This window comes from Miscanthus floridulus, chromosome 19, assembly GCF_019320115.1.
Source record: "Miscanthus floridulus cultivar M001 chromosome 19, ASM1932011v1, whole genome shotgun sequence".
NCBI lineage: Eukaryota > Viridiplantae > Streptophyta > Magnoliopsida > Poales > Poaceae > Miscanthus > Miscanthus floridulus.
In genome coordinates, this window is record NC_089598.1 from 30,685,754 (window position 1) to 30,756,429 (window position 70,676).

Genomic DNA, 70,676 nt, shown 5'->3' on the forward strand with positions numbered 1-70,676 from the left:
GCCCACGCGAAAGGCCGAAGGCCGAAGCCATGGCAGTAGGAATGCGATCCGCGAGCTAACTGGTGCGGGTTGAAGGTACAATAGTTCACTTTTTCCTCCTCAAGCTTCACGGTTCACCCATGGGTAAGGGCTTCCACTCAAAAAAAAAAAACATGGGTAGGACGCCCCCTGTGTAAAGAGAAATACTCTTTCTTCCGTCCCATAAAAAGAGTCACTACATTATCTGTGCTGGTCAAACTTTTAAAGTTAGGCTAAATTTATAAAAAAAATATTAGCAACATCTACATCTAAATAAATTTATGCTAGTTCCAAAAGCACTGTTTATGGATGAAAGTTACTGTTCATGGCTGATTTCCTCTCACAAATTTCTCCAGATTCCTTCAAATTTCTCCAAACGAACGGGGCCATTGTGGAGGTGAAATGCAATTCTACGAGTGCTGTCACGGATACACTTGGATGTCATGCTTTGCCGCTCGATGCCAAGACACCGATTTAGCTAGAATATACTCCCTGGCGTCTACTCAAGAATACAACTATAGTATTCCTGCCAGTCAAACCGACAAAGTTTTGCAAATATTATTAGCATTTATATCTTTAAATAAATCTATTATAAATATTCCATACCTAATATAATGATATTTATTTTTTATCATGAATGTTAGTAGTTTTATATAATTTTAGTTAAAATTTAAAATTGTTTGTCGAAGAGAGAATTGCATTTTTTCTTTTACGGAGGGAGCAAGTCACACCTTACTTTTTCTTACCTCTGCTGACGTAGTACCTTACTTTTTCTTACCTCTGCTGACGTAGTAAAATGCAGAGCAAAATGAACACTGCATTTCTGCCACATTTCGAAGCCCCACAAAAATGGCTTCTGACGCAGCAACAACTACTCATAAAAAAGTTGGCTTTCCGACGCAGTAACGACTAATTGGTCATTAGACAGCTATAATAATAGTACTACTACTCCAAAATAATCTACGACGGAACATTCCAACATCTCAGGCTCTATTCTACCGAGTCAATCAGCTTCAGATTCTTACGGTAAACAATGACTAATCCTACCGAACGTAAACAGTGACCTGTGAACCGGTGTGCGGGCGGGCCACGAAGATCGGAAGATCGATCCATGGCACCTGCAGCTCAGCTTCCGCTCCGACCCACCTGTCGGCAGTCGGAGATCTGGAGTAGGTGAAGGTCCAGCCGTCCAGCGAGTGGCGTCACCGGTTCAGCTCCCCGGTCAAGTTACCGTCCAAGACTCCAAGCCGCTTCCCAAACGGCCAGCCCCAAAAATAAAAGAGTCAATTCCCTCAGTGCCATTCAAAATTTCTGGGCTTCCCTCAAAGCCATTGAAATTTTCCTTCTCCCTCAAGTGCCATCAAATGAAAATTTCGTTTCCCCAGTTGCCATTCCGTTGGTTCCCAGTTACGTGGCTGTTAGGTTCCATGCAGAAATGACGATTTTACCCTCCGAGTCACAGTACAATTTTGCTATGTTTCCCTGGATGCCATTGCACCATATTTTCATGCATTCCCGTAGGTACCATTGCACTGAATATTTATTCATTCCAAATCTAACAGCAAGTGTACATATATATATTTGACAAAAAAAGAGAATAAAAATACATGTATAACACATTTACTACTATATAGACAAGGCAAGCATTTAATTGGTCATTCAATGCACATGGATGACACATAATTTAAGCATAACAATGGTTCAGGCGCCTCAAGATGACACATTACATTGCATTAGTCTTGCACATCATCATTACATCATATATGGGCCTTGTTTAGATTACCCCAAAATTCCAAGTTTTTTCACTCTCTCTCCATCACATCAATTTTTAGCCACTTGCATGGAGCATTAAATGTAGGTAAAAAAAAAACTAATTGCACAGTTTAGTTGGAAATCACGAGATGAATCTTTTGAACTTAGTTGGTCCACGATTGGACAATATTTACCAAATAAGACGAAAGTGCTACTATTCATCGGGTTGAAATTTTTCTCAATCTAAACAAGGCCATGGTCCAAGATGGTACTGATAGCCAACAATTTACAATACCAGAAAGAGCATTACAGTTGTGCTCACAAGCAAAATTAGATGAGTATTAGTTCTTCATCAACGAAGCCACAATTCTAAGAGCAATGAAGCCACAATTCTAATACATAATAACAGTTTGAGTTTCAGGCTCAAACAAAGTATATGCAGCTCACATGCAGCTTACAAAATCAGCAAAATAAGCCTCCATACCTAGATATTCAGTCTAGGATTTTTCTCTTGCTTCTAGTGCCCATTGTAGGACTTTCTGTAGTCTTGCTTCTAGTGCACATTGCACGACTATTAGGTGTCACCAATTCTTTCTCCTTCTTTGACATCCCTGTGGCCTTTGCCTTCTTTGCACTTAGTTTTGCTGGTTCCTTTCTCTTCTTTTGTAGGCTTGGAGGTAGCAGGTGGTGGCAGAGTAGTGTCACTAGAAGGAAATTGTATGGAGAGTACCTCAGGTTGGCTAGAACCACATGCAGACCTACACATGCATTTATCTTAATTATAAATTCAGCAAAGAACAAAAGATGTGAAGAATTAACATAATGTACATAAACTTACTTTGAAGTTTTTCCAGAACTCAAGTTATTTGAGCACCCTTGGCTGCATCACAAGTTGCAATTTAGGTGGAGTGGGTTTTGAAGTATAACAAAAAAAAATAACAATTTGTGTATCCACGTACTTACCTAGGAGGAAAATACATCGGAGTGGGTCCTGAAGTAGAACCAGCAGGTACAATACTCATATCTGGTGATTCTTGGATAGCTTCATTCTTTTTCTTCTTCTTCCTTGGTGAGCCCCTGCATGCACAATAATATTAGTGTCATATATATATGAGTGTACCACACGCTTAAAGCCATTGCTCCCCTTCACACAAACCTCTGCAACATGTGGTGAGCATGCAGTTATATCCATCTCCAAATTGAAACTCTCCTCCTTTAACCTCTTTTTGATGTGTACAGTTTGCAGTTAATAATCCCAGAACCATTTTACCCCAACTTTACCACACGTGTTAAGATGAACTGGTCATAGATGAACTGCATATGTAGCTGATTTACTGCATAGGTGTTAGATGATAAATTTGTTATATTGCAAAGGGGGAAACATCTATCTCTGCTTTTAGTCAAGAGCGGTCAAATGGGTGATTAACAAACTCGTGCATTGTAGCTGGCTATGATTACAAATCCTGGCCACAGCCTACCAGTGATGACTGGTTAACTGAATAGAAATACATGTGTCCTGAAAATCTGTGGCCTAACTATTGAATATTGGCAAAAATGATTTGCTCCATCCTCCAACGCTTTGCTCTGATAAAACTGCGAAGGTAGAACACATGACAAAAGAGACAACTGTGGAATTCTAAAAAAGGAGACAAGTGTGTGGTACTAGTTAATTCAGGAATAGTAGTAGTTGGCAAGTGGAACATTGTGTCAGACATGCAATTTCTCAATAGCTGTTTCGCGGAGCATTCGTGGTCGGACCAGATCGTCGGCCGCGAAAACCGGTCGAGGATGTAGGGGGAATAATTAAGCCTAACATTACCGTGGCCTCCCCGCGCGAAGTAGAAGGCAAGCAGCGCCCGACGGCCCACCTCCTCGAGTGCCGCGTTGGCTGTTTCCTCCGCCGCCAGGCCGACGCCCTGCTTCCTCCGCCGCCCCGGCCGGCGAGAGCCCCCGCGCGGCCACCAATCCGGCGCGGGCCGTCCCACCCCTGCCCTCTGCTACGCCCGACGGCCTGCCGGCGAGCGCCCCCCGTGTGCTTGCTCCGTCTGGTTGCTCCCTAGGGTTTGCGTGTGTGTGTGCGCGCACGAACGGGGGAAGCAGAGAATGAATGGAACGAGTGGCTGACTGTTGACTAGAAAGAGTGATGGGCAAAAGAGTAATTTCAAGTCTAGTTGGGAGCCAACTCCGTTAGAATCAACTGCGAAATTGACGGAAGTGGCACACAGGTAAAAGAAACTTCGGATCAGGGTACTGAGCAACTTTTTCAAATTTCAATGGCACGTAGGGTATTTTGATCTTTTTTTAATGGCACGTAGGTAAAAACCCCAAAATAAAATGCACCGCCGCCTGCGGCGACACGCGCACGAAAAGGCATCGAACACATCCCTCTCGTGAGCGCGCACTGCTACCGACCTACCGTGCCGCAGTGTGATTACAGCTCGTCGCCCGAGGCGAACTCCGGCGTGCGCAACCCTAGCGCGGGCGTGGCGGCGCCGCCGGCGGTGCTAGGATGGCTCCGCCCGTGACGCCATGGTGAGGGGCTTGCGGCTCGGTGGCCGCGCGGCCGCCGCGGCGAGGTGGTGCACCTGCCGCCGCGTCTCCGTCGCGCTCTGCGTGGGCAACCTCGTCGCCGCGCTGCTCGTGGCCCGCGCGCTCTACGCTCCTGGCTCCTTCGCGTTTGCACCCAGACGTACGCTGTTTTCCCTATCCTCAGCTCACTGTTGGTCCATCCGCTTGTTCTGATCAAATTAATCTGCCAATTAAGTTCGTGCCTGTGGGTTTAGGCGGGGAGCTGAAGTATTCCAGGGAGCAGATGAGGTGGGTGGAGGAGTCGATCCGGATTCGCCGCGCGGCTGAGCCCGTCGAGCTCATTGAAGCGGTATGGCTGTTCTACGGAGCTCTTGTGTCTGGAATTCAGTTTGTTCAGGTGTTCCATTGAAGCGGTGACAGCTTTTGAGACATTGGGTTTTGGTGTCTGGTGCGAGAAGGTGAAGAAGCTGCGCAAAGCATTCGCGAGGGAAGAGAAGAGGCGAAGGGGGCTGCCGCTCGAGCTGAAGCAGAAAGTTTCGCTTGAGATTTTGCAGAGGCTGCACGATTTGGGGGGAAATTCTAATACCACGGAACAACGAGGTTTGTATTTCTGTCATTTAGTATTTTTTTTGCGAGGCTGTCATTTAGTATTTAGTTGACTTACCAAGTTGGAATTATTGCCCGGTGCATCTGGATGGTTGCTCTGCTGTTTTCAGTACTCAGGCTGGAATGTCGTGCTCCTTTATAGTTCGTATAATCATGTGTCCATGTTGCTGTGGTTGACTGTACATAAACATACCTGCTTCTGGCTAGTTGGACCATTACTAATCTGGTGCTTTGTTAGGCTCACGCCTATGTACCAGCTCTTAGATCTGAAAAAGATACATTGAGACGAGCTTTACCCGACCATTTCCTTTCTTCGATAAAGAGCAGAATATAGGTCCTTGTGGACTTTTCATGTTTCTTTATTTCTCTTTTCTCTTCTACTCCCTCGGTCCTAAATTACAGGTCATTTTGGCTTTTGTAGGTACGTAGCTTTGGCTTTTCTAGTTACATAGCTTTTGCTATGCACCTAAATATACGGTATGGCTAGATACAAAGCGACCTATAATTTGGAATGGAGGGAGTACTTTTTCCTGTAATTTCACACGAAAACAATAAATCCCATCCATGCTTTTGAGAACTATGGGCCATCATTTCTATGATAACCTTGTACAAAAATTATTAAGCCAGGTTCTGGCAGCTTACAACTCCAGCGTACTTATTCATGGACTTGCCATTTACGCGCTGCTTCTTTTATCTGGCTTGTTGTCCTCACTGGATTTTTTCTTCAAGTTTTGTCTGATTTGTTGAAACCTTATTGGTTGGCATTCATTCTATTATTAGTCAATAGGACAAGACAAACTGTGATTTCCTTTGTTTTTTTTATAAAGGTGCTTGTAAGATATGATTTAGTCTCGTATTTAGACAAATAATGACAGGGAAGTACCAAGCGATACTGATGGTTTAGGAAAGTTTACTATTATCATAGTCATACTGAATTTCACACTTACTTTCCCTTTTAGGGTTGTAGGTGAGACCTTTTCTTTAAAAAGAAAGTGATGGGGATATAGGTTAGACCGTTAGAAAAATCTAAAATTGTTTTCTGGTTGTGCATTTGATCTGTACAAATATGTACCACTTAGTTATTAATTGCAAGGCTAAATATATGTAGTGTTAGACATGATTTATTTTATATGTTTACTAACCTAAATAAAATCTTTTCCTTCCATTTTTCTAATATACGCCAGAAGCTGTAGAAGCATGGCGTGTTGGGAAGCTTAAGTACATGAGAAGTACATCTACTAAGAATTTATCAAATGTTGGCCTCTCCAGTGAAGAATCAAGTATGTGAGCTTAGTTGAAGTTACTATGATGACATATTTGTACTTGTTTATTTTTTTAACATTTGTAATGTCCTATGATTCGATATTTAGGGATGTTAAAGCGAGCCTTGGAGTTTAACTGGCAAATGCTATTGGAGGACATTGGTCTTTGGATACCTCCCACTATATATCATATCGAACATGATGACAAGCCTGAGAATGAACCAGAAGGTTATTTCGTTTACACTGTTCATGTTGCCAGCATTGTTGATTAGGTCTTACGGGTCATTAATCGTTACCAAATTGTGCCGTGATTTTAAATTGCTCCAAGAGATAACAGACAATTGAATAATGGTTCTTGATTCATGTTAATGTTGCAGATGAAGAGATAATACCTGGTCCACCTTTGCCCCCTGAATGCAATACTGAACTGCATACTGATTATGGTGGCACTGCTGTTAGATGGGGCTTAACACATCACAAAGAAAGTGCCGCAGATTGCTGTCAAGCCTGTATAGATCAGGCTAAGAGGGCCAGACCAGGAGCTTTAAAGTGTAATATCTGGGTTTACTGTCCGTCTGAGTATGGATGCTACTCGCCAGACAAATATGAACACAAACATCAAGAATGCTGGTTGAAGCAGGTATTTTCTGTTGTCTTCTATGTGTTAATGTGTATATTTAAGTACTTAACTGATATAAGAGAATAGACTTAAGTCCAGCTCTCATGCATAGTTGGTGATGTCAGTTCATTATTACCAAATTTGTCCTGTTTCCTGGGATAGTGACTTCCAAATTGTGTTATGTTTGTTGCATATATGATACAAGTATTGGTTTTTTAACAACGGTAGGACACATGAAGTGTAGCTACTGGGCCTCTAACTTGGTTATCATGGTTTTTGGGCAGTGGATAGAGCAGGCAGCGCAAGTGCAGCCGACACAATTCTGGTGGCCTGGCATTGAGTTATTTTTTCTTTTACTTGATAATACAGTCTTGTTCCATCGCTTAGTTAATAAATCAATATGTCCGCGGTATTGTACAAACTGTTAGTGGAAACATGTTTGTGTTGCGTGTTCAGGTTATCTGTTTCTTGGTGGCTCATTTTGGCTGAATTGCTGATATAACACAAAATCTAGTTACTTGTTTGTATGGCACCCCCGACATCCAGGCCATTGCTTGCGATTGCTAGGATTCGTTTTAATGGAAGTTTTCATGTTGGTATGGTGAAAATTTTCTACCGTGCAGTGGTTAAAATTTCTTACCATGCACTGGAATGTGTTTCATTATGGTTTCTGAAGCTCTCCAAAATTTTTGCGATGACTGATTTATTGGATACCTCAGCTGGAACATTCCAGCGCTATCTATAGAAGGTGGAACATTGACCAGGAAAAAAAAATGGAATCCATCATATATATGAAAGTGAAAAAATTATGCTGCAATAGTGTACACTTGAGTAGCCACTTTATTCTCCGTCTGAGGTTGATCGGGCCGATGGAAATGGATGGTCCAGATATCCAGGGTGCTATCTACCCAGGCACAAAAACTGCTCTCATGTTCAAAATATTCATGCCCAGAAGTTGATTCTCTCCCCCTTTTATACACGTTGGAGATCTAATGTTTGTACATGATGGTCTGAAACTATAAAATGCTATCTTTAGTTCTCTTGAATTTATTCTTTCATGACTTAACATTCATATTTTTGTATTTCTAAGTTTTGACCATGTGAGGAAATCTGAATGAATATTCAGGTTCTTTATTTAATAAACTCCCTTTAGATACTTAATAGTGAGATGCTGTTCTTGGACTCTTCCTTCCAAATGAAACTTCATGTTTTTTTCACGTTTGATCTAATGTAGTCATTGAAATCCTGGTATTCCATTCATATATATGTTATCAGAATGGATCCTGTTCCACCTGAGAAGTAATTTCGGCTGTATTGGTTTGTATTTCAGGCTGACCACCCTAGATTAAACTTCAAAGACCGGTACTCTGAGACATACAGAGATTCTCATCCGACTGCTCCTGTCGTTGTGCCATGGATGTCTGGTGTCATTACTGCATGAGCTGCCTGCTCACAGGAGCCCATTTCCAATGTGCAACCTCCCAACTGAACTCTCTACATTTTTTGCAAACTCAGAAAGCCATTTTTCTTTCCGTTCTTTAGTACCTAGACTTTAGGTTAGTCTACTTGATAGCTGAAGTTAGTCTGAGCTGGGGCGTGGGTGGTAGGATTTGGGTTATGCTGGTGGCTTACTCGTGAAATTATACAGAGTTAAATTAATTCTTTTGTTTTCTCTGTCTCATACTTTATTTCCCCTAGATCTGATAATATTTTGTTCTTTTCGTGCCCAGAACTCGTTGGTCATGGAAACTTTTACCTCTCATGTCTCTGTTGTTCTATCTGATAACTTCTTCTTTTTTGTAATTGAGTGCATATAATCATATACTTTTTTTATTAGGTGTGTCAGTGTGTATTTATGTTTGTGATTTTATGCAGGACGTCCTACACCACATATTATTAGGTGGGTTTTTGGTTCTATATCACAACTCTATTACTGGCCACACTTTTTACCATTATGTCTCACATGTCATAGGTACCTTTGTCAAACCGTGCCCTAAGGTGTGGCAAACAAATTGATAGGCACATCTTAGGCATATTTTGGCAGATATGTGTTGCAATGTGTGTACATCAATCAGTCATGCCCACAACTATATTCTACTTAAAACTGAAAACTAACTAACGCAGAAGCAAGCTCGAGAGAGCTCATATCATCTCAAACATTGGATCAGCACTTCAGTGCTTGCAGCTGTTTTCTCAAACCTTGATGCAGCGCAATGGGAGACGAGACAGTCTACGGGCAGGACACTTCAAGGCTGACTTGCTCAGAGACGGAGGAGTTTGCCTAGGGGTTTGGGTAAAATTGACTAGGCCACAGCGTTTTTTTGAACTATTGGATAAATGGGGTGATGGCTAACCTGCTGCATCCAGTGTGCCCGACTTGGACCAAAGTGTGTACGAGTAGATCGTATATCTCCAGACCACATTTGTCAACAAAATTGGCTTCGCTCCAAATGCAGTCGCATTATAGGAGGGTGCATTTGGGTGAATCTGATGAACATATACTCCTTTTCTCTCTGAATAATTCAATTTCTAGAATTGTTTTAACCCAAACTTTTTTTATGTTTGACTAGTTTTTAAGAAAAAGGTACAAATATTTATGATACCAAATAATCATATTTTTAATAAGTCTTTTGGTGTACCTAATGATATTAATTTGATGTCATATCATAAATAAAAAGAGTTGACTTTGAGACAACTTTATGAATTGATTTATTCAGGGATGTTGGGAAATTTTTGTATTGCAATGCTGTTGCTAATTATCTATTGTCTATTATGATATTGCACTGCTTTGAAGTATTTGTGGGTGGTTCAATTCATCTGGTCCAAAACTATCGAACTAGTGGTTCAACCGGTTCTTTACAGTTGGACCAATGAACCAGCAAACCGATGCCCTCACCGGTTCAATCTCCAGTCCGGTTCTAATAACTATGCGTCTAATGGGATGTCACACCCCCAAAATTTCCGTTTTGGGTCGTGAATAGAAAATACTAAATAAAATAAAGGATTTAATACTTTTCTAAATTTTCCAATATTTATTCATTTCATTGTTAATATAAAGTGAGAAAACATGGCTTTATAAAACTTTATAAAGCTAATGTGATTTGTTTGTTACATTCATGCCTTTGCATTATTTTTATTGTTTGAAAAATGAATTTCTAAAACTCGACCCAACCAGGTCCTCTTCTTTTTTTTTTCTTTGGAAAATAAGCCTTCAAAAATTATGTTTCAAAACCAATTCAAGCTTGAGTCTAAAAAGTTAAAAAATGTATTTAAATGTGCTCATAAAAGCTATTTTTGATTCTCAAAATATGGTTTAAAAAGGATTCTCAAAATATATTTCGAAAAAAATAAATATTGAAAATAGTTTTAAAAGGTAGATTTCTAAAATCATCTATAAAGTTGAGAGTTTTCAAATTTAAATGGTTTTAAAATAGTTTGGAAAAGCTGTTTGATCCTTTTCTAAAAAGATAAATCTCTTTTATCCTTTTCTCCCTTCTTTCTTTATTTTTGGCCCGTCCGTGCTCTTGGCATGCTAACTACACGCGCTACCGGCCTGCTCCGCAGTCCGCCCGCCGGCCCAGCTCCTGCCTCTCTTTGAAGCCCAGCAAAACGGTCCGTCTCCCACGGCCTTTCCTCTGCGCCCGCGTGCTCTCCCTGTTGCGCCAAGGCCAGCAGCAGTGCGCAGCCTCGGCCCACCCCGCCCCCGCCTGTCTCAGCTCCCTCGCGTGCGCGCCCCCGATACTGGGCCTCGGCCAGCAAAAGCAGCGGCAGCCGCCCCACAGCCCGCACCCCGCCTCTGTGCTGCTGCCCGGCGGGCCCCGCTCGTCAGACACAGCCACCCCGCGCTGCCTCGGTCGCGCAGCCGCTGGCAGGTGGCCCCCACGCGTCAGCGACAGTGGACGTCGTCCCCAACCTCCCGCACGAAGCGGACGACGCCTCCGCCGCCACCGCTCGTATCTCCTAGGCCCGCGCGCGCCCCGAGGTTGGCCGTGCCTACATATCGAGGCTCCCCAGTGCGCTGCGCCGCCTCAGAAACCCTAGCCGCCCCTAGCCCTAGCGCTCCCTAGCTCCCGCACGCAGCTGCCGTCCGCAGAGATCCCGCCGCCACCGATCTCCGCAGTGGCCGCATCCCCGTCGATAAGAACCGGCCCACGAGCTCCGCGCCGAGGTGAGGAAGCCGCCGGTATCGCTCTCGTCCTCCCTCTCCCTCTCTTCTGTGCGCGGTAGCTCGCCGAAGCCGCCGCCTTTACCCGAGCCGCCCAGCCGCATCGTTCGCCGTCTCCGGCCGCCGTTCGTCGGCGAGATCCACCCAGTGGAGTTCGCCGTGTCGAACTCCGCGCCTCTGTGCCACCCGCATGCCTGGCAGAGCCCCCTAGGGCCTGCGCCGCCGTCTTCCGGCGATGCTCCGCCGCGCCTTGCGTTCCACCACCGCGAGCAGAGGAGCTGGCTGCCGCCGCCGCCAAGCCGGCCGAGCCCAGCCTCTGGCCTGCCAGCAGCACCCCCGTGCGCGCTGCCCGTCAGGCCGAGGCCGGCCACCCCACGGCCGCCGACCGCCCGACCCGCGCCCCTTCGCGCGCTGCCTCGCGCAGAGGCCGCCAACCGCCGTGGCCGCCGCCCCTTTTGCGGCCTGCAGCAGGCCGCCGCGCCGCTGGCCGCCACGGGCGAGCCCCGTGGGGTAGCGCCGCCGTCTGGCCGGCCGGGGAGCCCCTGGCCAGCTGCCCTCTCCCACGCCGAGGCCCCCTTCGTCTGCGTGAACGGTGCAACCATGGCCATGGGGAGGAGATGGATGGAGGTAGAATACGATGTTAATTACGAAATTGCCACTGACCGTTAAATCCCCTCTTTAAATCGGTTTAGCTCCATTTCGAGTCGTCCCGTTGCGTTAGATTCACGTCAGATGCGCTCTATGTCAGACTCGGTAGTCGTTTCTTCTTTCGACGACAGCTCTGGTTTCAATCCTTGTGCTCTCGCTCTCGCGATCGTAGCAATGAGTCGTGCCTTTTAGTACGCTCTTTTCATGCTTTTGTTGTGAGTGACGCGTTGTTCTTATTCGTGTTTGTTTGTTTGTTTTGCTTGGTTGGTACGAGTAGAGGAAGAGTGGTTCGTGAACGCTAAAGACCAGAAGCTATAGACCAGTAGCTGAAGACCTAAAGCGGAAGACTGAAAGCTGAAGATTGAATACTTTTGAGCAATATAGTCTGGAGGAAAGGCAAGTCCCCTTGACCATGTTCTTTATCTACTCGCTTTAATTCACTTTACATTGTATGCATGTGTCTTCATTTTGTAAACCCTAATGATTACCTAGACTTGCTGATTATTCTTTGTACCTAGGCTTACACATGGGTAGTTGTAGTCATGCTTAGCTGCTCCAACCCACAAATGACACACTAATTTAAGATCTGTAATCCTGACTAATGGCTTATGCAACTGATGATAAAAGTTGGCTTTTTAGCAGTATGGATCATGTTTAGGAGGAATGAGTACTTGAGCCCTTCTTCTTGGGGTACTTATGTCCGCCATCCCTAAAGACCGGTTCGTGGAGCGACCACCCAGGATATACCGTGCAACCTCAAGCCACATGGCTCTGGCTTAGTAAGATCTTCTTCTGCTAGTAGTGTGACAGCTTCCCGGGTAGGCACAAAGGGGGGGGGGGGGGGGGGGGGGTCTAAGTTATTAAGTGTGGTAGTCCGGGTGTCTCGCTAGGGAGTATGTACTAAAAACTCCAAAATGCCAAGACGCCAAACATACTAAACTTTTACCAAAACTCCAAAACGCCAAAGAAAAAGGACCGAAGGAGTATGTACTAAAAAACATTTGTATACAACCACAATGAAAATAGGAACTTATTGGAAAAAAACATTGTTGCACATATCAAATAATGAAATAGAAGAAAAATGACATACAACTAGTAAAGAAACAAACAATTGACAACTAGAAGCTTATTTGACTACAGTATTACATAAATCAAGAATGATAAATTTTATAAACAACATATGAACTAGAACAAAAGCTTCCTCTTGGCTTTGGGTTTAGATATATGTGTGGTCGTCGTCTTCGTGTGAGCCATTGTTAGGCTCATTCAGAAATGGACCTTGAACTTTGTTTAAGCCTTCACCTTTGTCTTCGGTGTCAGTAGACGAATCTTCTGACACTTCAGGGGTCGGTTCTTCATCATCTCTACTGTCGTAACAAAGATCATCATCGATCCTTCTCGGTTCGTTGTTGAACTTGTCAACGCCTGGAGGATCAATATTTTCCTCGCTTGGAGCAACATGAGGCTTAATATTTTTCTCCGTGTGAGAAGGATTCGACTGCTCTTTAGCTGGTGCGCTAATTAAATGGTTATCAGTCGGCCAAATGTACCTTGAATTGCTTGAGGTTGTATCCCCAACTTCTCCTAATGCTACACGGTTTCGACAATACTCTAGGTACCCCTCGCAGGATAGACCAGTGGGCTTGGGCACAGTGGAATTGTGGATGAAGCAAACAAAGATACGGATGAAGGGTGAGTTACAAATGAGAACAGGAGACTATGTAAGGATGAGTTACGAACAAGACCAAATTACGGAATGGTTGTGAACAATACTAAGTTACAGAGTGCTTAAAATAGCCAAGGATAATGAATGGCAGTGAGCCACAAGTGATTGTGAACAAGACAAGTTATGGAGTGCTTAAAATAGCCAAGGAGAGTGAATGGTTGCAAGCGACGAGTGGTTGCGAACAAGACCAAGTTACGAAGTGCTTAAAATAATCAAGGAGAATGAATGGGTGCGAGCCACGAGTGGTTGAGAACAAGACCAAGACTAAATTATGGTGCCCTTAAAATAGCCAAGGAGAATGAATGGGTGCATATATGCATTGAGCCACAAGTGGCTACGAACAAGATCAGTTGCAGTGTACTTAAAATAGGCATGAAAAAGAGCGAATGACTTCATGTACGCAGTTAGCCACAAGTGGCTGCGAAGGACGCAATGGTGAACCTAGTATTTGTTTAAATAAGTTAGAGAAGTATATATATTCGTAGGTGAAGCGTATTGATATATCAAAACTAGAAAAGAGGAGCAACATGGCAGGTAGAAGTGAGGGGGACAAAGGAACAAAAGAAGAAACTTATAGTGACGAGGAGGGTGAATATGCCACAAGACATTGACGTGCAAGCAAGCTCATGGGATAAGCAATGAAAATCATTTGAGAAGGAAGTAAATCTAAAAAAAAGTATAGGAAATGCCTGGATCAACTACAATAGGTCACTTCCTTGGATGGGTGTAAAGACAAGTAGGATGCAAACACGGAAGGAAAGGTGAGTTGTTTACTTGAATCATATATTATTGGATGGTGCGATTCGAATCGTTTAATACAAATTTGATGAGAAAGGGGCTAAATTTGGTGCACCTATATTAAATTTGTATGATACTTGCGTGGTTTGAAATGAGAAATGGAGATGAAGAAATTACAATTGGAGATGAAAAACCAAGACCACGAACCTGCAAATTGTGAGTTTCCAATAAAGATGCAGATGGAGTTAGGCCGTGTTTGGAAGCGCTTGTTTGATAATCTATTGTAATCTGAAGTTCTTGTAATAAACTGCATTATAAAAAATCTGCGGTCTATATAATCTAGGCATTTGCCAGTCCTGATTATTTTTCATAAGTTCTTTGTGTCCTGAGTATAAAATAACAGGTATGCCTTTGAGGCTAAGATATCTTATTTATGAACTGAATATAAGACGTTAATAACTAATTCAAAGAAAATCATAAAATAAAAAAATGGAGCAATTATAAAATGGTCCTGACATTTGGATTTAAGACGTACGTGCCAACAATTCACAGCCCATGTGGGTAATTCGAGCCTAGGTGGTATCACTGGAGGTGGGAAAAATCTACTTGCGGTAAAGAAATGGGATGATGGACTTGCGTTGCAAGATTGTGGAGGCATAGTGGAAAAGCCGATTCCTCTTGTCATAGGCGGTCTAAACAATCAAAAAATAATCTACGAGTTTGGGTTGGATTTTTGCTTAATTCCATCTAGAATCTGATTTTAATCATATCAAAACAAGCCCTTAGAAGCAACATTGGATGACAAGTTAATGTGAGCAGGACTACATTCAAATGAATTTTACTATGTTGTCATACCTTCAGATAATTCGCGCATTCGGAATAGGTCTGCATTCAAATGACACCAACATTATGAGAACCTGAGATGAACCAGCAGTACGGTGTTGCGGCTGAGATTCTAAGGCGCCTAGTGGATTTATGTTAGAACTCATGCAAATGGCGTTCTAAGAAGGAAATGGGGAATTATTTAACACATGAACGCACTGAAAGTACAGTTGGATATATACATGGTAAATTTAAGACAACAATGTAATGTGAGATACATGTTGCTAAAAGAATGACCGACTATATCATAGGATGGTAAGAAGGATGGAACTCTCCAAGACGGAACTAAAAAGAAAACATAATGCGGAGATTGCAAGGTGACAAAAATGGTTGGGTCAATTGGTTACTATGCCAAGATAAAATTGAATGGGTGCATGTAGTTTGACTGCGAACAAACCATGCCCATTTTAGAACCTCCTTGATGTAGCTTTCTCGCAGGCTTTTATGCCGAGCCATTCATGCATAAGTATAAGAAAGAGAGAGATGTTTATCAATGCATACTCACCATAACACATTACTTCTAATTCGATTATTAGTACTTCATGGTCACACATTAGTACCGGAGACAACGTGATATGGAGGGAAGAAGGAAGGCATCTAGTAAGGAAAAAATTGAGGAAACAAGGCAAAATGGAGTGGGCATCGATAAGGGAAAGGTTGGAAAGGTTATAGCTCGCGTGAATTCATTTTGTTTTGTTTTGATTGGGAGTTTTGTGATGAGTATACGAATCACAAAGGAGGTTTACAAGTCAAACGAAAATGTAAGGAACTGACATGGAATAGATGTTTATGAGGTGCTATGCCTGGTTGATGGAGAGTTACCACCGGGTACTAGCGTGGAATGGATCAACGAAGGCTGAGATAACCACAATGAGTGTCGATCTACATGGCTTTAGTTAGTTAAAGGGTATATACACAAAGTGCTTTAGTTAGTTAAAGGGCATATACACAAAGTATATAATGTTAGAAGAGTTAACACTTTGTGGTTAATAAAATAACAATATTTAATTATCAATCCTACAAAACCGTATGACTAAATTTGTCGTTAATCATAACATTTTGTTTATCAAACCATAAATATAGTCTCATGTCCATCCATGGATCCTTATAACTTTTATTTGGCCCATGACATAACACTATGTCATGTGTGCTGAACAAAAAATCTTGCTCATCTTTATCTCGACAACAATTCAACTTTTTTCACCCTCACAATGACAAAAATTTCTACGCTTCCACTCCCTTTGTTAATTGTTGTTCCTTATTACAAATCACCATGAACATCCTTCAACTTCAATACATTGATGCCTTATTGATCAAATTCATTGTTTTATTACATTTTTATCTATTCTTCCTTATCTTACTTGTAACCTCTTCCTCTTGGTTATCTTCCACACCCTACATTATTTTATTGACCACAAAGTGGTAATGCCTCTAACCTTATATACTTTGTGTATGTATATGCCCTTTAACTAACTAAAGCCATGTGGATCAACACTCAGTGTGGTCATCTCAGCCTCCGTTGATCCATTCGGTGGTAACTCTCCGTCAACCAGGCATAGCCCCTCATAAACATCTATTCCATGCCCGTTCTTTACATCTTCGTTCCACTTGTAAACCTCCTTTGTGATTCAAAACTTTGTTAGTATACTCATCACAAAACTCCCAATCAAAACAAAACAAAATGAATTCACGCAAGCTATAACCTTTCTAGCCTTTCCCTTGTCGATGCCCACTCCATTTTGTCTTTTCTCCTCAATTTTTTCCTTGCTAGATGTCTCCTTCCCTCAATATCGCGTTGTCTCCAGTACTAATGTGCGACCAGAAGGTACTAATGATCGAATCTAAAGTAATGTGTTATGGTGAGTATGCATTAATAAACAACATTCTCTTTCTTATACTTATGCTTGAACCACTCAACATAAAAGCCTGCGGGAAAGCCGCATCAAGGAGGTTAAAAATTGGCATGGTTCACAGCCACTTGTGTTGTTCCCGGTCAAACTAATGCACCCATTCAACTTTTTATCCAGCCTAAAACATACTTTTTCACAACTATTTTTGTCATCATTCAATCTCCGCACTATGTTTTCTTCTCAATTCCGTCTTGGAGAGTTTCATCCTTCTTACCAGCATATGATATAATTCGTCATTTTTTCAACATGTATCTCACATTACACTGTTGTCTTAAATTTACCATGTATATATCCAACTGTACTTTCAGTATGTTGGTGTCATTTGAATGCATACCTATTCCGAATGCACGAAGGATTTCATTTGAATGCAGACCTGCTCACATCAACTTGTCATCTAGTGTTGCTTCTAAGGGCTTGTTTCGGTATGATTAAAATCAAATCTTAGATGGAATTAAGCGAAAGTCCCACCCAAACTCGTAGATTATTTTTTGATTGTTCAGACCGCCCGAGGCAATAGGAATCAACCTTCCACTATGCCTCCACAATCCTGCAACGCAAGTCTACCATCCCATTTCTTTACCGCAAGAAGATTTTCCCACCTCCAGCGATGCCACCTGGGCTCAAACTACCCACTTGGTTGCGGATTGCTGGTATGTATGTCCTAGCCTATGTTAAATCCAAATGCCAGGACCATTTTATAATTTACTCCATTTATTTATTTTATGATTTTCATCTCCAATTGTAATTTCTTCATCTCCATTTCTCATATCAAATCCTGTAAGTATGATACAAATTTAATATAGGTGCGCCAAATTTAACCCCTTTCTCATCAAATTTGTATTAAACAATTTGAATCGAAGCATCCAATAATATATAATTCAATTAAACAATTCAACTTTCCATCCGTGTTTTCATCCTCCTTGTCTTTACACCCATCCAAGAATGTGATCTTTTCTAGTTGACCTAGACATTTCATATATTTTTTTGGACTTACTTCCTTCTTGGATGATTTTCATTGCTTCTTCCATGAGCTTGCTTGCACACCAATGCTTTGTGCCATATTCATCCTCCTCGTCACTATAAGTTTCTTCTTTTTTTCCTTTGTCACCCTCACTTCTACCTGCCATGTTGCTCCTCTTTTCTAGTTTTAATATATCAATACGCTTCACCAATGAATATATATACTTCTCTAACTTATTTAAACAAATACAAGGTTCACCATCGCATCCTACGCAGCCACTTGTGGCTAACTGCGTACATGAAGCCATTCACTCTTTTTCATGCCTATTTTAAGCACACTGCAACTGATCTTGTCCGTAGCACTTGTGGCTCATTGCATACGTATACATGCAACCATTCATTCTCCTTGGCTATTTTAAGGACATCGTAACTTGTCTTTGTCTTGTTCGCAACCACTCGTGGCTCGCACCCATTCATTCTCCTTGGTTATTTTAAGCACTCCATAACTTGGTCTTGTTCGCAACCACTTGTCGGTTGCAACCATTCATTCTTCTTGTATTTTAAGCACTCCGTAACTTGGGTCTTGTTCGCAACAACTCTTCGCTCGCAGCCATTGATTCTCCTTGGCTATTTTAAGCACTCCGTAACTTGGTCTTGTTCGCAACCACTCGTGGCTCACTGCAATTCATTATCCTTGGATATTTTAAGCACTTTGTAACTTGGTCTTGTTCACAACCATTTGGAAACTTGGTCTTGTTTGTAACTCATCCCAAGTGTACAAGTCACACTACATCCATAGTTTTCTATTCTCATTTGTAATTCACCTTTCATTCGTATCTTTGTTTGTTTCACCCACAATTCCTCCATGCCCAAGCCCCTGGTCTCTCTTGCAAGGGGTACCTGGAGTATTGTCAAAACCGTACAGCATTACGAGAAATTGGGGATACAACCTCAAGTAATTTAGGGTACATTTTGCCGACTAACAACTATTTAGTTAGTGCGCCACCTAAAGAGCAGCCGAATCCTTCTCACATGGAGGAAAGTACTAAGCCTCTTGTTGCTCTAAGCGAGCAAAATATTGATCCTTCGGTTGTTGACAAGTTCAACAACAAACCCACAAGATCGACGATGACCTTTATTATGACAATAGTGATGATGATGAACCGACCCCTGAAGTGTCGTAAGATTCGTCTACTGACACCGAAGACGAAGGTGAAGACTCAAACAAAGGTCAGCGTCCATTTCTGAATGAGCCTAACAATGGCTCACACGAAGACGATGACCACACATATATCTAAACTTAAAGCCAAGAGGAATCTTTTGCTCTAGTTCATATTTTGTTTATAAAATTTAGCATTCTAGATTTATGTAATATTCTATTCAAATAAGCTTCTAGTTGTCAATTGTTTGTTCCTTTACCAGTTGTATGACATTTTTCTTTTTTTCATTTTTTCATATGTACAACAATAATTTTCCTTTTTCAATAAGTTGCTATTTTCGTTGTGGGTGTAGACAAATGTTTTTTAGTACATACTCCTTCCGGTCCTTTTTCCTTGACGTTTTGGAGTTTTGGTAAAATTCTAGTATGTTTGGCGTACGGGGTTTCCAATGAGCTTCAAAGGACCACTAATCAATTTGGATCATGGCAGCCTAAGTATATTCGTGGTGTTTACCATGCTCTCTTTGGTTCTACACTACTGTCGATACAGGACCCACAGGATACCCCGCAAGGGAGAGAGAAGATCTAGTTCGACTAGGATTCTTCCCATGTAAATCTTAGTAGTAGAACTATTAAGTAATCCTACCAGGAAATCTCATTGTAAACCGACTAGGACTCTGGCTTCCTGACTATATAAAGGAGGGCAGGGCTCCTGTCAAGAAGAGATAGATGATAATCAATCCAACGCAAAGGCTTACGGCCGACTGGACGTAAGGTTATTACTCGATCTACGATCGAGGGCCTGAACCAGGATAAATCGACTGTCTCTTGCGTTAACCACCAAGTTCAGCATACACCGAAGCCCGAACATACTGCCCCGGGTACCCCCGTGGCAGGCTATCGGTGGTGAAACATCGACAGCTGGCGCGCCAGGTAGGGGATTTCGGCGACTTTGCATCCGAGAGCTCGATGGACCTCGACAACATAGTCTTCCCGACGAGATCAACTTTCATCTTCGGCTCATGGATCTGCGAGGCAGACAACAACGGCAAGCTTCAAAGCCATCTCCTCGAAGATCCAGATCATCTTAAAGAAGTTCCTATTTCAACAACTGCAACGGATCAGCTCACCAGAAGATTCGCGCAGCTCATAGTATCCGATTCAAATCAGATTTCACGACCACTCGTATCCGATTCGAATTCAAGCTCCAAGGCGAAGTTTTATCCGAGTGCTTTCAAGAAACCGAGTTCTTTTTGGCAAGATTCCAGAGCACAACCCAAAACAACTCAGATTACCCCCAGAGTTCTCTCAAGAAGTCGAGTTCTTTTCCATTTGGGCTCGACAACATGGCAAAATCCTATCAGGGACAGTTCGAAAGATCTTTCAATCCTAGATTCGGGATACCACTGATAGGAGCTCAGGAGGGTCTCGTGCTAACGATAACATCGCAGGACTGTATCATCCACTGGCCGGGTTCTGTTCCTGAGGGTAGCGGAACCCAACTAGTTGGCACAACAACAACAGCTATTCTACCTTACCAAGAAGGAGACTCGATCTACGACACCGAGGCATCTACTAAAGTTATCAGCGACTCCGTCAGCATGAAAACTAACGCCAATAACAGAACGACTCACGCATGAGAAGTGCTCATGGTTCGACGTCCGCGGTCACCATTAAATCCCCCGGAAGCACCTGATGTCAGATCATCAGATGAATCAGAATCCAACATATCACCCTTTGCCCAGGGCTACGATGGAGAAACCGATAGTCAGAAACAAGCTAGAGAAAGAAAAAACAAGTTGAAGCAAGGGCGCCAACACCGTGCTAGGCAGCGCAGGGAAGCTTGGATTAGATACGAGTCAGAATTGGCTGAGTACGACAAAAGAAAATCGCAACGAGAAGTTGAAGGAAGACGCACGGCCAATACGCCTTACGATAAGATTCGAGAAGCCTTAGAAGAACTCGGAGCAACTTCACATCCTGGTGAGAAGTATGAACAGCTCCAGGACTTGCTCCGATCGACGATCCCGAGAACGCATGAAGAGAAAGCTCGATCAAGACTACCCGCCAGATCAACAACCCACCGGCAAGAAGATCAAAATCAAAGGAAATCCGCTTTCGAAAGACTTGGGCTGGGTGGAAGCCACGACGGAGGAAGTAGGAAGGAACATAATCAAGGCCACCGATTTGAACAACTAAGGAAGACTAGGAGCAGGGTACCTACCTAGACAACCTCGCAAGATTGTTCCCATTAGAACAATAGTTGGCCAGAAGAAGGTGCCGAATCTGAATTCAAAGAAACCAAGGCACACGACAGGTTCCCCTGTTTCGCGAACAGGCTTGCATTGGTACGATTACCTTACAAATTCAAACCATCTAACCACTCCAAGTATGATGGCAAAACTGAACCAAGGCAATGGCTCAGAATATATTCATAATCAATTGAACTAGCCAGAGGAGACGACGATATCAAAACCCTTTTCTTTCCCATGGCACTGGAGGCCATGCCCCTCCAATGGTTCGACAAACTGAACCCAGGATCTATCAGAGATTGGGAGGATTTGCAAAGAGCTTTTTGTGAGAATTTCGCAGGAATCATTACACACCCAATCACTCATGCAGAACTAAAAGGACTCAAGCAAAAGGGAGGTGAAAGTCTTAGAAATTACTATCGACGATTCGGCGAACTACGAGCTCAAGTGCATGACATAACCGAACGAGAAGTAATTGAAGCTTTCTCTCACGGAATCATGGCTAGGTGGCAATTTCAAGACTTCTGCAAAGAAAATCCGAGAAACAATGAAGAATTCAGACGTACAGTAGAAAAGATGATTACTGCAGAAGAAAAAACACGAGAGAGGTTCCCGGACAGAAGCAACCAGGACAACTCAGACAAGCAAAATCACCAAAATAGCAGACATCAAGAAAGAAAACGTAGACCAGACAATACTGTGGCAATGGCCGACAAATCAAAGAAGTTTCCCAAACCCAGAAGATATGATGACATTGAAAACATACGTTGCCCATTGCACCCTAGTGGGAGGCACACCATCGGAAATTGCTACACTTTCAATGATCGATACACAAGAAAAGATAGTAAGGAAAACACCAAAGAGGACAATCAGAAAAGAGAAGAAGACAACCACGAGGATAAAGGATTCCAAAAACCCAGGGGAACGGTAGCAGTGATTTTCTCAGGGGCTCCGGATTGCAGAAGCAAACATCAAGAAAAACTAGCACTGCGGACCATTATGACAGCAGAACCGGCTACACCAAGATACCTCAATTGGTCACAGTATCCTATCCAATTTACCAGAGAAGACCAATGGACTAGCGTGGGAAACGTAGGCCATTATCCACTGGTTCTAGATCTGACTATTGCTGGTATGACCGTCACCAAAGTACTAATCGATGGAGGAGCTGGACTCAACATCATCTTTTCAGAAACTCTAAGGAAAATGGGACTACAACTCGCCGGGATGATTACGCCAACAAGCACACCTTTTTACGGAATAGTACCCGGCAAAGCAGCCATGCCACTCGGACAAATTACTTTACCTGTTACCTTTGGAACTCCTTCAAACTACCGAACAGAGTTTATCAAATTTGAAGTCGCTGACTTCGATTCGTCATATCATGCAATCCTCGGACGTCCAGCACTGGCCAAATTCATGGCAATACCACATTATCCGTACTTACTGCTTAAGATGCCAGGACCCAACGGTATCCTTTCTCTTCGAAGCAATTTGAAGCGCGCTTTTGACTGCGACGTTTAGGCAATCCAAATTGCAGCTAAAGCGCAAGCCGACAATGGAAGAAAAGAAATAGCTGCAATCGCTGCAGAGACAAGCTAAGAAGAATTAGAAATACCGGCTAAAAAGCCTAGCATCACCGCACCACCAAAAAAAGCCGACGTCAAGCAAATCGACTTAGGCACAGGCGATACCTCCAAGACAGCAACCATCAGTGCTCACCTCTCGGCAAAATAGGAACTCGCGCTCACCAACTTTCTTTGGGACAACAAAGATATCTTCGCTTGGAAGCCGGCCGACATGCCAGGAGTCCCAAGGGAGTTGGCTGAGCACAGAATTGATGTTAACGAAAGCTCCAAGCCTGTAAAGCAACGGCTACGACGATTCTCACCCGACAAGAAGGCAGCAATTAAAAAGGAAATAACAAAACTGATGGCAGCCGGATTCATCAAGGAGATCCTTCATCCAGATTGGCTAGCAAACCCGGTCCTTGTGCAGAAGAAAAACATGGACGAGTGGCGTATGTGCGTCGATTACACAGATCTCAACAAACATTGCCCAAAAGATCCGTTCGGGCTACCACGCATTGACCAGATAGTTGACTCGACAGCAGGATCTGCGCTATTATCTTTTCTCGATTGCTATTCAGGATATCACCAGATCGCACTAAAAGAAGAAGACCAGAGCAAGACATCTTTCATCACCCCGTTTGGTGCCTACTGCTACAAGACCATGTCGTTTGGACTAAAGAATGCTGGCGCCACGTACCAAAGAGCTATCTAGACTTGCCTTGGGAATCAAATCGGTGAAAATGTGGAGGCATACGTGGACAATGTGGTGGTGAAAACAAAGAACCCAGACACTCTAATTGAAGATTTAAAGCAAACCTTCGAAAACTTGAAGAAATGGAGATGGAAATTGAACCCAAATAAATGTGTATTTGGAGTTCCCTTAGGACAACTACTCGGATTTTTGGTCAGTCAGCGCGGGATCGAAGCCAGCACCAAGCAAATTCAAGCTATAACAGAAATGGGCCCACCTAGAAGTGTCAAAGATGTGCAGAAACTAACAGGATGCATGGCGTATGTAGCTCGGCGATCAGTTGGCATGAAAATATATTTATGTTTAATATAAACTGCTCGAACAGTTAGTGTGTAGCTGAGTCTCCAGCCCTAGCTAGCCCATAGTCCATAACGTCGAGCGCGGAGTCCATGCACGTGTAGGAGGAACAGGCGTGACCAAGGAGCCGCTACCGACCACCCATAACACAGAGCGCGGAGCCCGTAGCACGTGTAGGGAGGAGCTGGAGACAGGGCCGTCTCTAGAGGCGTCCGAGCATCAATAGGATTGTTCGGGGGTTCGGAAAATCGTTTGGAGAGCAAACATGGAGAAAACAGTTTGGAGAAACATTATGACGATATACGGAGATTGGAGAATATTTAGAAGAATATTAAAATGTGACTTAGCTTTAGACGGAGCGTTGGTCGGCGGCGTATGTCGTTGTCTGGTCGGCGTTGACGGCGAGCACCTAGCGGGTGGTGAGTTGTTGGTGAAGACGACCTCGGAGGTGGTTTTGAGATCGGATCTGCTGTCGCAGGGGCTGGTGTAGCAGCGATGAATCGTCATCGTGGACCGGAATGGATCTCCACGAGATTTACGACGAGAACGCGTTGTTGATTTGAGGTCCATCTGGCTCGCCATGGATCAAGTGCACACCCCTACCTAGCACGCCAACTATCGACAGAATATCATCGGCAGTCCACCGAGGGGTATCCCGCGATGGTAGATTTGTCGGTGGGGGTGTGCGTAATCAAGAACCGGATGGTGACACAAGACGCAGAGACAGCGATTTAGGCAGTTTGGGCCATCTGATCGACGTAATACCCTACGTCTTATGTATTTGGTGTATTGTATTGATCTGGACGACCAAGTAGATGTATGTATCCTATCCGCTAGGGGACCCCTGCCTCTCCTTATATAGTCTGGAGAGACAGGGTTACAAGTAAAGTATCCTATTTGATACTATACAATGTCTTGCGGTGCATGCCGAGCAGCGTCATGCACGCCTTGATCTTGTGGGCCGGGCCACCTCCGATGGTGTAGCCCATGTCTTGGGGGCCATACCCCCACATCATCCTTGAGCCCCAAATTCATTGGCTTCAGCTTTGAAGCCGTGTTGCTCATCTTCAAAATGTGCTCTCTGATACCACCACCAGTATATTTTTTATTGAACAATTTCTTGATCAATGTACTAGCATAAGCCTTTGAAGAGCCAGTGAACCGACTCTCCACCTTCTTTAGGTACTCCGTGGCGGTATCACAGTCTGGGATAGACCTCCTTATAACATCTGAGATTGTGGACTTAGCCACCATCAAGCACTTGCGGTTTGATATGTCCCATTTCTTACGCTCAAGATCATACTTCATGCGCACTTCTACATAATCTCATTGTCGAGCAGTGAAATCAGCATCAGATTCATTTTCTTCCCTCACCGGGTCCACTGGCCCAGTAGGACATGGGGAGGTGAGCGCTAAGTCATTCTCGGACAGCGCAAGTGTGAGCTCATACTTCTCTTGTCATACTCTATAATTGCCCCCTTCTAGTGGTGGTATGTGCGAGATGAATGCCATTGGGTTGAGTCCTAAAAAACATCGTCAGAGATAGTGAGAAAATTATGACATTATAATTGCATGCTTTAATTTAATATTGGTCAAAATTAAAACATACAATATTCTTATACACTAATTCTACATCACCGTTGGGCAGAAATAGAATTAATGCATAAAAAACTTATGATTAAACATTATAATATTGCTATTATCAACGTTGGTCAGAAAAATAACAATATTATAATTTACTAATTAAAATTTGACTACTCTTCAAATTAAATTCTCCTGTTGGTTCGAAATTAATTAGAAGATTATTAACTTTAATATTGCAGCGGAAACATAAAAAAATCATTATCTATTTTTCAGAAGCATTGAACTTTTCTTAACTATTCTCTGAAAAATTATCCCGTTGGTTCAAATTTAAATAGAGACAAATATCATCAAAATTGCTTCTAAAAAATAAAACATGAACTCATAGATTACTGTTCATGTGGCCCAAACCAGCTAAAATAGCGAAATCCGGCGCGGCCTGCATTGTTCGCACGCGCGCTGTGCTTCCCAGACCACAACCTGGGTCTGGGCCAACAAAGCCGCCCGCCGCGCGCGCCCGCCTAGGCCAAAACTCGGTCTAGTGAATCGTGACCGTCAGATTGCATCCGATGGCTACGTGCTTGGATCGGGGATATAAAGCCGATGCCGCGGTGACCCCGGTGAAACCCTAGCCCATTCTCTTCTACCCTTTCTCTCTCTTTGCCTCGCTCCTTTCTCTCCTCAGCATAGCAGCAGCGAGCAACCGAGCGAAGGGAGAGAGCATGGCGTTGTTGCCGGCCCCTTCGTCGGCACGCGTGCTCCCCCACGCGGGTGAGCGCGCCGCCGTTGACTGGACTAACGACGGCGCCCTTGGTCGGAGCTCGCACAAGACCTGCCTTGCTTAGCCTTCTTGCGCGCCGGTGAGGCGGCAGCGCGGTGCACGGCGAGGTAGGCCTCTTCCCCCTTTCCCTTTCTTCTTCTTCGCCTAGATTTTGCTTCTCGAATTTGGCCGATTTGGGGATTAGGGTTTGATTAGGGTTAGGGTTTCACTCACTTTGCTTCTTCCCCGAGTATGATTCACGGGTTAGGGCTCGGCTTCGCGTGCCGAGACTCTTTTCTCTTCTCTGTGCGTCACCCGATTAGGGTTAGGGTTCAGTGACCCTCTGTTTAGATCTGAAAACAAATATATCACCTCCTTCTAGTTGCTACTCGGTTTTCTTATCCGATATGCTAGATCTACACCTAGTTAGGCATCTGATACCTTTGTTAAACCTAATGCAGGATCTCTAGGCATAAATCTAGCATGTCTACTTGCATTTTGAATAAACCATGAGTCCTAGAAACATCTACTAGTACTGGATTAGAGATAGAATGAGAGAGAGAGGTGAAAGGGTGCAAACCATCGGCCGCCTTGGATGAAGACAGGCTCACCATTGCAATGCTTGGCGATAACCCGATGGCGGTGCTGAGTCGAAAGGCGGCGATCTAATAGCGGCGTTGTCCAGGGGTCGGTGTAGAGGTCGCAGGGCAGCCCAGCGTCGTAGCAGCCCTTCGATGTGATGCAGAGGAGGTGGCGGCGCTTCCCGTCGCTGGCAGCACCCCCTCTGTGATCGATTAAGGTTTAGGACTGTAGGTGGGGTGCTAGGCGGCTCAGGCGAACCTCGTGCTCGGCACCCGGCCCCCACCTCCTATTTATGGCGATGTGCGACAGGGGCCCACCAACCATATTAGGGTTGGGCGCCCCCGATCAGGGCGTAGATCCAAGGACACAATAGACCATTGGTGGAGATCAACTAACAGACCCGTCCTTCGTCACCACCTACGGCACTAGGGACCTCTGCTATAGGTAAACAAACAAAAAATCTTATGAGTGTAGATACGTCCCTGATCTCTCATTCATCTTTGCCAATGCAAATTACCCTGATTTTTTTTCCAGAAAAAGGAGGATCAAGCGTGCAGGGCGGCGGCGGTGGCGGCGATGTAGAAGCGACTGCTGTTCTGACCTTGCGCGAAAAAAAGAGCTGCCGCAAACAAAATGGTAGAAAATCCAAATTGGTTTCTCTTTGTTTTGGGGAATCCAAATTGGTTTCTCAAGGTGGTCCATGAGAATAGCAGATGCATACCTAAAAGTAGGTAAGGTAAGCTCAGAAGAATTGAATATTTTTCCATGCTCCAAGGTTGTGTTTGGATCTCATAGCAAAACTTTAGTCCTGCACTTTTAACTTTTTTTACCATAGGGATCTAAACAGAGGGCTAAAAGTGAGCAAATGGCTAAAAACTGGACTAAAATTTTTTGTTCCCAAAGAGACCTTAAACTAGGTTAAACTCCCTCGGGGCGGGCGCTGGACGCCCCTATCCCTTGCCACTCGCATGTATGGCCGTGCATGGATAATTAAATGAGGGTAAATCAGTCATTGTAGATTAGAGGACTAAAGTTTAGCCCATGAATCCAAACAGCCCAGCAGGACTAAAGTTTAGGGGTACGTGTTTGGATCACTAGTCAAGGACTAAAGTTTAGCGTGTTTGGATCACTAGTCCAAGGACTAAAGTTTAGCCCCTAAAGTTTAACCCTGCTGGTCTGTTTGGATCTATGGGCTAAACTTTAGTCCTCTAATCTACAATAACTGAGTTATCCTCATTTAATTATCTATACACGGCCATGCATATGAGCGGCAAGGGGTATAGGGTGTCCAGCGCTCATTCCGATGAAGTTTAGCCCAGTTTATGGTCTCTTTGGAAGCAAAAGATTTTAGCCCAATTTTTAGTCATTTGCTCACTTTTAGCCCTCTATGTTTGGCTCCCCCATGACAAAAAAAAATGTCTAAAAATACGAGGCTAAAGTTTTATCGTGGGATTCAAAGAGGTAGACCCGTCTCAATGGCTATTTTATAGGAGTTTTATGCACGTTAAATGAGATGCCACCTCAGTAAGACAATGACATGAAAAAAAATCTAGAGAGAGAGAGGGTAGTCGTTTCGTCACGGTGAAAATAGTCCACACCGTTTCCAAGACGTCGGAAACTGGGTGAAACACCTAAGGCCTCTCCGTGCCATCTTCGTTGATTTTCCCGATCCGGTGTGGCTGGCCGCACGATGGTGCCCGTCCTCCTGCCATCGTCTGTACTAGAAGACATGAGATTGTGGCCATCATCTGCCATCGTCCGTACTAGCCTACTAGAAGCCATGATTAACTTCCTCTCCGTTAAAAAGACAAAATAAATAAAACTGAGTAAAGAAGCAGATTTACCTTCTTTCTTCTGCTATCTTTTTGAGTTGTAGACGCTTTCGGCTCTCGTTCAAGCAGTATTTTTATCTGAATGCAAGAATAAAATGACTACATAGTTTACATTGCATATATCATATATGATCATGATACTATTCAAGAATTAAATGCTACAATTAACCTATGAAACAGTGAAACAAACTTATGCATTAAGAGAGGCTGTTTCATTCATCTGAAAAGTTGTCATAGCAGTCTTGGAAACTGTGAGGTCAAACTTCCATTCAGGCTGGCCTTACTAGAGAGAGTAAATAACAAACCAAAGGAAGGTGGAAATGAGTAGCCATAACACTTCTTTTTTCTAAACAGCATATTGAGATGTGAAAATAGTACTTTGAATGGGGAATTTTTTAAAACACCACTCAAATGTGAAGTATAACGGACTTTGTAGCCCTAATAAATAACATCTGTTCCCTGGGTTTGGAGGAGGGTGACTTTCCTTATGCAAGCTAGATGCAAGCACAAATTAAGTTACAATAAAATGACAAAATAAAACAATAGTATATAGTTAAGGGCTTGTTGAGATCACAACTAGATTATTATAATCTAGATTTTGCATGAGATTATTATAATCAGGATTATGGATTATAATAGTCAGAGTCTTCAGGCACCTAGATTATGGTGATTGATTATGGTTGGTTCAATCGAGAAATCTCTATCCCTATCTTATCCTTTATAGTTTGGCAAGTTGGACAATTGGTTGGGGGCAAGTTGGACTTTCAGCACCAATAATCATCTATAACCTGGTCTCATCTTGATTATGGGATTATGATAATCAAGGGGTTTGATTATAATAATTCATCATATAATCAGCCTTGTTTGGATCGAAACCTGACTATATAATCTGATTATTACAATCGCTGGGGTATCAAACAGGGCCTAAAGTTAATACTGTTCTAGAATGAGGACATAGAGAGAGATAACTCCACAAGAATAGGCAACATAATTTGGTTGCAAGATTGAATTGACAAGAAAAAATATTTCAGAAGAATACATTGAGAACAACACTTAAGAGTTGAAATGAGAGAGGCCCGAAGTTGAAGAGGAAGCAACCATCCAACAAAATTGCTCAGAGACGATGGAGTTTGCCCAGGGGTTTGGGTAAAATTGACTAGGCCACAACGTTTTTTTGAACTATTGGATAAATGGGATGATGGCTGACCTGCTGCATCCAGTATTCCAGTGAGCCCGACTTGGACCAAGTGTGTACGAGTAGATCGTATATCTTCAGACTGCATTTGTCTACAAAATTGACTTTGCTCCAAATACAGTCGCATTATAGGAGGGTGCATCTGGATCTAGGAACATATACTCCTTTCTCCTTTCCTCTCTAAATAATTCAATTTCTAGGATTATTTTAACTCAAACTTTTTTATATTTAACCATTTTTTAAGAAAAAAATATAAATATTTATGATACCAAATAATGGTATTATAATATATATATATATTTTGGTGTATCTAATGATATTAATTGGTGCCATGAATAAAAAAAGTTTGACTTTACAACAACTTATGAACTGATTTATTCAGTGACGTTGGGAAAATTTTGTATTGCAATGCTGTGGACAGTTTTTTTCCCGGAATATATAAATATTTTTATGCTTAAACTGTAAACAGAGCTAGCAATATTCTTTACATATACATCAGGTTCACTAGACTGATCAATGCAAGCTTTGGTAGGGCTCAACAGCATACAAATTACAACATCACGAGTACATCATTCTGTGTGACACAAAGTCAGCCGGATTACATAAATAACACCAATACATCATGGAGGATTTGAACCTAATAAATTGTCACACACTCGTCATCGGAGCTAGAGTCACTGCTATCGGAATCTGATGAATCGCTGCAAGAAGATCCAGCTGAACCGCGGCTGCTGCTAGAGGATCCAGAAGAACTGTTAGAACTGATGTTGCTTGGGCTTTTTGTGGTCTCAGCAAACTTCTCGGTTGCAGTAGGGCCGCCGTCGCTGCAGATGTCGACCTCCTCCTCTATCATCTCTCTGTCTTCGAGTATTCATGGCGGTGAGCAAAGGCCCTTGGCTGGCATTGCTATGGGAGAGGTACCGTTATTGGGAATGGGAAGAACGGCAGGAGCCAGATTGCTTGTCACACACTCGTCGTCAGGGCTAGAGTTTTTGCTGTTGGAATCTGATGAATCGCTGCAAGAAGATTCAGATGAACCGCCGCTGCTGCTGGAGGATCCAGACGAACTGCTAGAGCTGCTATTGCTGCTTGGGCTTTTTGCGATTTCAGTAGACTTCTCGATTGCAATAGGGCCGGCGTCGCCGCATATCGGCATATGATGATCCTCTTTTATCTCTCCTTCTTCGAGTATCCGTGGTGATGAACAAAGGCCCTTACCTCCCGCTACGGGAGACTGGGAGAGGCATCGCCGCCACATGTATCCGTGATGGCACCGCAATCTTCCTCAACGATCAACTCGCCATCCTCTAGCTCTAGTTCACGCGGCGCCTCCTCGATCGACTCACCATCCTCTAGTTCACGTGGCCATGAGCGACTAATAGATCTGGACACGTTCATAGACTCCTACTGCTGACGCTTCTCTTCTTCAACAAACTCGTCCAGCAACTTCAGCACCTCGAACATGGCGGAGCGCCTCATGGATCCCAAGTCGATCTCTATCTCGTTCTCGCCGGACTTTTTGTCTGCATGACCGGTGCACTCCTTGTTCAGGAACTCGACGATGCGCGCCGGCATGTTCGACGAGAGCGACGACAGTCGGTTAACCAAGCTGAGGATCTCGTCCTTCGAGATCAGGGGCTCGATGATCTCCACGGGTGGCATCCTCCTCCTTTTCTTGGCACATGGAGCCTGATCGGCCTTCGATATCCGGGGGTGCTCGATGTTCTCCACGAGTGGCATCGCCTTCCTTCTTGTGGCACATGGAGTCCGATCGATCTCCATCATCCGGGGCTTGATGATCTCCACGTCCACGGGTGGCATCATCTTCCTTTTCTTGTCACAAGGAATCCCGTTGGCCTCCATGGTTTCTGATCGGGCTTCTGCTGCCAAGAAACGCACGTCCTTGCCGCGGCGAGGTGCCGCACAACCCTTGTCGACATTCTTGCGGACCACGAGCTCGGCCTTCCTGAGGATGCCACGGAAGACCTCCATCTCCTCGCAGAGCCTCTGCCTCAGCACCAGACGCCGATCAGGGGCGGAGAGCTCGGCAGGAGCCAAGTCCATCATCTTCGAACCGAGTTCGTCGCACATGACTCGGCGGTGGCCAGACATCTTCGTCTCGGCGGCGGCTGCGGTCGTCCTCTTGCTCGCGCTACGTGAGAATGGCTGCAGCCGGCGTCGCGCGTCTCTCGGCAGATGAGGTGGAGGTGGCTGTGGCTTGCGTGAGACGTACGTGGACTGGACTCGGCCCTCCTCCGGATCGGCCTTATAAAGAGAGCGGCACCTTGATTGTGTCCGATTGTCCGATTCCGAGTTCTAGGGGCGGATCCAGCAAGGCCCCCTGTTTGGAAGCCTGGGTTGTGGCCTAAAACGCATGTAAATTACAGGTGTGTAATTTTTCCAACCCAACTTGAAATTAGTTGTTTGGACTAGGTAGCGTGTCGTGTGTTGCTATAGGATAACTAATAATTTATATTAAAAATACACGGATCGTACGATAAGATAACAATATTGTTAAATTAAATATCAACGTTAAAGTGACATTTAATCCAAAAACAAAGTTTATGAATTTAACACAGTCACGGAGTGCGCGGCGTCGCAGATTCACAAACTCTAGAGCTTTCAGAGATTGGGTCGAATCCAACCTAGAGCCTCGGAACCCTGCATTTTTTTTTGGACGGGCTTCACTTCGGATGCGCCGGTAGCAATATCAACGATCTCTAGTCGATGGACCAAGTCGTATGGATCCCCGTACTATGGCTCAGACATGTAGATTTTGTTCTTCTTGTACATGGATACACTTGTTCCACTGAAGCTTTTATTGAAATGTTTAGACAAACAGTGTTTGATCACCGATGTCCCTCACCCTGAACCACTCTGGCGTACGGTCGTGGAGGTTACACTTGTAGATCGCGCTGCTGTAGATAAAGCTCTGTGTCTCGTGGAACGTGCTCACCATGACACCCACAATGTGCAGCTCACCGTTTGATTCCAGGTAGCTGCGGTGGCAGAGCCCCGCAGGTGGCGACAGCGATGGCAGCAGTATCGCGGTTGGAGTAGCACCGGCGGCATTGCTGCTGCAGACGGAGATTCCTCCAGTGCAGTCGATCGCCAAGAACTTGTCTTGACAGTGGACGATGGACCCCACGGAGAACTCCAGTTTAGTGTCGAGCAGCTGAAAGGTTCTAATATTGTTAGAGGGGGGTGAATAGTTTATTTAAAAATCTACAAACCAACTAGAGCAAATTGATTTGTATAACAAATAGCGAAATGCAAATTTGCTCTAGCTCTAAAAGGGTTGCAAGCCACCTATCCAATAATTCTAGTTGCTATGATCACTAAGCACACAATTTACTATGCCACTACTCACTAAGAGCTCTCACACTTGCTACACTAAAGTGCTCCACTAGATAAACTTAAACTATAAAGTAAGCTCTCAAATCTAGCTACACTAAAGAGCTTGCTACAATTAGTTTGCAAGAATATAAATGAATGAGTAGGGTGATTATACTGTCGTGTAGAGGAGTGAACCAATCACAAGATGAATGCTTAATCAATCACCGGGAGAATACCAAAGGGTAAGAGACAACCAATTTTTCTCTCGAGGTTCACGTGCTTGCTGACACGCTAGTCCCCGTTGTGTCGACCAACACTTGGTGGTTCCGCGGCTAAGAGGTGTTGCACGAACCTCGTCCACATAATTGGACACCACAAGAACCTACCCACAAGTGAGGTAACTCAATGACACGAGCAATCCACTAGAGTTACCTTTCGGCGCTCCACCGGGGAAGGCACAAGATCCCTCACAATCACCACGATCGGAGCCGGATACGATCACCAACCTCCGCTCAACGATCCTCGCTGCTCCAAGCCATCTAGGTGGCGGCAACCACCAAGAGTAACAAGTGAATCCCGCAGCGAAACACGAATACCAAGTGACACTAAATGCAATCACTCAAGCAATGCACTTGGATTCTCTCTCAATCTCACAAAGAGGATGAATCAATGATGAAGATGAGTGGGAGAACTTTGACTAAGCTCATAAGGTTGCTATGTCAATGCAAATGGCCAAGTGAGTGAGCTTGAGCCGGCCATGAGGCTTAAATAGAAGCCCCACGAAATAGAGCCGTTGGGCTACTCACTGCACTGAACACGGGGCGACCGGACGCTCCGGTCAGATCGATCGGACGTAGGACCCCAGCGTCCGGTCGTGCGATGCATGTCACGTGTTCCCTCTCTTCAAATACTGAGCGCCCGATCCCAACGGCTAAGTGATACCGGACACGCTGCTGTGAAGTGACCGGACGCTGGACCTCAGCGTCCGGTTGTTTCCAGTAAGCATCCAGAAGCGAGAAATCACGACCGGACGCGTCCGGTCACACGGCGTCTCCTCTGTGCGCTGCCACGTCAGCAGGACCGGACGCACCCCGTCAGCGTCCGGTCACTAAGTGACCCAGCGCCCGATCGAAGACCGACGCCAGCGTCTTCACACTTCCACTAACCGGACGCACCGGTCCTACTGAGACCAGCGTCCGGTCACCTACAGTGACCTCCATCTTTTTCTATAAAGAGCGCCGGTGGCACCGTCGGACTGCCCGCACTCTACGGGCTTATTTTCTAGATCAAACACTAAGTTTATAAGCCCACAAACATGTCATATGCTATCACTAGATCATTTCAAACATACAAGCAATAGTGGTACCATACAAGCATCAAATTCATTTGATTTTCATGAATGAGCCTATTTAAATGTGAAATATATTGAGATGCACTAAACATGTCCTTAGCAAGGATGTATGCCATGTCAATCAACTTTTACCTTGGATTGCTTGAGGAAGAGGCATATCATATAACTGGAGGTGCATCAACACATATTGGAGAAGTTAAGTATGTTCAATTCATTCCTTACCTTGCAAAACCTCTTCTCATCAAGTGGCTTGGTGAAGATATCGGCAAGTTGATCTTCGGTGCCCACACCCTCAATGCAAATATCTCCTTTTTGTTGGTGATCTCTTATGAAATAATGGCGGACATCGATATGCTTTGTTCTTGAATGTTGAACCGAGTTGTTGGTGAGCTTTACGACACTCTCATTGTCACATAGCAATGACACTTGCTTGAATTTAATTTCAAAGTCACTCAAAGTAGCATTCATCCAAAGTAATTAAGCACAACAACTACCGGCCGAAATGTACTCCGCTTCGGTGGTTGAAAGTGCTACACTATTTTGCTTCTTTGATGACAAAGACACAAGTGATCTTCCCAGTAGTTGACATATGCCCGATATGCTCTTTTCTCTCAACTTTGCATCCTGTATAATCGGAGTCCGAATATCTAATCAACACAAATCTTGCTCCTTTGGGATACCATAATCCAACATTTTATGTATGCTTCAAATACCTCAATATTCTCTTTGTTTCCTTCAAATGACTTTCTCTTGGCGAGGCTTGAAATCTAGCACACATACATACACTAAACATCACATTTGGCCTTGATGCGGTCACATAGAGTAGGCTTCCAATCATAGACCGATACATCTTTTGATCCACTATGTTGCCACTAGCATCACTATCCAAGCTTCAACTTGTCCCCATTGGTGTACTAAAAGCTTTAGCATCATCCATTCCAAACTTTTTGAGCATGTCCTTGATATACTTGCCTTGACTCACAAATGTGCTATTTTCATTTGCTTGATTTGAACACCAAAGAAGTAACTAAACTCTCCAAACATGGACATCTTAAACTTACTTGCCTTCATCTTGCCAAACTCCTCACAAAAATTTTGATTTGTTGACCCAAATATGATATCATCAACATAGATTTGCATTATAAATAAGTCATTTCCAAGCTTCTAGGTGAAGAGAGTGGTGTCAACATTTCCCATCTTGAATCCCTTATAGAGTAGGAAATCCCTCAATCTCTCATACCATGCTCTAGGTGCTTGTTTTAATCCATACAAAGCCTTTCTCAACTTGTAAACATGATTGGGTTTCTTCTTATCTTCAAAACCAGGAGGTTGCTTAACATACATAAGCTCATTGATATACCCATTGAGAAATGCACTCTTCACATCCATTTGATACAACTTGATGTTGTGGGCACAAGCATAGGCTAACAAGATTCTAATTGCTTCTAATCTTGCAACCAGGGCATATATTTCTCCAAAGTCAAGACCTTCAACTTGAGTGTAACCTTGAGCCACTAATCTTGTTATGTTCCTTATTAGTATCCCATCTTGATCTTGCTTGTTTTGAAAGACCCATTTGGTTCCAATTATATTATGATCCTTAGGCCTCTCAAATAACTCTCATACTTGGTTTCTTGTGAAGTTGTTTAGCTCTTCATGCATTACATTGACCCAATCAACATCCTTCAAAGCTTCATCTATCTTCTTAGGTTCAATGAATGACACAAATGAGAAGTGCTCATAAAATGAAGCCAATTTTAATCTAGTTTGCACACCTCTTGAAATATCATCAATGATAGTGTCCAATAGATGATCTCTTGCAACATTGGTTGGTTGTAGCACTTGCACTTGATTTATTGCATTTGATTGATCACTTGGTTGAGATGATGAATTAGCCACTTGTTGTTGATCTTGCACTTTGTCATGACTAGTACTTGCTTGAACTTTATCATGAGAGCCACTAGCTTGTACATTTGAGTTAGAGAGCACTTTATTCTTGTCATCTTCGACATCAATCATCTCTCTAGGCTTTATATCATCAATGTCCATGTTCTTCATTGTATTGACCAATTGAGTGCCTCTTACATCATCTAGATTCTCATCTTCCTCTTGGGAACCATTTGTTTCATCAAATTCCACATCATGAACCTCCTCAAGAGTACCATTAGCCAAATTCCAAACTCTATATGCCTTGCTAGTAGTGGAGTAACCAAGCAAGAAATCTTCATCACATTTCTTTTCAAACTTGTTCAATCTAGTGCCTTTCTTTAATATGTAGCATTTACAACCAAAAACCCGAAAGTATGCTATGTTGGGCTTTCTTCTATTCAATAGCTCATAAGGTGTCTTCTCTATCATTGGGTGACAATAGAGTCGGTTGCTATAATAGCAAGCCGTGTTAATTGCTTTGGCCTAAAAAGAATGACTCACATTGTACTCACTCAACATTGATCTTGCCATGTCAATAAGTGTTCTATTCTTCCTCTCAATAAGACCATTTGATTGTGGAGTGTACTTGGCTGATAATTAATGTCTAATTCTAAATTCATCACATAACTTATCAATTCTAGTATTCTTGAACTCACTTCCATTGTCACTTCTCACTTTCTTGATGGTTGTTTCAAACTCATTGTGAATGCCCTTGACAAATAATTTGAATATTGCAAACACATCACTCTTATCCACTAGAAAGAATACCCATGTGTATCTAGTGAAATCATCCACAATAACAAATTCATATTTATTTCCACCAATGCTAGTGTATGTGGTTGGTCCAAACAAATCCATATGCATCAACTCAAATGCCTTAGATGTGCTCATCATGCTCTTCTTAGGGTGTGTGTTACCAACTTGCTTTCCGGCTTGACATGCACTACATAGCTTATCCTTCTCAAATGTGACATCTTTCAAGCCTCTAACTAAGTCATGCTTGATCAACTTGTTTAATTGTTTCATTCCAACATGACCAAGCCTTCTATGCCATAACCAACCCATGCTAGACTTAGTGATCAAACATGTTGACAATTGAGCTTCTCTAGCATTGAAATCAACCAAGTATAGATTCTCATATCTAAATTCTTTGAATATCAAGTTAGAGCCATCTATACTTATGATCTCTACATCATCCACATCAAATATGCACTTAAAACCAAAATCACACAATTGAGCTACCGATAATAGATTGAAGTTCAAGCTCTCCACTAGTAACACATTTGAGATACTCAAGTCATTGTATATTGCAATCTTACCAAGCCCTTTGACCTTGTCTTTGCCATTGTCACCAAATGTGATACTATCAATCCCATTGCTCTTATTTTCATTGATTGAATTGAACATTCTTGGATCACCGGTTATGTGTTGTGTGCACCCACTATCAAGCACCCAATGCCTTCTCTCGGCTTTATAATTGACCTACAAAATAAGATCAATTCTTTTTAGGTACCCAAACTCGCTTGGGTCCTTGAAGGTTAGTTACCAAAGTCTTTGGTACCCAAATGGCCTTCTTTTTTGGGCTCACAATTGGTGTACCAATGAATTTAGCCTTCACACCATTGGCACCCTTAACAAGCATATAACAAGAATCAAATTTAATTGATGATACATTAGGTAGCTTGTTCTTGTTAGTCTTGTAATATTGCTCTATATGCCTAACTTGCTTGTATCTATTGCAAAACCGGTCATTGTCTTTCACAAAGCTAACTTTGAGAGTGACAGAGGCCGCCTTATCTTTCTTGGGGATATAGCCTAATTCCTCTTTGTTGAGAGAAAACCTTTGGCTACCCAAGCACTTTAGCAAGCGGGCATCTCCACCATAGGCATTGCCTAAGGCACGAGTGAGCTCATTTACCTCCTTCTTGAGGGTCTCATTTTCCACCATTAGTGAGGCATCACAAGTGAGACCATCACTCAAAGGTGAGGTAAAAGTAGTAGTGCTACAAGAAGTGTTAGTGGGAGCAACTACAATGGGCTTATAAAAAGATTCATCAATAAGATCACATGTTAGTCCCACATCACAAGACATAATCACTTGCTCCTTCTTGGCTTCCTCTATTTTGACTTGCTCGATGAGAGAGGAGTGAGCCTTTTCAAGCTTAGAGTGAGCATTGCCAAGCTTCTCATGGGCTTCCATTAGCCTCTCATGAGTGGCATTGAGCTCATCAAAGGATTACTCAAGAAATTTAACTTTCTTGCGTAATTTTTTGCACTCCTTTCTCTTCATTTCAACGCAAGTGTGCACTTGCTCACATATGTCCAAGAGCTCCTCCTTGGTGTACTCCTCATCATCATCATCATCACTCCTACAAGCATCACTTTCATATTCATCATCATCACTCACATCATATTTTACTTTGGTAGGCTTTGGCATGAGGCATGTCGATGGAGTGTCAAAAATGGAGGGCTTGTTGTTGATGGCGATGCTGGCTAGTGCTTTTTTGATAGATTTCTTGTCATCATCACTAGAGTTATCACTATCCGAAGAGCCATCACTATTCCATGTGACCACATACCTTCACATTTCTTCTTCTTTTGGAAGGTCATTCTTTCTCCTTCTCCTTCTTTTTTTTCTTGTCCTTCTTGTGTTTCTTCTTTTTATTCTCATCATTGCCACTATTGTAGGGACAATTCGCTACAACGTGATCAGGGCTCTTGCAATTGTAACATCTTTTTACATATTCTTTGCTTTTAGTGTGATCTCTTCTCTTTCTTGCACCATAGCACTTCTTCTTTATGAATTTTCCCATCTTACGTACAAAGAGAGCCATGGCTTCATCATCAATATCACTAAGATCATCATCATCACTTGATTCTTTCTTGGACTTTCCCTTGTTCTTGGATGATGATGATGAGCTAGCCTTGAATGCTACACTCTTCTTCTTCTTATCTTCTTCTTCCTTCTTGTCATCCTCGTCATCCCTCTCCCTTTCCACATGGTATGTCTCTTGTGTCATGACATCACCTAATACTTGGTTAGGTGTAATCTCCTTCAATCCTCCTCTTATGATAAGCAATCTCAACATCTTAAATCTTGGAGGTAGGCATATTAAGAACCGATGAGAGACTTCATCATCCTTGATCTTCTCTCCCAAAGCCTTCAAGTCATTGATAATTACTTGCAACCGATGAAACATCTCCGGAATGCTCTTATCATCCTTCATCTTGAAGCTTGTCAACTTATCCTTAAGGATGTACAACTTGGCACTCTTCACCACCGGTGTGCCCTCATATATTTCCTCTAATCTCTTCCACACCTCATTAGCTCTTTGACAATCCTTGATTTGCTCAAACACCTTGAAATCAATGGCATTGTATATGGCGTTGAGAGCCATTATATTGCATTGCTTGTTGGTCTTGTCTTGGTTGGTGGGATTGTCGGGATCAATGATAGCATAGTCATTCTCGGTCACCTCCCATACTTGATCATTGATTGAACCAAGATACATCCTTATCTTTCTCTTTCAATAATCATAGGATGTGCCATCAAAGAACAGTGGTTTGCCCCCCACATGGTTGAACACAACTTGAGCCATAATTTGACACCGAGGTTGTTAAGCCTTTAATCAAACGGTGACAACGGCTCTGATACCACTTGAAAGGTCCTAATATGGCTAGAGGGGGTGAATAGCCTATTTAAAAATCTATAAACCAACTAGAGCAAATTGATTAGTATAACAAATAGTGAAATGCAAATTTGCTCTAGCTCTAAAAAGGTTGCAAGTCACCTATCCAATAATTCTAGTTGCTATGATCACTAAGCACATAATTTGCTATATCACTACTCACTAAGAGCTCTCACACTTGCTACACTAAGTGAACCAGCGTCCGGTCGAAGATCGACGCCAGCGTCTTCACACTTCCACTGACCGGACGCACCGGTCCTACCGAGACCAGTGTCCGGTCACTTACAGTTATCTCCGTCTTTTCTATAAAGAGCGCCGGTGAATTTCTAACCCTTGCTCAAATGTGTCAACCACCAAGTGTGTCACCTTGTGCACATGTGTTAGCATATTTTCACAAAATATTTTCAAGGGTGTTAGCACTCCATTAGATCCTAAATGCATATACAATGAGTTAGAGCATCTAGTGGCATTTTGATAATCGTATTTCAATACGAGTTTCACCCCTCTTAATAGTACGGCTATCGATACTAAATATGATCACACTCACTAAGTGTCTCGATCACTAAAATAAAATGGCTCCTACTATTTATACCTTTGCCTTAAGCCTTTTGTTTTTCTCTTTCTTCTTTTCTAAGTTCAAGCATTTGATCATCACCATGCCATCACAATCACCATGATCTTCACCATTACTTCATTACTTGGAGTAGTGCTACATATCTCATAATCACTTTGATAAACTAGGTTAGCACTTAGGATTTTATCAATTAACCAAAACCAAACTAGAACTTTCAGCAGCGTCCATGCGCTGTCGACTCCAACCCGGCAGAACGCGACCTTTGTGCAGCACCCAAGCATGGCCACGGCCACGCACTCGCGGCCGGCGGAGTCAGACGACGCCAAGAGCACGATCTCACAGAAGAACATGTCCCTCATGTCTTCTAGCTTGATGGCTCTACCTACGGCATTCGCGTCCCTTTAGTCGTTGGTGAGATAGAGGACCCACCGGCCGTGGACCCTAGACACGTGTTCCGATGAGGACGCCGTTGCGACGTGTTCGCCTGCTGGCGGGAGCTCAACACGGGGGGCACGGGCACCGACGAATGGATTCAGCAGCGTCACAGACGTCGCCTCGTCCATGAGCGCCAGCCACCCACATGAGGAGCCACACGCCACCTTGCCGCGCATGTCGGGCAGCGTCTTGGAAAAGACCTTCTTCTCCGGGACACAGTAGAAGCCGACGTGGTTCGAGTCAGGGTCGAACGGGAGCAGCAGGAGCGGCCCGAAGGTCGTGAACGGGATGGCGGCGCGCCATGGGGAGCAAGCGGATCAGAAGGACGTCGTGTCATGGCCTAACACGAGACGCTACCCGATGGACTCGAGGAGATCCTCTGGCAGGCCGGATCTCTAGTCAAGGAGAGGTAAGGACCTTCTCTTAGGATTAGGAGGCTGAGCCATAGAAGACAGATGACATCAACTATGGTTCACGCAAGAAACAGCAAGCGAGGACGATAGAACACGTGAGCGTGAAACCAAATAAAAGGAGAAAAAAGCTGTCCATTTTACAAATGCAAAGAGGGGAAGTAAATAAATGTAGGCATATTTGACAAGATTCTCAGAAATGCAAAGAGGTTCCTTTTGTCTTAATTCTCTTTTCTTCTGTGTTAATTCTCTTTCCTTTTGCTCGTTGCCATGTATGCCGGTGCATGCAACCATGCAATGTGTATATGGATAGCACAATAATTTTCTACTTCCTATTTTACCGTGATTCCTCTATCACATGACAGGCAATATTCAATCAAGGAGAATCGCACGATCAATCAGTAATTAAGATGTCGTGGGATCGCAGGCGTGGGCAGACGGACAAACCAAAATAAATGTCGCACCAAAAATATCCACGCTTTATTTTTTTTAGTTGTATAGGAGATGACAGGTGACTAATGCACCAGCGGTCCTCAAACTTATAAGCATGTGTTACCCCTAAACTTGTTATGTGGTACACCGCAGGTCTATACCAGCCATGTGGCATCTTTTTGCTGATGTGACACGCTAGCCTAGTATGTATTTTTCATTTAACCCCTCACATATATTTTCTTATAAAAAATAGACCCTTCCATCTCCCACGAAGAATCTCCCGACCTCGGAGCTGGAGCAGCCGGTGGCGGAGCTCCGCGCGGAGATCGTGCACACCGTGTCCAAGATTGGCAGGCACCTGAGCTCGAGCCTGGGCGTGGTTTGGGACGTGGGCCACTTGACGTACCCGCACAAGATCCTGACGCGCACAACGCCGCCAGCCACGCCAGCCACGGCCGCGTGCACAAGCACAAAGCATACGGGCTGCATGCGAATCAGCAGTTGCTCGGCACCGCACGCACGTGCACTCACCACAGCACCAACATGCCGCCGGCGAGTAGCCGATGCCAAAGGCCCTCCTTTCATTTGCCATAAACATGCATGTTTAATTTCATTCATTCGAATGATATGATAACAATCGATTTTTAAGCCTCGGTACTCACTTTTCAGTACCCAGCGACCGATCACTTATTCAGAAAGTTCTTCAGACGTCCACCATGCAGCGCGCGCCCAGTACAGAGCGCTGGAGCCAAGGGACAGGTTGTCAGCCTCGGCGTCGTCTCGGATGTCCGGCAGCCGCGCGAAGACGGCCTGCAGGATCTCGTGCATGCAGTGGCGCGCCATGTGCTGTAGGAGCTCGCTGCCGCGGCTGCTAGCGGCGTGCTGCACGATGATCTGGAAGCAGATGTTGACGGCCGTGCACACCGGGCTGTCCAACAGCAGCGGCGCGGCGCGGCGTGGGTTCGCAGGAGTGCGGCGAGCACCTGGAGCACGCGCAGGAGCACGGCCTCCTCGGCGCCGGCGTCAGAGATGCGCTCGATCGTGAACGCGGTGAGGATGCCCACGCCGATGCGGAGGATCTTCAGCACGGAGGATCTACTCGATGGAGAAGACGGAGCTCTGGAACTACGGCCGGTGCTGCCTGCTGTGCTGCCTTGGCCGCTGCCGCTGTACAGCCCGCGGGCAGACGACTTCGTCCCGGCGTACCCCGGCACTGCTGCGGTGGACCGCGGTCAGTTCATCATCATCCCTTAATCGAAGAGCGAGGGCACGGAGGGGGCGCGAGTTGACTTACAAGGCGGCTTCTTGGCCCTGACGTCATCCACCGGCGCGGCATCCCTGCTCCACTTCATGGACGCGGACGCAGACGACGGCGACGACGACGCGGTGGAGAGCACGACCACGCCGGGCTCCTGTTTGCTTGAACTTATCGGCCATGGTATAATATTTTTCTCTCACAATAAATCAGTGAACAATACTTTTCAGCCTGGCTTTTCAATCCGTTCCATTGCATGGGAACAATTCCCAGTCGAATGATTTCTTCACAAATTTCTAGAACGCGGGAACCGTTCTAGACGTGGGACGGAGCCTTAATCGGAAATAATAGTACGAAGTACGAGAGTTTCACTTGAGAAGAGGACACTGTTCCTTGCGTGGAGCTCTAAATTTGAGAGGCCCAACCGCCCAAGGCCTTTGCGCGCTCAACCACGGCATTACGCGATGTACGACGGGTGGGGTGTGATCGTGTGAACCATGGGCTCGCAACGCAATCTGCCAGCTCGTGGCTCTCCACCCACTGCCAAAATTCTCCAGCAAACGGTACCGTCCCACGCCGATCCCTCCACTCGGGCGTCGCGTCCCTTTTTCGTGGCACGGCACAACCTTAATCTCTGTCTCATGCCTGCACCCACCGGCAGCGCACCAGGTCCATGCCGCACCCCGACAGTCTCGCGTTGCCGTCGTCTCACACTCTCCTCCCCGTCGCAGACTTGCAGCCAGCGTCCGTGTCGTGTCGACAGCCTTATCCCGCCGTCGAATCTACCGTTCCACCGACCTCGCTGCAACAATCCTGAACGCCAATAACTGAACTGCAGCTGCGATTGGGGGGAAGAACACGGTGGCGCAGCAGTGGGAATGGCGACGAGGATGCGTTCCTGCGTCAGGTGCTTGGTCAATCTCGTGCTCCCCTTCCTCTTCTTCGCCTCCCTCCTCTACCTGTCCACCAGGCAGCCGCTCCTCGACGTGGCTGTCCGCCAGGAGGTCGCGCCCGGCAGGCTGCGGGTGTTCGTGGACCGCGCCGCTAAAAATGCCAGTGTCACGACGGTCGCGGCGGCTCAGGTGTCTGACATAGCTGCCGTTGCAACTGAAGGTGCTGACGGCAATGTCCTGACCGACGCGTCCCCGGCCTCCGGCGCCGCCAATGTCACGACGGATAATAAGGTGAAGGCGTCTGCCATCGCTGCCGTTGCAACAGAAGATGGTGAAGCCAAGGTCGTGACTGATGCGCCGCCAGCGTCCGCCGCCGCTGAGCCGAAGGGTTCAGGCTCAGACATCGCGGCAACGGCATCTACTGCCGTCAGCAACACGAATGGCGACGCTGACACCATCGTGTTCGACTTCCGGCCGTATGTGTTCGTGTACAAGAGCAGGCGCGTCCACCGCTTCAACGGCACGGAAACCGTCCCGCTCGGCGTCGACGCGCTCACGGGCGTCGCGTCCACGGACGTCGCCGGCGCCAGCGGCGTCGGCGCGCGGCTCTACCTGCCACCGAAGAACCGTCGCGACCGACGTGGCATGAAGAAGACGAAGAAGAAGCTGCCCGTGCTGCTCTACTTCCACGGCGGCGCGTTCGTGATCGAGTCGCCGTTCTCGCCGCTCTACCACGCCTTCCTCAACATCCTCGTCGCCAAGGCGGGCGTCGTGGCCGTGTCCGTGGGCTACCGCCTCGCGCCGGAGCACTCGCTCCCGGCCGCGTACCACGACGCGTGGGCAGCGCTCCACTGGATGGCATCCAACTGCCTATCGGGGCCGGAAGCCTTGCTCACCGACCACGGGGATCCCACGCGCATCTTCCTGGCCGGCGACAGCGCCGGCGGAAATATCGCCCACAACCTGGCGGTGCGGGCCGGAGCGGAGCCCCCGCTGCCCGGCGGCGCGGCCATCGCCAGCGTCGTCCTCCTGACCCCGCACCTCTGGGGCAAGGATCCGCAGCCTATTCGTTTGGCTGTGGCATGTCGTAAACGATCGTAAATTTCCAGCCGGAACAATATTTTTCTCTCACACAAACCAGCCAGCAGTACTTCTTCACGAACTAGCAACGAAACGAACCAGCCAACCGAATAGGCTGCCGGTGGATACCGAGCCCGCGGAGCAGTGGGTGCGCAACGGCCTCGAGCAGACGTGGCCGCTCGTGTGTGGCGGCAGGTACGACATCGATGTCTCGCATGTGAACCTGCTGGTGCCTGGCGCCTGGCGCGGGATGGCCGGGGAGCGCATGCTGGTGACTATCGCGGGGCGCAACAACTTCCAGGACCGGGCGGCGGCGTACGCGGAGGGGTTGAGGTGGAGCGGCTGGCGACGGGATGTGGAGATGTACGTGACGGAGGGGGAGGCGCACGTGCACTTCGTGGGCAACACGAGGAGCGAGAAGGCCGAGCGGGAGACGGACAAGGTGGTCGAGTTCATCGCCGGCGGTGCCCGTGTGGCAGTGGCTAGGCCGCGCTCTGGCGTATTTTTGGGGCGTGTTTGATATCACGGTAGAGGCCAGCTCGGCCCACGGGCCTGTCCCAGGCCAGCCAGAGCATGTCCGAAGTGGTGCAAGGCCATTTGTTTGGTTGCATGTACCAAATGGATCTAGCTCTGTAGAGATGGTGTTTGATAGAATGTATAGATGGATATGGTCGCCCTCGTATCTGGAATATATGGCGTTACCTCCCTTTATTGTGATCTCTAGATCGTCCAGCAGTGGATCTTAGGGTTTGTTTCTTAGAATACGGGATGAACAGAGGAGGAGATATGAGAGAGGTGTTGGTGTTGAACCTGAGCCCTCGGAGGGAGTCGCGGATGAACTGGAGCCGGCCATCTCAGGTTCGGTGATGAAGGTCTGCGCACGGGCAGCGATGGGTGGAGTAGAGATGGCACAGACGTCGATGCAGTGCAGACGGATGGTGTGGCAGTGACGACGGCGAAGTCAGTGGAGCTTCCCGTCGCTTGCTGCGCGCTCTCTCAGATCGGTCTAGGGTTTGTCGGTGGGGTTTGCGGCTCACGGTGAACCTCGTACCTCGAGCCGCCGGCCCCCACCACTTTATATAGCGCAGTGCGACGGGGGCCCACCAACCATGTAGGGTTGGGCGCCCCCGATCAGGACGCGTGACCAAGACCCAATAGGCCGTTGGGCTTATTAGTTGGGAGATCAATCTAACATTCTCCCCCTTGATCTCACTATTACTTTTATCTTTAAACTTTAAACTTCAATCCTTTTATCCTTACTCATTTCTTCACAGATGATGCATAGAGCATGTTTCATCGTCACGGTCAATCGTCGATAGATTTAACAGCTACAATGCACGTCTCTGATCTGAAATAGTTACTTTAACTTTTGGGCTCTTTATAGTCTAGGAATCATAGGCTTTCCCTTAAACCCATGCCGGCTACATGTTCTCTGAACACGTTGGGTGGTAAGCCTTTTGTAAGCGGATCCGCGAGCATCTTTTCAGTACTTATATGCTCAAGACTTATCATTTGATCCTGGACTTTATCCTTCACAACATAATACTTTATGTCAATGTGTTTGGCAGCATCACTTGACCTATTGTTGTGAGCATACTATACTGCTGGATTATTATCGCAGTATAACTTCAGTGGTCTATTGATGTCGTCAACCACCTTCAAACCGGGTATGAACTTCTTTAGCCAGTTCACCTGCCTCGTTGCCTCATAACACGCTACAAACTCGGCATACATTGTGGACGATGTAGTGACGGTTTGCTTTAAGCTTTTCCATGAAATAGCTCCCCCTGCGAGAGTGAACACATATCCAGACGTGGTTTTTCTATTATCTACCGCATAATCAGAATCTGAATATCCCACTATATGGAGTGAATCAGATCTTCTATACATCATCATGAGGCCTTTTGTTCCTTGCAAATAACGCAAGACTTTCTTTACCAATTTCCAGTGTCCTATTCCAGGATTGCTCTGGAATCTGCCAAGTAACCCGGTAACAAAAGCCAAGTTAGTGCGCGTGCATACTTGAGCATATTGCAAGCTTTCGACAGCTGAAGCATATGGAACCACTTTTATTTGATCGATCTCATATTGGTTCCTGGGTCATTGAAAATCCCCATATCTGTCGCCCTTGACTATAGGAGCAGGTGAGGGACTACATTTGTGCATACTGAATTTCTTTAAGACTTTTTCTATGTATGCTTTTTGTGACAGTCCTAATACCCCTTTACTTCTATCTCGGTGAATCTCGATCCCTAGAACGAACGAAGCTTCACCAAGATCTTTCATATCAAATTTTGAGGACAAAAACTTCTTTGTTTCCAGTAGTAGACTGACATCACTACTAGCAAGTAAGATATCATCCACATACAGGACAAGGAAGATAAACTTCCCATTCTTAAACTTTGCGTAGACACAATTGTCCTCAACATTATCTTTAAACCCAAAATTCTTTATTGTCTGATCAAACTTCAAGTACCACTGTCTTGAAGCTTGTTTTAATCCATAAATGGATTTTTTTAGACGGCATCCCAAACGTTCTTTTCCTTCCATGACAAAACCTTTCGGTTATGCCATGTAAATATTTTCCTCTAAGTCTCCGTTGAGAAATGCCGTCTTTACATCCATCTGATGTAATTCTAAATCGTAATGTGCCACTAATGCCATTATGATTCTGAAGGAATCCTTACATGAGACTGGAGAAAAGGTCTCATTGTAATCAATTCCTTCTCTTTGTGTAAAGTCTTTTGCCACAAGTCGGGCTTTATATCTCTCTATATTCCCTTGAGAGTCAAGTTTTGTTTTGTAGACCCATTTACAGCCTACTGTTTTGACTCCTTTAGGAATTATCTCCAAATCCCAAACTTTATTTGCATTCATTGATCTCATTTCATCTTCCATGGCCTCAAGCCACTTTGATGAATGATCACTTTTCATGGCTTCTTCAAATAAGGTGGGATCAGCCTCTATTTGAAATTCTTCAGTGTTGTACACTTCATAATCAGCAGGAATAGCTGATTTTCTAACTCTTTGAGACCTTCTAGAGGCCTCCTCATTTGGCACATTTTCTATTTGAGGCTGTTGTTGCTCCCCCTCATGTGTGGCAATAGGTTCTATAGGATCCTGAGGCACGGGTTCCTCATCATCATTCATTGTTGCCACAGGTGGGATAACAACAGGTACTGGCACCACAGTGTCTTGTACTATCGGTGCAGCAACAGCAGGTAGTGAGAAAAATGGCTCATGAATGATCGGAGTGGGTGCATACACCCGCTTCTCTTCAAGGTCAATTTCTCGAGCTACCATGCTCCCCCTAATCATTTCATCCTCTAGGAAGACAGCGTGTCTCGTTTCTATAAACTTTGTATGTCTGTTAGGACAGTAGAAACGAAAACCTTTTGACTTTTCTAGGTAGCCAATGAAATGACAACTCACTGTTTTGGGATCTAGCTTCCCAATGCTTGGGTTAAAAACTTTAGCCTTAGCAGGGCTCCCCCACATACGTAAGTGGTTAAGTGAGGGTACTCTTCCTGTCCACAACTCATACGGTGTTTTGGGCACCGACTTACTTGGTACTCTATTGAGAATATGAATGGCGGTTTTTAACGCCTTCATCCACAGACTCATCGGTAAAGTGGAGTAACTTATCATACTACGTACCATATCCATCAGGATACGGTTACACCTTTCAGCTACTCCATTCTGCTGAGGTTCGTCCGGTGTTGAATACTGGGCGACTATACCATTCTCCTGCAAGAACCTTACAAAAGGTCCAGGAACTTGTCCATATGGGATATGCCGACCGTAGTACTTCCCCCCATGGTCAGATCTGACTATCTTAATCTTTAAATCATGCTGATTTTCAACTTCTGCTTTAAATATTTTGAATTTATCCAACGCTTCTGTTCTTTCTTTAATTGGATAAATGTAGCCAAAATGAGAGTAATCGTCTGTGAATGTTATGAATGAATCATAACCATCCACACTTTTCATAGGAAAAAGACCACATATGTCTGTGTGAATAATCTGTAGAATTCCTGTGCTTCGTTTGGCATCTTTCTTAATTTTCTTTACATACTTTCCTTTTATGCAATCTCTACATTGTTCTAAGTCTGAGAGCTCTAATGGAGGAAGAATATCATTCTTAACTAGTCTTTCTATTCTCCCCCTCGAAATATGGCCTAAACGATAGTGCCATAATTTTGACAACGCATCATGAGCTCTCTTTCGTTTTCTGTTTGCATTGTTCAATGAGGATACATTCTCATTCACATCACATAAGGAATTCACATTTTCACGAAGTGATAACAAATAAAGCTTAGCCAAAACGAGAGTAATCGTCTGTGAATGTTATGAATGAATCATAACCATCCACACTTTCACAGGAAAAGGACCACATATATCCGTGTGAATAATCTGTAGAATTCATGTGCTTCGTTTGGCATCTTTCTTAATTTTTTTTACATACTTTCCTTTTATGCAATCTCTACATTGTTCTAAGTCTGAGAGCTCTAATGGAGGAAGAATATCATTCTTAACTAGTCTTTCTATTCTCCCCCTCGAAATATGGCCTAAACGACAGTGCCATAATTTCGACAACGCATCATGAGCTCTCTTTCGTTTTCTGTTTGCATTGTTCGATGAGGATACATTCTCATTCATATCACATACGGAATTCACATTTTCATGAAGTGATAACAAATAAAGCTCGTCTTGTCGGAAGGCAAGACAAATGCATCTATTATTAAACAGTATTTGACATTTACCATTTCCAAAATGGCAATCATAACCATCATGGTCCAACTTTGATACACTAATCAAGTTTCTTTGCAAAGAAGGTACATAAAGAACATCTCTAAGAAAAAGTATGAAGCTATCAGCAAGCTCTAGCAGAAGATCGTCAATGGCCTCAACATCTGCTTGTACTCCATTTGCGACTTTAATGAAACTTTCGCTTCTTTGCAAAGTTCTCATCGAACGGAATCCCTGTAATGAATTAGCAACATGAATAGTTGCACCTGAATCGATCCACCAAGTAGATTTTGAAAACTTTACATACAAGGATTCATTTACGAACGTAATAATGTTCTCACCTTTATTTTTCATAATCATCTTTAGGAAATCGGGACAATTCTTCTTATAATGTCCCGTCTTCTTACAGTAGAGACACTGGTCTTTATCCACTGGGAATTGCTTGTTCTGAGACTGTTGCATAGGACCCTTTCCAGATGACTTGGAGGAAGAGCTGTTATTATAGTTCTTTTTCTTATCTTTTAGGTAGTTGACAGTACCACCCTGTGAAACTTTTATTCTTTCCTCCTCCTGCACACACATGGCTATGAGCTTTTCTAAATCCCATTTTTCAGGATGTATGTTGTAATTAACAACAAAGGTGTCAAATTCTTTGAGCAAAGAAGCAAAAATCAAATGAATAAGAAACTCATCCTTGAGTGCTAAATCCATTGGTTTGAGCTTAGATGCCAGATTGCTCATTCTCAGTATGTGCTCTCTAATGCCACTGCTGCCACCAGAGTACCTTTCTGTAACCAGCTGCTTGATCAGCTGGGTTGCATATGTCTTTGAAGAGCCAGTGAACCGACTCTTTATTCTTTCTAGGTACTCTGTGACCGTGTCACAATCTAGAATTGAGCCCACTATTGCAGGCTCAATTGTATTCTTTATCACAGCCAAACATTTCTTATTAGTTGTGACCCACTTTCTATTTTCAAGGTCAAAAGACATCTTTACGGGAGCAAAGTCCTGCTCTCTGTTCTGCCATGCAGCATCAGTCTCATCCGTCTCCCTTACCGGTGCCACAGGTTCTTTAGGACACGGTGTGGTGACAACCCAGTCCACCTCAGCGAGGATGAAAGTCAGGTCTATCTTTTTTTTCCACTCAATATAGTTATCACATTTTAGAGTGGGGATCTCTTTGATATAATTCATCAAGTTGTATCCTCCTGAAAACACAATTCAAATAGTGTGAGAACACAAATAATAACAATAACAATTGCATGCCTTAGTTTAACGTTGGTCAAAATTAAAACATACAATTGTTTTATACATTAAATCTACATCACCGTTGGCCAGAAATAGATATAATGCATAACAAAAAACTATAATAACATCAACATTATAATATTGCTATTAATCAACGTTGGTCAGAATAATAACAACATTATAATAACTGTAAAAATTTTCTATGTTTCAAAATTAAATTCTCCCGTTGGTTCGAATTTAATAATGAAAACAACAATTTTTAAGTACGCAGCGGAAACTTTAATAAATCTTTTAATTCTATTTTCCAGAAATTTTTGATTCATATTTGATAAATTCGAACTGAATTTTGATGTTGAAATCTATACAATTTTGATCTAACGTCAAACTCCTTCCGAAGGCTCAGGTTCAACACCAACACCTCTCCTATCTCCTCCTCTGTACATCCCATATTATAATAAACAAACCCTAAGATCCACTGCTGGACGATCTAGAGATCACAACACCCTTCTCTCCCTTGTTGGCGTTCCATCGACCAGTTGGTAGGCGGCCGGCGAGGAACAGAGCAGGAGCATCACCACCGCAGAACGAGGAGACGGAGGTGGAGGCGGCGAGGAACATCGTATGAACATCCCCGGGTGCTGCCCGCCAGCGGGCAGCCGCGAGCGCGAGCAGGAGCAGGAGCAGGAGGAGGTGGCGCCGGGCGCGGCGTGTGCATCTCTGTAACGTCCCTTTTCCCCTCCTCCTTCCCGACCGCCGCCACTCCAGGTGACATCCCGCATCGGACGCGGGCGGCAGCCTCTCACTGCCTCCCGAGCTACTCGGCGTTGGCGGCCAGCGCGGCCAGGACGCGGTCGAGGGACAGCGGGGCCGAGGAGCACCCGACCTTTGTCGCCGCTCGGTGGCTCGCCATCTTGGAGGCACGGGAGGAGCTGTGTCCGACGGGAGAGCATGGGCGTGGGCCTTGCACATGGTAGGGCGGAGGGAGAGGTGGAGGGGGTCACGGCGAAGGGCGCGTTGGTGCCGTAGCCTGCAGGCGTCGTTCGGAGCAGGACGGGGCGCTGCGTTGCCGGCCGCGTCCACCGCGTGGAGCAGGACGCCGGGGAGGGGGACGGGGCGCCGTGTCCGCCGTGCGGAGCAGGACGCCGGGGAGGGGGACAGGGCGCCGGCCGGCCCTACTACCTTCGAGCAGGAGGGGCAGGAGAGCGCGGTGGAGAGGAGCACGCCGCGGTAGAGCACCCCAGCGGAAGGTGAGGGAAGGGAGATGGAGGTAATCCTTGCAAGCGCACGGAGCGTTCGTAGGAGCCGGCCTGTGAAAAAATGAAGGGAGATTTCGTTTTTCTATGGCCTTGCCCAAGCTGCTTTAAATCCCGTGCGGTGCAGACTCTGAAGTTGGGCCAGGTGCACCAAACATGGGAGTTGTAGCCTAGGAGTAGCCGGGCCGCTGGGCCACCATATCAAACATGCCCTTGGGGTTCTGCTCTGACAGCGTGGTCCTGCTGCATCTGGAATTTGTTAATGCCTCTGCAGGGTAGGAGTAAGTATACATGTCGAGACTTGAGACATGGTTTTCATAGATTGAATTACTCCAAAGCAAAAAGAACAAATTCTGTGTAACTGTCAAGGCAAAATATGCGGTGAAACATAGTAGGAGAAAACATGAAAACCAATTAAAAATATATTTTGATCTTTTATTTGAAATCTGGTATATCCACAATGCATACAAATATATCCTCATGTAAACAAGTTGAGATACAAACTTAAACTAGGAAAAATCATACGAAAATAACAAATTTTAGATGCATGTGCGCTAGAAAACAACTTCTAAGATTTGTCTTTTAGTGCACATGTACCCAAAAATTTATCACTTTTGTAGGAATTTTCAGCAGCAAACCGTGTACTCATCACAAACTTAACAGATTCCATCCACAATAATTAATTATATCTTTCTTTTCTTTTGTGAAATTTCAATTATATCTTTCTGGTACGAAGGTAGTATTGACAAAGACACCACCACCACCGACAGATGATAGCCAAGAGCCAACCGAATGCTACACTGATGGTGGAAATTTGCACTAATTAAGTCGGCAAGCTCCGGCTATCCTGTCGATGGTCGTTCTCGTTCTCCATTGCGGACAAGGCAGAACACACAGCATCTCAGCTTAGCTGGTGAGCTGTGAGCATATAGCAGCATACGTACAGCGTCACGAGTTCACGACACAAGGCCAAGGGGGCCATCGCGATGGACATGGACCTGGACGGCGAGGTGCAGTACGACTTCTTCCCCTTCATCCGCCAGTACAAGAGCGGCCGCATCGTCCGCTTCGGCGCCACTGACACCGTCCCTGCCGGCACCGACACCGCCGGCACCGGCGTGACGTACGTCCAAGGACGTCGTAATTAACCCGAGCTCTGGACTCTGGGCTCGCCTCTACCTCCCGGCGGCGCTCCCCGCCGCTGGGCAACCCGTTCTCGGAGGCCGCCGGTGGGAGCGCGGCGCGTATCGCCGCCGAGCGCGTGCTCGTCTGCGTCGCGGAGAAGGACTCGCTCCGTGGCAGGGGCGTCTGGTACTATGAGAGCCTCAAGGGGAGCGGCTACCGCGGCGAGGTGGAGCTGCACGAGTCCGTGGGCGAGGGGCATGTCTTCCATTACGGCAACCCGGGGTGCGAGGAAGCGCGGGTGTTGCAGGCGCGCGTCCTGCGTTTCCTCCGTACGTGATGAATGCGCGAGAGTCGCTTCCTCGGTTCCTCCGTACTCCTATGTCTGAACGAGTATGTGTTGTGATTTGTGAGTCTTGTTTCTGCCACCCTCAAACTTTGGCGTGAACCAAATAATAATGTAGTATGCCGTTGTTCTGTGTATAGTATGGCCCCGTTTGGTACCGTTCCGAGAGGCTTCGGCTCCCGACTGTTCATGCACTGTAGCGTGTCAGAACCGGAGTCGGAGGAACCAGAAATTCGAGCTTCACCGGCTCCGTGAACAGTAACCACGCTACAGTGAGAGAGAAAATGTGTCGGGAGAAAAACAGCTCCTGTGCTACAGTATTGCTACAGTGTTCCGTGTCAGATCGTCAGCCGGAGCCGGAGCTGCTGGAGCCATACCAAACGGCCCAGTAAAAGAAGGGGCATGAACGATGATTTTGCTAGAGGCTGACAGGTACTGAGGCCCCCTTTGGTCGCCCAATTCCTTCGGTAGAGATCAAGCAGCTCCGGCTTCTCTAGCGAAATGATTGTAGCAACACTGTTTAGCAGCTATTTCGTCTCTCCTCTCACAGAGTTGGTGGGAGCAGGTGATGCCAGCTTTTTCCAACTCCATTGGCTCCCACTGGCTCTGTGAGAGAGAGGAGAGAGGAAAGTAGCCCTTAGCTTTGTTCGACTGTCATTATAAGTTGGCTTAAGTTATTATATAATATTTTTCTCTTTCAACAAATTAATCATATAAATCAACATTAACGACTTATAGATCAGCCGAAAAGAGCCATGAGCCATTGGAGGAGCCAGAGCTGCTTGAATCTGTACCAAAGGAGGCCTACTTGACCTGCTATATGGGCCATGGGCTGTAACATTTGCTCCACTTGCCTGGAAATAAAGGAGCCACCAGGAGCATAAAAAAATATGGATAGCATATACTCGTTCGTTCCTCCTCTCAGCTCCTGTTCTTCTTCCTCTCTCCCCCTACCTCAAGCATCTCTCCTGATGTACTACCTCTAGTCAGTACTTCTCTATTTCCCTTGCTCTGCTTGCCTATCCCGAACTCTCTTTTCCGATGTATTGGATCTTCAGTACTTGTGCTTGCTTAAGTTGGTGTGCAACAGTTATAGTGATTGGGGTTCCACCGGTGGCTGCTAACAATCGGTATCAGATCCATTCGATTTTTCGGGGATATTTGTCATGGAGAGGGTATGGAAGACACACCAGAGCAGCAGGTCTGATCAGAGGGTGAACTGTTGCACGGGTGTTAACTCCAACAGTATTGCTTGCAAGGTGTCTGATGCAATTCCCACAAGCGATTTTGAGGGGTGGAGCCGTGGAGGTCACCTAACCGCATCCTCGAGGTTACCCTTCCAATGAAAGTCTGCTTCATCAAGTTTTTTGTCCATTTGGAGACGTGGAACAGGTGCATGTGTTTGGGGGATCAGATAATGTGTTTGCTCGGCTGTCAGCTAGACATCAAGTGGGGATCATCTCAGGATCGTAGCAACAACTTGTTTGTGAGCTGTTCTAACACCATGAATTCCTCTTGGTCCATGGCCAATGAGGACATACCCGACACTAGCCTTGTTATGTCTACAACACGGAGGATTGGAGTAGGATGGCCGATGCGTCGATAGGGGAAGAAGGCTCTGTTTGGTTGGCAGCCAGACCTCGCCACACCACGCCCTAGGTTTCACGCTAGAAGTTAGTCATGGTTTGGTTGGTTCCACCATTTGTGGCGCCGCCAGACTTGCATGCATGCGCCCAGTTCATTTTTGCAGAGCAGTTCGCCAATTGTGTAGCGAGCAAAACCTCCATCTAACTTTTGGCGGGACCGCATGTCAGTTGGGGCAGGTTGCGGTGACAAGCCAAACATGCCCAAAATCAGTGACTTATTTGGGACGGTTAGGCCTTTAATGGGTCGCTGTTGTCTGTTGGGCTGTGAGGCCCCTTCTTCAATCTCCACTCGGTCGCTCCTCGGCTCAACACACGGTAGCAAGAGGTGAGGAAGAAGGGGGTCTAGTGCGACCACGCTGGTAGCTGGAGCGGCCGCCCCACCATGCTCATAGGGTGGCTCCACCCCTGCAAACATGGATCTATAGATTCTTCTTAGTAATTTTAGTTAAAAAAATGGAAAAAGTCTACTTAACCTCCCATCTTTTATATTTGGTCTACTTCATCCCCTGAACTTTTCAAAACCATCTATTTTACCCCTGGGGTTTTTAACAGCGGTCGCTACAGTAACAACAGGTGTGCTACAGTAACAATGGGTTGCTACAGTGTCATTGTTTTGAATTTTCTTTTTAATTTATTTTCGGTGAATTTTTGAAAAATCATAGAAAAATCATAAAATGAAAAATCTAATTTTATTGGACTCCACATGAGTAGATCTACACAGTGAATATATAATACGGTATGCTTTAGTACAAATTTTTTTTGCAGCTTTAGATTAATTGAAAAATCCAATTTTGTCTATAATTAATTAGAATTTATCTATAACTAAGTTATGCATAGTCCAATGAGTACGAAATTTTTACTATAGTTCAAGCATACAATAATTAGCGTACCATAAAAATTTTACCACAATTGGACCATAGAAGCTACAGCTATGAATTATTCCAATTAATTACAGATAAAATTAGATTTTCTAATTAATCTAAGGCTACAGTAAAAATTTTGTACTAAAGCATACCATATTATATATTCACTGTGTAGATCTACTCAATGGAGTCCAACAAAATTATATTTTTTATTTTATGATTTTTCTATAATTTACTGTGATTTTTCAAAGATTCACCAAAAAATAAAAAAATTCAAACCCACATTACTGTAGCAACACAAGTTGTTACTGTAGCAGACCACCCAGGGGGTAAAATAGACGGTTTTGGAAAGTTCAGAGGGTAAAACAGACGGTTTCATAGTTGGGGGTGAGGTAGACCAAGTATGAAAGGTTGGGGGTTAAGTAGACTTTTTCCTTAAAAAAATCATCGGATCAATTAGAAATTTCATCTTCGTCTTATTTATTTCTGTATGTACTATTAATGGATCTTTACTAGGTAGGCCATGTTCGCTTGTCTTATAATCTGAATTTTTTAGCTTGTTTTTTCAGCAGGAACATTGTTTTTCTCTCACAACAAATTAGCCGGAACATTGTTTGGGCTTATTTTTTCAGCGAAGCGAACGGGGCCATAGAGCAGATGTATAATGGTAGTTTTTATCTTTTTTTTTCAAATAGGGTAGTTTTTACCTCTAGATAGAACAATACAGGTGCTAATCTTCGATTAAATCCTGGTCCGCCACTCTATGCACGCATGATGCCGGATGCCGTGGCCCGTGGCATCAGGCATCTGAACTCTGAAGCCATGCGGTCGCGGGCATGGCGATTGGGGATTGCGACGTCAGCCAGGTGCCACTTCACTTGACTCTACCTGCTCATGGTCTTCTAGAAGCTTGGCCGGCCACCCACCACGTAGCACACAGTACTGGTCACTGCTTCCTCACCCACGCAGCGACTGGGACGGTCTTCCACTCTTCCACGATCGTTGAGAAAAACACCGTTTATTCCTTCGCTGAAACAGAAACGCGAACAGGGCCTCTGTCACCTAATTGTCGTCAGGACCCCACTTTTCCACACCAACCCAAAGATCGTTACAGCAAATACATCATCGCCTCGACGCTCTTTGCGCTTGCGCGTCTGCACCACTACACCAACCGTTTGGTCCGCCGTTCCACCCGTTGGGAATTCCTCCCGCGCCGCACTAGTACATAGCACTAGCGTCCGTGTCCGAGCAAGACACGCACCGACGCTAATACAACGACGAGCACGACAGCATGGCGGCGGCGAACCCGGACACGGAGGTGCAGGCGGAGTTCCCGCCGCTGGTCCGCCAGTACAAGAGCGGCCGCGTCGAGCGGTTCTTTAACCCGGCCCCGCTCCCGGCCGGCACCGACCCGGCCACGGGCGTCGTGTCCAAGGATGTCGACGTCGACCCAGGCACGGGCCTCTGGGCGCGCCTCTTCCTCCCGCCCGGCAGCCACGGCAAGAAGCAGCAGCTCCCCGTCGTCGTCTACTACCACGGCGGTGCCTACGTGATCGGGTCGGCGGCCGACCCGTGGACGCACACCTACCTCAACGCGCTCGTCGCCAAGGCCGGCGTCCTCGCGGTCGCGCTCGAGTACCGCCTCGCGCCGAAGCACCCGCTCCCGACCGCCTACGAGGACTCGTGGGAAGGGCTCAAGTGGGTGGCCACCCACGCCGCCGCCGCGGGCGGCGGAGGACCGGTGGAGCCGTGGCTTACCGAGCACGGCGACTTCTCCCGCGTGTTCCTGGCCGGGGCCAGCGCGGGGGGCACCATCGCGCACTTGGTCGCCGTCCGTGCCGGCGAGCAGCAGGGCCACGGCGACCTCCTCGGGATGCGCGTCAGGGGGCTGCTGATAGTGCACCCCTACTTCAGCGGCGCGGCGGACATCGGCGACGAGGGGACGACGGGGAAGCAGCGCAAGGCGCAAGCCGACGCGTTCTGGCGGTTCCTGTACCCCGGCTCCCCCGGGCTCGACGACCCGCTCTCCAACCCGTTCTCGGAGGCCGCCGGCGGCAGCGCGGCGCGCGTCGCCGCCAACCGCGTGCTCGTCTGCGTCGCCGAGAAGGATGACCTCAGAGACAGGGGCGTCTGGTACTATGAGAGCCTCAGGGCAAGCGGCTACCCCGGCAAGGTGGAGCTGCTCGAGTCCAAGGGCGAGGGCCACGTCTTCTACTGCATGAACCCGCGCTCCGACAGGGCGCGGGAGATGGAGGAGCGCGTCCTCAGCTTCCTACGCATGTGAGCGACTCTGAGCGCGCGCCCGTGCAAAGCGTTCAACTACGCAAGTGAGATGGAATAATTTCACCGTTTCATATGTGGTGGTGTCTGAGACTGAGAGCTCGTCTAATCTGTTTGCCTAAAATTCATTGAAGTTTCGAAATGTATCTTACAGTCCCCCAAATTGCAAATTTACAACCTTCTGGACGTGTTCGTTTTAGGGAGTGTTCGGCTGCCATTATAAGCCGACTTATAAGGCATGGTACAGTGCTTTTCTCTCTCAACAAATTAGCCGTACAAATCAGTATAAGCGGCTTTACGAGCCGCCGAACATAACCTTAGCTTTTTGCTGACTTCAGTGGTGACTTCTGCCGGCGAGAAGATGAAACAAACAGACTAATTGTTAAGCTAGTTTTGAGAAAATAAACTAGAAACACTAAATTAACAGAAAAAACCACCAGCTAGACACTAAAAGCAAGATAGGAGCTTGTATTCCTCAGATGCCTGAATCTCAAGTTTTTTTCCAGGGGATGAACAGTAGCCATTCGATCTTTAATCCAATCATCCAGAAAAACAGCACTGTACATCTTTCTCTTCCTCTCATCAATCTCTCTCCTTGATTTCAGGCATCTGTAATATAGGAATCGTGAGCTTTTTTTTCAAAAAAAACAAAAACAAAAGACCAAAAGCTACGACTCAAACGCCCTAAATAAGGGAAAATAATTCTCCACAGAGAAAACACGGAAAAATACAATTCGAGCATCCGACAGAACGAATATATTATTTCGGCACTCAAACAACTTTCGGTGAATTACAATTGAAGTATCCAAATGATATAATAGCATAAAGAAAACTCTTATTCATCGTCTCGGTGTTCATTTCTTGATGAAAGCCACGATCCGCTCCTGGAGTTCAACGCCCTGCTCCGAGTCCAGCATGTCGAAGTGGAACGCGTGGCCGACGCCCTTAGACTCGAACAGCTCGACCTCGCCGGCGTACCCGCTGGCCTTGATCTCCCGGTGGTACCACAGCGCGCGCTCCTTGAGCAGGAAATCGTTCTCGGCCACGCACACCAGCACGCGCTCGCAGGGGATCCCGGCGGAGGCCTTGCGCGCCGCGTCGTCCACGAACGGGTTCACGCGCGCGTCGTCCAGCCCCACCGTCTCCGAGACCACGAACCGCCAGGTCCGGTCCATGAACGGCCGGATCTCGGGGCCGAACGCCATCTCGCCGCCCACGGCCTCGCTGCCCGTGAAGTACGGGTGCACCAGGGCGAGCCCGCGGATGGTGACGCCGTCGGGGAGCGCGCCGGCGGCGGAGGCCCGCACGGCCGTGTTGTGCGCGATGTTGGCGCCGGCGCTGCAGCCGGCCAGGAAGACGCGGGACAGGTCGGCGTGCTCCAGCAGCCACGGGTCCTCGCCGTCGCCGAGCGTCACCGCCCACCGCAGCGCCGCCCACGCGTCGTCGTACGCGGCGGGCAGCTTGTGCTCCGGCGCGAGGCGGTAGTAGCCAGACACGCCGATGGCGCCCGACCGGGCGACGAGGTCGTTGAGGTAGTTGTGCGTGCCCGGCCGCGCCGGCGAGCCGGCCACGAAGCCGCCGCCGTGGAAGTAGACAATCACCGGGATCTTGCCGGTGGCGCCCGGAGGGAGGTAGACGCGCGCGGAGGCGGGCCCGGCGCGGATGTCCTTGGAGACGACGCCGGTGGCGGGGTCCGTGCAGGCGGGGACGGTGGGGGCGCCGCCGGGGCGGTGGATGCGGCCGCTCTTGTACTGGCAGAGGTAGGGCTGGAAGTCGAAGACGACCTCGGAGTCGGGATCCATGGCTGCGGTCGGCGAGGAGGGGTTGGTGGCGGTGGCGTCGCCCATTTTGGTTGGGGGAGGAAACGAACTGGCTACCTAGGAGTGCAACACAGCGAGGCGAACAAACTCAGTTGGAGGCTCCACGAAGATATACAAAGGCTGCAGGTGAGGGTTGGTGAGAGTTGACTTGAATACAAAGGCACTTCAAGGCCGCGTTTAGTTCATCAGCCAATTCGGCGCCGCCCAAAAACGCGGGTACTGTAGCTACAGTACTATTTTGTTTTTATTTGGTAATAATTGTCCAATCGTTAACTAGTTAGGCTCAAAACGTTCGTCTCGTAGAGTACAACCAAACTGTGTAATTAGTTTTTGATTTCGATAATATTTAGTACTCCATGCATATACCGTAAGTTTGATGTGACGGAGAATCTTCTTTTTGCATAGTGCCAAATTCTGGAAATAAGGGGATCTAAACATGGCTCAAAGCGATTTTTGTGTCCCATGCGGTCCAGAACTTTGTCCATTTCGAAAAGTGATACCTTCCCATGTGGTTCAGAATCTTTTCCATTTAGAAAAAAAAATAGCACATTATGAATTTCCAAAAAATGCTACCGACAGCGATGCTTCATGCTACGGAGTACACAAGAACTCCACAGGAATTTCGAAAATTTAAATAAAATAAAATAAAAGCCTAAAATTATGCTCGCCAAGCGAAATGCAAGTACCATATGTATCATGTACTGCAACTGTTATACAACACCACAGTCATCAGCATAGCCAGACTTATTTTTTTATATATAAATCATCCCTGCTCTTGTACCACAGATATGTAACCACTTCCGCAAGTAGAATTCGTCACTTGTACAAATGCTTACTGTAGGAACATAGCAGCTTGATTAAAAAGTATGGTACAGCTAGTCGAGCAGATCCTCGATTACGTACATAGGATGGACATCGATCTGTCCTCCAGTTCAGGCAGTGTTCGTTTCGTCGTAAAAGATCGTGGATTATTTACTGCTGGCTGGTTTGGTGTGGGAGAAAAATACTGTTCCAACTTATAATCCACGATCGTATAGGATCGTATAAGCCCAGAGGAACAGGCTGTCATTTGGTTCAGGCACATACTACGCCTAAGATCCGTACAGTCATGAGCCTGTGAGCGTGTTACTTACTGCGTTTTGCACGGAGGCAAGTGTATCGACTGCGGTCTTTGTGAACCAGCTGATTCCAACCTTCACCCGGTGTTCATCCGTGGGCATTCTGAGGTAGTACACAAGCTTCCGAGCTGCAGAGCAAAGTTCAATTTCAGTTACGCATAGGTGAAAGTGAATGAGCATGCTTCAAAGTGTTCATACCAGCGTGTCCTAGAGGTCCTTCTAAGGTCAGCCCTTCAATGAAACTTGCTGTTACCGCGGCGTCATTTCTACCAAGCGTCATCATCTCACCAAGGTTTTGGAACCTGCAAAACATTCAGTATATTTGAGGTCTCCTATGGAGTTCAACCCTTCCTAGTACCTACTAAGATGTGGAATACTACTGGCAAGAAACTGAACAAATTAGCAATGCTGTGAATAAATGAACAAAGACACATTTGAACCTGAATGGCAGGAGAGGCCGATCATTTATTGCTGCCCAGAGATTCCATCCAGCAAAATCTGCTTGTTGAAAGGCAACCTAGGAGATCAGAGTTTCTTTAGTGACATGACTAGCAGTGCAGGCTTGCAGCACCAGCCTGAAGCAAAATCCAGCAAATCTCTTACCTGTGCAGTGGCTGGGAGGAGTTTGCCTGATGGATCCCTTAGAGCTGCTGAATCACCAATCGCAAATGTCCGGGGATGGCCTTTTACTTGAAGGGTTTCCTCTGTCTCCACCTGTCCCCGACCATTCAAAGGAATAACATAGGGAGCATCAGGAGGCTGTAACCGGGGAATCTGAGATGTTGAACCCACTGTCCACAGCACCAAATCGGCCTCAAGAGTCTGGCCTTTGAGGCCTCTTTCAGCAGGTTGAAGGTCCAAAATTAGTTTCCTATGATCACCGTCAACTTCAGAGTATGTAACTGTGCTACTTGAATCATCAGATGTAGAAGCCTCTTTAATGCAGGTCACAAAATATCCCAAGAAAAGCTGAATATTCCGAGACTCAAGAACCTGATGAGAAAGTAGTGGAACCAAAATTTCTTTAGTGATTAGCTGATAGCCCAAAAATATAATTTCCTCAACTGAAGAAGTACAGATATGAAAACAATATCATCATCGGCAAACACTGCTATGTAAAATAGTAAAGGAAGAGCATGACTTCTCCATGTTGTCTTGCATGGGAATATAGGATACAAAAACAACCCGAAGGAAATGTATTGTTTGGTGACATGTTACAAAAGGTGAAGGGATTTGTATGATAAGGATAGCAACATTGCACTAAAGCTACAATCCTTCAACTGGATCAGAATTCAGACACGAGATGACCCCACAGCATTCAAATGGAATATGAAATCAATTATAATTTTAATAGAAAGCTGACCAGAACAGTTCATTATGTATGTATAGAACCTTTTAGCTTCTTACCTTCAGAGCAACATCACGATTTCCTTGTGGAGCAGTGGGACATATGGTTGTTTGAACATTTATTGCCTTTACAGTCCCGGTGTTTTTTAATCTCTCAGATATAGTCGCAGCTAATTCAACACCGGAATAGCCCAACCCCACAATTGCCACCTCAATAGTAGGGGAACTCTCACCAAACCTTTTCCTCTCTAGCATTTTCAACTTGCTTTCAACCCTCTGCAAAATAAATTTATGAAATAAACAACACGAGAATTTGATAGTCGTGGACTCATGGATGAGTATTTGAGCTATTTATGCACAACAGGATCTACAATACTAGAAATAGCTAATAGCAGCCATAATAACAAATGCATGATGATATACAAATAATTGACCCTATTTTTTTTAAAGTATTGAGTTATTTCAAAAAGTATGATTCACTTGTTACATAGGTTGTCAGAACAAAGGCATTAGGAAAAAGATTGATGATCATGGTCTCATTGTAAGATAATCTGCTGCTCCCTTTTTATCTTTTGCTGCAGCAGAGAGTTGGTATTTTGGTCAGCTCTTGCTGTCCATTTATAATACTGTAGGAGTATGGCAATAGGCCAACTATGTAGTGGCATACATCAGCCATGTAGTAGTAGTTGGGGGCTGAGATCAGCCATGTACTAGTGTACCATAGTTGGTACTAGACTTGTATATATACTAGGACTTTCTTGTATATATACTAGGACTTTCTTGTATATATACTAGGACTTGTATATATACTAGGCAATGCAATGGAAGAATCAGTTCAGTTTCCTGCACTTGTGCCTGTGCAGTACTTGTTTAGTGTGCTGTGCTCACCCTTCTCCTACCTCTAGCCGTGAGTTGTGAGTGTGGTGTGTGAGTGAGCTGATTGCTCACCTCTGCAGGTGGCTGGATTGCCAACACTCATGGACCCACGGTTGAGAAATTAAGCTATCTATGCACTATGCTGCACAATAGGATCTGTAATCCCTGAAACAGCTAATGCAACTATATCAACAAATTCATGACATATATCAAATAGTGGCCCCCAATGTTAATATTGATTATAGTTTTTGAAAAATAATTGATTCCGTTAATCAAAGACACATTACAGAGATGACAGTAGTAGACTTCCATTGGAAATTTGTAGCTCAGTCTCATTGGGCATGGAGTGGCATGGAATAAACCTAACACATAAGGAACATTATGAACCTGTGTCGACCCCCTAGCTTGTTTTGCTAATCTAACTGTTGCTCGTTTAGAACTCTTGTATGATTCACTTGTTGCAGCAGTAGATTTTACAGGCTAATATTAGTAGTTCCAACAATAGATTAGTTTGCAATAAGTATATATACAATTTCATGAGACGATTTGTGCTTACCAAAGCATCCTCTAATGTCGTGAAAGGAATTGCATAATCAGCTGAACCGGGAACAACATCAATTTTAGCTTCAGCCCCTAAAGCTAGAATGAGCCTGGCTGCCCATTCCAAAACAAATGTCAGCAACAAGATTATTGTAACTAGACAGCAAAGAACTTTAATCTAGCCATCTACATAAATAAAGTAGTTCTACATGTTATTGTTGTGTTCTATGGTTCCCTATTATTAATTATTGACAATCTACTCGTTAAATAAAAAAATCCATTCATATCATGATTCAGGAGTGGCCCGAACGAATGGACCAATGCTACATGGTTATCAGAAAAAAGGGACAGAGTTCAGGCAATCCTAGGTTCACATTAAAAGTTAGTGAGACAGACACTGGTACTTATTTTACATAATCTAAAAACTATGTAGCAGCAAATAACAACTTGCTCTTATGTTTCAAAAACAAATATCCTTAAACATATCTTAAATGAAAAAAATGAACTATAGCAAACTACTTTAAAATTGCTCCTAAAAGGAAGCCTTGGACTTGACAGCCACTGCAATCATGTAGAATTTATTATTCTTACCAATCATATTCAATGACAGTGCCACTTTCCAGATGAACAACTCCACCAGTGCATGGTTCTCCAGGTCCTCTTCTAAAGTGATCAGCAGGGCGCAGAAGCTTTACACTATCTCTCACAAATTGAACACTTGTGTTTTTCAGCAACTCTATAAAAGATGGAGCTATCTCCCAGACATCCACTTCTGGCAACCAGATCAAATAGCAACAGTTTGAAATATGAAAACATGTGAAAAGGAATAATCAAAATAATTTATACAATTGAAACAGAAGTACCTCCTGATAATAGCTCATACAACATGGGTTTAAATACAAATTTATCAGATTGATCAACCAGAAGAACCTGTAATTTGTGTTTCTTTATTAGTAAACTATTACAGTATATGAGTATAATAAACGAAATAGAAGATTACAGAAGACGCCATCATGAAATCATAAGACCCATAAGAAAGGGTCACATAAAATCCCATGAAGAAAATTTATGCAGTTCATAAGGAGTGTAATTTCTACCAGTTCAAGATAAAGGGAATTTAGAAGAGCATCATCATTTTACCTGAGGCCTCTTATCATTGGGCCACACAAGAGAATCAAGTCTTAAAGCAGTGTACAGGCCTCCAAATCCACCACCTAAAATGCACACTCGTGGTCTCTGAAAATAAGTATTAAAAAAACACATTCAGTAACAGCAATATAAATCTATAGTCAGAATAACTATATTAAAAATCCAGCTGCCCTAAATCGTAACAAACAACTATCCTCAGCAAGGCTCACATAAATGAGAGCAAAATATTCCCTGGTCCATAAAAAAGAACAAAAACTATGTATTACTAGTAGTGTTTATCAAAAGCTGTATGTCATGAGTTGCAAATGCATTTATACTAAATTTTTTGTCCGAATGATGTACACCTAAGTCTAGTCTCTTGTGATTGTAACATAGTAACATTCCCCACAAATTATCAGTGCATTAGCCATTAGCCATTAGAGTAGGTGAGTCTAAGGAGAACTGACTCAATACTCTGACCACAGTAGGTGAGTCTAAGGTGAACTGACTCAATACTCTGACCACATACAGATAACTACCAACTCGTGAATAGGTGAAAGAAAATATCAAGAACAGCAGGCAATCTTAAGTTGTTGATAGCCCAAATCAGTCAACCTGCTTATCTGGCCAAGAGTATAACGGCAATGGTGCTACTGCTTCATCAGTCGATGTAGACCGAGCAAAACCACCATCACCAGAGCCACTTGAAGCCATGCACCTAAACAGCCTTGATGGCAGCGCAAACATATTTGAAACACCAGCACCAATTGTCCATGAGTTCTTCCACAGATTCCTACTTCCTGTCAGGAACCAAAGCATAACTGATTAAGGAGCCAAACAATATTTAGCTAGATGAATTCGTACCAATTGTCAAACTGAATACAAAAGTACTGCGAAATGCAACTAAATAATGCCAGGAGCTTTGCTGTCCTACGAATGTGAAACATAGGTTCGAATAACTACAGTAGAACCCAAAATCTATCAAGCGAGCCCATCTAGTTCAAATGCTTCCATTTCCATCTGACTTGAGATCAGACTTTAAGACATGGTTAGACTATCAGAAGAAACAGTGCAAGCAATAACATCAGAGCAAAAATTCAAAAGTATTCTCGTTGGTAAGCTAAGTAAAACATGAGAGCCCAATATTCAAAGTATTCTCCTAGTCCCAGCTAAGCTAAATCGTGGCCCGGTATGCGCATTGATCAGCACCTGTTAACCATAGGACGTAAAGCCCCAACATCGGGGAAACAAACCCACTAGGCAGGCAGCAAGCGAACAGGGAAATCAGATAACCACGAAATCTAGAGGTGAGAGGGAGCTCGTGGACCTCACCAAGCGCGAAGCGCGGCCGCGCCGGGGTGGGCACACGCGGCCCGGCGATGTGCGACGGGCGGCTCCACGGCGCCGCGCGGCAGCTCATCGGCGGGGTGCGGACGAGCGCGCGAGACGTGGCGGTTGTCGGGGCCGACGATAGGGGAACAGAAGCGAGAGGACTGAGGAAGCGGAAGACAGCCAGCGACGAAAGGCGAGAGACAGGGAGCCTTCCTCCCCTGAGAAAAGGGCGATGGTACGATGGGCTTTGCGTGGGCTCGAAGTGGATACCTTACCAGGCCACCACTGGATTGGCAAAACATTTGGATCTATCGTAAATATAAAGAGTTTGTTTAATAAGGAGAAAAAAAAATCAAGGAGGTATTATTGGGGAACCCAATTACGAACGGAAATGATTCAACTGGGACATCTGTCCGTGACTCATGTCTGGATGCGGCTCTCAGGAGCAGCCCAAACCAAAAAAAAAAAAAAAAATCTCCACTCCCTTGTGCTTATCCGTCTCCTCTCCAACTCCTTCGTGCTTATCCGCTAGGCCCCAGAGCAACGTGGCCGCTAGTTGTCCGCGCTCCTTTCTCCACCGTGCGCTCCTCCGCTACCGAGCCGTGCCCCATTGCCGGCCGTGTCGCGCGCCCGTTCCAGACACCTATGCCGCTCTCTCCCTCGCTGTCCGTCCGTCGGTCTCCCATCGCTATAGCGCACGTCGCTGACCCCGCCATGGCCGTTGGGGCGCATGTGCCATGGTGCCTCAAGTCTTTCCCAGCCGAGCCAAGGGCACTCACGAGCGCGATGGTGTTGGTGGTGCTCGCGCGCCGTGGCTCACCGCCGGCTCCAACCCCGATGGCCGGAATTGACCAGCCCACCCTTCCCCTCCCAGATGTATGTTGCAATTGTTTCATCTTGATGTTGCAAAAGTAGATCGAGGGATGTTGCATATGTTGCAAGTTTTTTCAGAGGCATGTTGCAAGCGTTTATTCAAAATGTTTCATCTATTTTCCAGATGTATGTTGCAATCGTTTTTTATCTGGATATTGCATATGTTGCAACATTATGTTTCCAAATGTTTCAGTTGTTTCAACCTTATGTTGTAGCAAGCTGTTTCGTGTTGTAAGTTGCAAGTGTTCTGTTTTGGATGTTTCATGTGTTTCACACACACGTTGCAAAAGCATGTTTCCAAATGTTTCATTTGTTTTCAGTCTTATGTTGCATTTATGTTGCAAGTGTTTCATATTGTTCGGCTGGGGCCGAGCCGGGGGCCGGCGGGCGGATGGGGGTGCTGCGGTCGGGGCATGCTAGGGGCGTGCTCGTCCTCAGTTGCTCATCCTAGTTCCTGAGTGCCGCCCGCACATAGAGAGAGAAGGGGGTCAGGGCGATCGGCAGAAGAAAAGATGGGGGCATAATGCGCGCGTGGGGCAGGCCGAAGGTGGACGGAGGGCGGGTTTCGGTGGTCTTGTAGCTAGGAGGTGGGCCATGGTTCGGTTCGCTGAGCATCCGGACGCGCTGCGGGTGTCCGAGCTCGAGTGCCTCCAAATTACGAACCCAATTATTTTGCTCAGGCCATTGCCCGAGCGTTAGACTCGTCTTTTATCTTCGCCAGGTACCTATGCGTTGGAAAACTCGTTGATTTCGTTCCATCCTAATCTCCAAGGAAATGACAAATGAGTATGTGAGTGATTTTTCTTTAAGCTCTTTCATGGCACAATGGTGGATTGGTGGTGTAAGTCACATTAGTCCACTATTGCAAGACACTCAGATCCCAGTCCCAAGCCCACGGTCGAAGGCTTTAAGCCGTGGTTGCTGCAGCCAGTCAGCAACTAGAGATCAGAAGTTCAGAACCGTTGTGTCACTGTGTGTACTGCATGTAGCGAGAAGCTGGTGTGCAATCTCCAACCTGATCGAAACCGCAACATACGTGAAGCGATGAACCATGGCTCAAACCTAACGATTCTTCAATCCGAATCTTTCTTTTTTCGATCAATCCACCTACTTAAAATAATTCTATGAAACGGCTGACAGCGTAACGTAAATATACCCCTGACAGGCCAGGGGGAAAAGAACACGGGGAAAGAGTATATTCCTGTTCGTTTGATCGTTTACGTGGCTTATAAACCGACTGATGCTGTTTTATTGTGAGAGAAAAAATATTGTATCATGGCTGATAAATATGGCCGATACAAAACTTGCAACCGATTAGGCGGCCGCGCGCATCTATAATACTACTAATAAAACAAATCTTATCTTAGTTGGCCTTGGAAGCGTATTGGGAGTCAACAGGGACTAGTCAATGCCGAAAGGTGGTTAGGGACGGCGCTGCCGCCTGCCGGAGAAGAAAACGACGGCAATACGTCCCCGCGAGGACAGCGCGCAGCCCAGAGCGGACGTCGGTCGTCGAAATGCCGCCTCCTACTCCTAGCCTTCCACGCCTTATCGCGGGCAGCAGGCACCAGGCAGGACAAACGCCGGGACATGCGGTGGCTAACCTCGACTCGGCCAACTTGCGGTGCCTCGTCGACTCCGACGTGCAGGCGAGCAAGGCGGGCAGAGACATGCCGGCCGCCGGCGCGTTGATGCCGCGTCATGCTATTGACTTTTTTTTTTCAAGTGAGTACTAGCGATATTTTATCAGCTGAAGAATTACAGGAAATGTATGTGCTCAGAGTCGGGGAACACCGGGCACCCGCAAGATGACAGTTGGAAACTTCATGCTTGACTTCATTGCTTGTCAAAAAAAAAGTTTTTGTCATGCATTGTTTCAGGATACTTATTATCTCGTAAAAATGCTATAGTTTATTTCAAAACTCCTCAAATTCAACCCAGCATTAAAGGACAAGGAAAGGTCGAAATGCTTAGTCATCTTTACAATCTTGAATCTTCGTTTAACCCATGTTGACCTGTAAACATTTCCATGCTCAATATCAATTCTGTCTGAATAAACTGATTAATAATGCTTTTAATGAGTTCATGTTCCACGAAATGAAAAAAAACAGGTATAGTCAAGTGATTAGCGGTCTGTTCGCTTGAACTACTTTTCAACAAAATCAGCCTATTTCAGCTTATTCTCCCTCATAAACACTGTTGAATTAGCCGAAACCGGCCGGCTTAACGACCAGCCGAAAGCCCTAGGATCCTAAATATCAATTTGGTCTGAATACACTGATTAATAATGCATTTAATGAGTTCGTGTTCCACGAAATAAAAAAAGCAGGTAGATTCAACTGATTAGGATCGTAAAACGCCTCTTATTTAGGAAAAGGCCTTCTGCGCTCAAGGAAGGAAATGATGCAAAAAGATATGACAGCGAAGCACGCGAAATGTTTGTGAGCTTCCATAGAAAACCGCATTTGTTCGGTCAGAAGTATTTTCATTTCCTTGATGACGTGGCCACGGAGTCGACCTCTTTGCTTGCCGTTTCAACGGATCATAGACTTCAGAACGCGGGACGTTTCAATTCCCCCGCCCTAAAAGAACTTCATAAAAAACACTTCAATTTAAATTCCCTAGGAAATATACTCCTGGAAGTGCAGAGCACGAACTTCATTTAAAAAACACTTTAATTTAATAACTCCCTAGGAGTAAGAGATGTTTTGAATTGTTTCCTGTGGAATTTGTATCCTACAAAAAAATTAAGGACTACTGCGTTACAAACAGAGCAGGGCCTTGACAGCACGACACCGAGGTATACATCGATGGAAGCTGATCCCAGTAATCAGCGGTAAATTAACAGGCGTGGCGCCATTAGCGCCGCACCAAATCAGGAGCTACCTGTGAAAGGAAGTACAGACACGAGCTTCCTTTGACGAGGAAACGGCCATCTGTTTCCTACCGTATCATA

General features: G+C 45.4%; 4 protein-coding genes, 1 long non-coding RNA gene and 2 pseudogenes across 8 annotated transcripts; 4 read left to right on the forward strand and 3 right to left on the reverse strand.

Moving 5' to 3' along the window:
* Positions 1 to 2,031: 2,031 nt before the first annotated feature.
* LOC136528801 (uncharacterized) lies at positions 2,032 to 3,845 on the reverse strand. 2 transcript variants are annotated; one of them, XM_066521787.1, is made up of 5 exons: positions 3,590 to 3,845; positions 2,927 to 3,104; positions 2,734 to 2,847; positions 2,609 to 2,650; positions 2,032 to 2,528 (listed from the first exon to the last, which is right to left on the reverse strand). In XM_066521787.1, the coding sequence occupies exons 2-5, from the start codon at positions 2,935 to 2,937 to the stop codon at positions 2,345 to 2,347; spliced, it is 351 nt and encodes a 116-aa protein (XP_066377884.1). In that variant the 5' UTR covers positions 2,938 to 3,104; positions 3,590 to 3,845; the 3' UTR covers positions 2,032 to 2,344. The 2 variants fall into 2 exon arrangements, with proteins under 2 accessions (XP_066377884.1, XP_066377883.1); XM_066521786.1 differs by having other exon boundaries at positions 2,927 to 3,845.
* Positions 3,846 to 4,125: 280 nt separating this feature from the next.
* Positions 4,126 to 8,907, forward strand: LOC136527594 (uncharacterized). Of its 2 annotated transcripts, none has more exons than XM_066520376.1 (7): positions 4,126 to 4,459; positions 4,554 to 4,648; positions 4,758 to 4,899; positions 6,090 to 6,185; positions 6,276 to 6,395; positions 6,545 to 6,807; positions 8,117 to 8,905. In XM_066520376.1, exons 1-7 carry the CDS (start codon positions 4,300 to 4,302, stop codon positions 8,225 to 8,227), a joined length of 987 nt encoding a protein of 328 aa, XP_066376473.1. In that variant the 5' UTR covers positions 4,126 to 4,299; the 3' UTR covers positions 8,228 to 8,905. The 2 variants fall into 2 exon arrangements, with proteins under 2 accessions (XP_066376473.1, XP_066376474.1); XM_066520377.1 differs by having other exon boundaries at positions 4,327 to 4,459; positions 4,535 to 4,648; positions 8,117 to 8,907.
* Positions 8,908 to 10,267: 1,360 nt separating this feature from the next.
* LOC136529280 (uncharacterized) lies at positions 10,268 to 43,360 on the forward strand. Of its 2 annotated transcripts, none has more exons than XR_010777246.1 (4): positions 10,268 to 10,969; positions 11,877 to 11,995; positions 27,303 to 27,504; positions 42,621 to 43,360. It is a non-coding gene; the product is annotated as an uncharacterized lncRNA (long non-coding RNA). The 2 variants fall into 2 exon arrangements; XR_010777247.1 differs by having other exon boundaries at positions 10,268 to 10,954.
* Positions 30,433 to 31,862, reverse strand: LOC136528585 (probable GPI-anchored adhesin-like protein PGA55; annotated as a pseudogene).
* A 519-nt stretch (positions 43,361 to 43,879) lies between the features above and the next one.
* On the forward strand, positions 43,880 to 45,699 carry LOC136525822 (probable carboxylesterase 7; annotated as a pseudogene).
* An 11,842-nt stretch (positions 45,700 to 57,541) lies between these two features.
* Positions 57,542 to 59,248, forward strand: LOC136529279 (2-hydroxyisoflavanone dehydratase-like). The gene has a single exon (XM_066522361.1). The coding sequence runs from the start codon at positions 57,698 to 57,700 to the stop codon at positions 58,688 to 58,690; it is 993 nt and encodes a 330-aa protein (XP_066378458.1). The 5' UTR covers positions 57,542 to 57,697; the 3' UTR covers positions 58,691 to 59,248.
* Positions 59,249 to 59,419: 171 nt separating this feature from the next.
* On the reverse strand, positions 59,420 to 67,023 carry LOC136529278 (alternative NAD(P)H-ubiquinone oxidoreductase C1, chloroplastic/mitochondrial-like). Its single transcript, XM_066522360.1, has 12 exons — positions 66,848 to 67,023; positions 66,131 to 66,315; positions 65,528 to 65,623; positions 65,251 to 65,317; positions 64,979 to 65,159; positions 64,404 to 64,497; positions 63,032 to 63,247; positions 62,228 to 62,617; positions 62,065 to 62,141; positions 61,823 to 61,926; positions 61,640 to 61,752; positions 59,420 to 60,563 (listed from the first exon to the last, which is right to left on the reverse strand). Exons 1-12 carry the CDS (start codon positions 66,933 to 66,935, stop codon positions 59,541 to 59,543), a joined length of 2,634 nt encoding a protein of 877 aa, XP_066378457.1. The 5' UTR covers positions 66,936 to 67,023; the 3' UTR covers positions 59,420 to 59,540.
* Positions 67,024 to 70,676: the final 3,653 nt, after the last annotated feature.

Excerpts from the sequence above, each read along its gene's own strand:
- LOC136527594 (XM_066520376.1), top strand. The coding sequence starts at position 4,300 with ATGGTGAGGGGCTTGCGGCTCGGTGGCCGCGCGGCCGCCGCGGCGAGG. Across the intron at positions 4,900-6,089 it reads TAATACCACGGAACAACGAG|AAGCTGTAGAAGCATGGCGT; the intron begins GTTTGTATTTCT and ends AATATACGCCAG. Across the intron at positions 6,808-8,116 it reads AAGAATGCTGGTTGAAGCAG|GCTGACCACCCTAGATTAAA; the intron begins GTATTTTCTGTT and ends TTTGTATTTCAG.
- LOC136528801 (XM_066521787.1), bottom strand. Across the intron at positions 2,651-2,733 it reads CCGATGTATTTTCCTCCTAG|CCAAGGGTGCTCAAATAACT; the intron begins GTAAGTACGTGG and ends CTTGTGATGCAG. Across the intron at positions 2,529-2,608 it reads AGTTCTGGAAAAACTTCAAA|GTCTGCATGTGGTTCTAGCC; the intron begins GTAAGTTTATGT and ends ATGCATGTGTAG.
- LOC136529278 (XM_066522360.1), bottom strand. The coding sequence starts at position 66,935 with ATGAGCTGCCGCGCGGCGCCGTGGAGCCGCCCGTCGCACATCGCCGGG. Across the intron at positions 65,624-66,130 it reads ACTCTTGGCCAGATAAGCAG|AGACCACGAGTGTGCATTTT; the intron begins GTTGACTGATTT and ends ACTTATTTTCAG. Across the intron at positions 61,753-61,822 it reads AGGACCTCTAGGACACGCTG|CTCGGAAGCTTGTGTACTAC; the intron begins GTATGAACACTT and ends TTTGCTCTGCAG.
- LOC136529279 (XM_066522361.1), top strand. The coding sequence starts at position 57,698 with ATGGCGGCGGCGAACCCGGACACGGAGGTGCAGGCGGAGTTCCCGCCG.